General features: G+C 35.1%; 2 protein-coding genes and 1 pseudogene across 2 annotated transcripts; 2 read left to right on the top strand and 1 right to left on the bottom strand.

The window, feature by feature from the left end:
* Nucleotides 1-23,586: 23,586 nt before the first annotated feature.
* LOC149569162 (plasma membrane-associated cation-binding protein 1-like) lies at nt 23,587-25,416 on the bottom strand. Its single transcript, XM_089821923.1, has 4 exons — nt 25,166-25,416; nt 24,935-25,024; nt 24,311-24,395; nt 23,587-24,221 (listed from the first exon to the last, which is right to left on the bottom strand). Exons 1-4 carry the CDS (start codon nt 25,268-25,270, stop codon nt 23,836-23,838), a joined length of 666 nt encoding a protein of 221 aa, XP_089678049.1. The 5' UTR covers nt 25,271-25,416; the 3' UTR covers nt 23,587-23,835.
* Nucleotides 25,417-37,024: 11,608 nt separating this feature from the next.
* LOC149569161 (DExH-box ATP-dependent RNA helicase DExH12 pseudogene) lies at nt 37,025-39,479 on the top strand (annotated as a pseudogene).
* A 371-nt stretch (nt 39,480-39,850) lies between these two features.
* On the top strand, nt 39,851-44,026 carry LOC149569160 (uncharacterized). Its single transcript, XM_089816839.1, is given in 4 exon segments — nt 39,851-39,869; nt 42,562-42,854; nt 43,434-43,668; nt 43,770-44,026. Coding segments are annotated over 4 exon segments (804 nt in total).
* Nucleotides 44,027-72,089: the final 28,063 nt, after the last annotated feature.

The following is a 72,089-nucleotide window of genomic DNA, read 5'->3' as shown; positions in this document are numbered from 1 at the left end:
AGAGAGAGAGAGAGAGAGAGAGAGAGAGTAGAGAGGAAGAAAGAGAACTTGAGAGAGATAGATAGTAGGCACTAGGAGAGGGAGTGGGAGAGGGAGAGGGAGAGGGAGAGAAATAGGGGGGATGGGAGTGTGTGTGACAGATGTAGAGAGTAGGGGATGGGAGATAAGAAGAAGAGTGGGGGGATAAGAGTGTGTGTATCTATGAAAGTGAGAGTAGGGTATGGGAGAGAGTGTGAAAGTGTGAAAGTAGGGGGTGGCATAGAGAGAGTACGATGATGGGGGAGAGAAAGTAGGCGATGGGAGAGGAAAAGAGAGAGGGGGGATGGGAGTGTGTGTGTGTAAGAGAGATAGAGTAGGGTATGGGAGAGAGTGTGAGAGTGTGAGAGTAGGGGGTGGATGAGAGAGATAGTACGACGATGGGGGAGAGAAAGTAGGCAGTGGGAAAGGGAAAGAGAGAGGGGGGATGGGGGTGTATGTGTAAGAGAGATAGAGTAGGGGATGGGAGAGAGTGAGAGTGTGAGAGAGTAGGGGATGGGAGAGAAGAGAGAGAGTAGGGGATGGGGGAGAGTGTGAGAGTGTGAGAGAGTAGGGGATGGGAGACGAGAGAGAGAGCAAGGGATGGGGGAGAGAAAATAGGCGGTGGGAGAGAGAGTGGGAGAGGTAGAGAGAGCTTGTACAAGATGGGAGAGAGAGAGAGAGTAGAGAGGGAGAGAGAGAACTTGAGAGAGAGAGATAGTAGGTAGTAGTAGTGTGAGTGAGAGAGAGAGTAGGGGGTGGTAGAGAGAGTACGATGATGGGGGAGAGAAAGTAGGTAGTGGGAGAGGGAGAGAGAGGGGGAATGGGAATGTGTGTAAGAGTGACAAATTATGGGATGGAAGAGAAGAGAGAGAGTAGGGGATGGGGGAGAGAAATTAGGTGGTAGGAGAGGGAGAGAGATAGGGGGGATAAGAGTGTGTGTGAGAGATCTAAAGAGCCAGGGATGGGAGAGGAGAGGGGGTGAGAGAGGTAGAGAGAGTAGGTGGTGGGAGAGGGAGAGTGAGAGAGAGTAAAGGATGGGAGAGAGTAGGAAGAGAGAGGGAGGGGATGGGAGAGAGAGTAGGGAGGATAGAGAGTAGGGAGGATGGGGAGTGATGTGTTTTGAGAAAGTAGGGGGTGGCAGAGAGAGAGTACGATGATGGGGGAGAGAAAGTAGGCAGTGGGAGAGGAAAAGAGAGAGGGGGGATGGGAGTGTGTGTATAAGAGAGACAGAGAAGGGGATGGGACAGAGTGTGAGAGTGTGAGAGTAGGGGGTGGCAGAGAGAGAGAGAGTACGATGATGGGGGAGAGAAAGTAGGCGATGGGAGAGGGAAAGAGAGAGGGGGGGATGGGGGTGTATGTGTAAGAGAGATAGAGTAGGGGATGGGAGAGAGTGAGAGTGTGAGAGAGTAGGGGATGGGAGAGAAGAGAGAGAGTAGGGGATGAGGGAGAGTGTGAGAGTGTGAGAGAGTAGGGGATGGGAGACGAGAGAGAGAGAGCAGGGGATGGGGGAGAGAAAGTAGGCGATGGGAGAGAGAGTGGGAGAGGCAAAGAGAGCTTGTACAAGATTGGGGAGAGAGAGTAGAGAGGGAGAGAGAGAACTTGAAAGAGAGAGATAGTAGGTAGTAGTAGTGTGAGGGTGAGAGAGAGTAGGGGGTGGTAGAGAGAGTACGATGATGGGGGAGAGAAAGTAGGCAGCGGGAGAGGGAGAGAGAGGGGGAATGGGAACGTGTGTAAGAGAGACAAAGTAGGGGATGGGAGAGAAGAGAGAGAGTAGGGGATGGGGGAGAGAAATTAGGTGGTAGGAGAGGGAGAGGGAGAGAGATAGGGGGAGATAAGAGTGTGTGTGAGAGATCTAAAGAGTCAGGGATAGGAGAGGAGAGGGGGTGAGAGAGGTAGAGAGAGTAGGTGGTGGGAGAGGGAGGGTAAGAGAGAGTAAAGGATGGGAGAGAGTAGGAAGAGAGAGAGGGCGAGGATGGGAGAGAGAGTAGGGAGGATAGAGAGTAGGGAGGATGGGGAGTGATGTGTTTTGAGATAGTGCGTACGCACTATCTCAAATCACCAAAAAATGGTCAAAAACCAACCTTGGGGCCCATTTCATCCATTTAAAACTTTTGGTCTGTTATGCTCTCTATTATTCTGACAGAAAACACAGGTTTCAACATCTAGCAAACACTACTTTTGGAAGCTAGCAAACACCAAATTCAATCATTGGATACATGATTTGAAGAATTTTTGAATATTCTTTTAATAGAAAAGGTTAGTGCAATCCATTTTAAATATTGTTTGTCGATATATAGATACAAATTTGATTATAATTTGATATGTTATGTAATATATAGTGAATTCATTAAAAATTGTATATTTCGATGAAATGTTATTTCAAAATGGTTAGAAATTTGACAAGTCGTTTGATATATATTGTGTATTCATTCAAATAATTATAATTTTTATATGTAATTGAATAATTTGTAATTTACACATTTTAAGTAATTCGAATGTTTGAATAATTTGGCATGTAGAAATCATCATCATGCCAAGGAAGAAACCAAAGATTCAAACAAATGCAAATAGGGAGAGAGATTTGACAATTAAAAGAGATAAAATGAAATTACTACGTGAACAAAGAAAATTGCAAAGCAATGATGAAGAATTAACTTTCGAAGAGGATCAAGAACCACCAGTACAAAGAAATAAGGAGGAAGAATTAGAAAGAAAAAGAGAATGAATGAGATTGTTACGCTCAAGAAGACAATTGAATTGTGAAGCTACACCATCCTCCAATGTTGGAGTCATATCATCCACTACACCATCTTCGAATGTTGGATTCATTTCATCCACTGCACCATCTTCCAATGTTGAAGTCATATCATCCTCTCATGTTGAAGAGACACTAATTTATAGATCCGACGATATACACACTCCATCATGTCATGTTGAAAGCACAACATCAACACATCAAGTAGGTGATATTCCATCTTTTACATCTTATTGCCAAGGCACATCATCTTCAGTTCAAGGTACGCAATACACTCAACCTTATATTGAATTTCAAAATGTTGAGAGAATTGAAGAAATTAGAAAACCTTCTAGAATTCATTTTAGAAAATCAAAATATTTGATTGATATTGATACTAACATTTTGAAATCAATGCCTGACAAGATTAGCAAGCGTACTTGTCAAAGAAAGTTAATCATATGTGGAAATTATTTTTTGAAGAATTAAATATTACAGGTGAATGCCAATTATTTGTTGAAATGATGAGGAATTTGAAATTTAGGCCTATCATGAAGATTCTTGGGCTAAGAACAATGGATGATTCAAATGAAAGAAATATTATAAAGAATCTAATGAGTGCTTATGACAAAGTGGGTTCTAAATCACGCACCAAAGATAGTAATATCACAAGATGAGTACTCACATTGACAATAGTAAGTAGCCAAATGAAGAAAGCTTGACTCATGAGAAGGACAAGAAAAACATTAAAAATTGGTAGAGGTACCTTAAGGAGAGCCATGCTAAGGTGTGAGAGATTAGAAGATCCAAAAAAAAATGAGTTATGGACATTTAGCATAAGATTGCCGCGAAAGGATAAAGAAATTAGTGAAGCCTTGAAATCATTGATCGAAGATTTTTGGAAAAATAACACACGTGTTTCTCCTAATGAAAGAGATGTTGTAAGAAGGAGGATTGGTAGCCAAAATCACGAGCCACATGCGAAACATTTTTTGGACTCAACTCAGACACAATTTTTTACAAAATTTATTGGTATGTATCCTCAAATTTGAATAAGTCAAAGAGTTTTTGAGATGGGTAAACCTTTTTATGTGAAAATAAATCACACACGCACAACTTGTTGTTGTAGGATAAATATTGAATTTTCTAACCATTTTGATGTTTTTAGGCACATATGCATAGTTTTGCATTCTCAGTTTGTTTTGCAGGATTGTGACATAAAAGAGCCACCAAGATCTTCAAGAGAATTCATATCCAACATTTTATGTGAAATAGGGGATGGCCAACAATTTTACAAGACATCATGCTTGGATGGTACGTGCTTATTTTGTGGTTCTTTGCAACTTTTATCAACTTGTCAACATATGGATAGTACACATGCAATTGGAAATGAAATAGTAGATTACGGAAAATTCAAGACAGTGACATATGCTCTAAAAGATGGGAAACATGGTAAAAGATGTGATCTAGTTATTGAAAAGATTCCAGTGTATGAGTTCATGAAGATTTTTCGTGAAAAGATTATGTACGAGTATGCAAGGCATACCCATAGAGCTCGATGGTTGGATTTGCAATTCAAGTTGTGCAAGGATATGTTTCCATTGGATACCATTGTTTCGGTTGTAGATTTTGCAGAGAACTACACACTACAACCACAAAATGAGGTGCAAGCAAAATAATATACATCTCAACAGGTTTCTATATTTGTTTACATAACATTCATGCATTCACCTAAAAGTATAGAGGATGATAGGAAGATTTTGAGGGAGTACCATTTTTACATCAGCGATGATCGATCACATTCTACAGAGTTTGTACATGGTTGTTTTCAACTATTTTATGGAGATTTGGCTAACAGGGGCATATCATATCGTCAACACATTATTTGGTTAGACAATTGTGCATCTCAATTCAAGAATGCACAGATTTTCTATTGGTTGAGCAGGATGCACAAGTTGTGTAGAATTCAATATATGTGGAATTTCACAAAGTCTGGTCATGGTAAGGGAGAGCACGATGGTGCAGGCGCATGCATTAAAAGAGCCTTGGGTCATGAAGAACTAAAGTACAAAGATGGAGCAATATTGATAGATGCAAAATCCATCGTCCAATGGTGTAACGCTACAATGGGTCCAGGTAAGGAAGGTGAGTCTATAGTTTGTAGATTTTTTTGGTTGATAGATAATACTAACATTGCACCATATCAAGATTGTTGCACACTAACAGGATCTAGTGAGTTACACTCTTTTAGAAGCTCTGATGCAGGTTCATGGAGTATCCACACATGAAAAATGGCATGCTATTGTCCATCATGTGCAGAGGAAAATTGGGATGACTGTGAGTCAACTGAATGGGTGGACAAATGGGATATACGGGTTTTGGACCCAATTGACACCTATCGTCCCCCACAAGCACTGGAAATGGTAGAGATGGATTCATCTATTGACTTTGACCACTTGTCAAATTTAGTGCAACTTGGTAATATATATATATATATTTATATATTTTTTTAATTTCAATATTTAACTTTATAACTTTTACCCAAGTATTTTCTGAATTAATGACCGCATTTTGTACATTTGTCACTGCAGGCCATGTTTTTGCTATTATTGCACCTGAAGACAATGAAGAAGGGATAGATTATTATTTGTGTCGTTGTGTTGAAGCCAAACAAAAATTGGATCACTCGGTTATAGATGGTGAAGGTTTAGAGTACCATGTTGGTGCGGTGGTTGTAACAGGCACATGGCTTAGATGATATCCTATGAAGAATCCTAACTTGTGGTTATTTAAGGATTGGCAAATAGAGAGGAAGATTCTTCATTATTCAAACCTTGTTGTCGCATCAAATGTCCACTTGATAAAATATGGTGAAAAACCACATAATAAGATTCTTTGGAAAGTTCACGAGTCAGACCATGAGGCAATACTTGAGACATTAAAATGTCGATCAGATCCAGTTGGCTCATTAGATTGAATTGGGAGAGAGAGAAAAAGTGATCAATTGGATCCAAATACAACGTTACAACCTCTTCCCCAAGACTATCACATGACTAAGGTGGACTGTATTGTTATGATGTATAAGTGATGAGATTTAGTTTTGATTTGTTTAGAATATAGATACATTATTTGAATTTATATTATATTCTTTAATAGGACCCATTTTTTTAATCTTATCTTAGATTTTTTATTGTGCTAATTCTTCATTTGTAGGTCACCAAAGAAGAGGGCTAATAAAGTTGACGCACAAGTGATAAAGGGTGAGATGCCAAAATCATCTGCAAAATGGTATTATCAATTCACATCCTCAATATTTATTAGTGTTCTTTGTTCAAGTACCATTGTATGATAATCATCTTATGCCTGTAATTGCAAAGGTTAAATTATGTCAATACTAAGGTTTGTAGCATCAATACTAAGGTTTTTAGCATCAATTGGTCATGCTAAGTATAGTAGTTGTATCATGAATCCTTCTGAACCAATATGACTAAGATTCTCGGAAGAAGACTAAACCATATCATCTGTCTACTACATCTTTATATAAGAGTTTGTCAAACAATGAGAATGAAACATTGATTATTACTCCCCCCTCAATGTAAAATTCTCATTAATTGCATTTTGTAAAGTTTTAAGTCACTATCAACCTCTATATCATTGTATTCTTCTTATCATCAAATTACACAACAATGAGAATATGAACGATGACTTCTTCACATGAACCTGACAATTATAAATGCTACACCTTAATAAATGTTTGGGCTTGGCCTTTACCATTCGAGCTTATAATACAATACATTGGCTTCATTTTTATTTGGAAGTATTTATTATGTTTGTTCCAAAAGTCATTCTTCATTTGCCAATATGAAAATGCGACTATCATGAAACGCATAGTCTTATAATTTGTAATTTGTATAATGGTATAAAAGCTTGGTTGTGGGTTTGAATCCATTGCCCCCATGACCCTCCTTCTCATGCATTTATTCTATTTATTCTTTTACCTCCTCCTCCTCTTGGCCATTTTGCAACACCATCTGGATGGAACTCTAGCCTTCCTCAAAACGATTATACATGACCTCTCCTTCTTCAAGATATTCTATAAAAAGTTCCTCAACCCTTGAACCTTTCAAAACCCCAATCTCAATGGAAGACTTCTAGACCAAAGGAACTAGTAGATCCAGTTCTTTAAGAGAAAGAGACAACAAATCCAATTTTCTAGTGACTAGATGGAAAATTGGGGAAATCATTTCAATTAGTTGTAAATTGAAAGGAATTATAAGTAAACTATATCAATATAAGAAGTAACTTAGTAATTATATCAATATAATTTAATTACTAAGGAAATGAATTTATTACTCTAACATATAGTACATTATTTTGCAGACAAAGGTGTTGAATTTGATGCTTAACAGATTTACATACATGTGTAATAAATAATAAGTGTTGTAGCTTTGGGATCAACACTATAAAATGAAGGATGTCATACTACATTCATAGAGGTACCAAAATATTTTATTTGATATGGAGACAAAAGAAAATGTGTATTCTTCATAACTGCATTTGAGTCTCATGTATTATCATTTTCAGCTATTGACATCAGAGATACCTTTACAACTTCATCATTGTATTGATCAACGAGTCCTTATTGCACTCACTAGTTCTAAGCCAATGAGTAAGGTATGAAAGAGTTTACATTAAAATTTCATTAGTACTAAAATTCAATATAAAATTCATAGGCACAATCGAGTGGTAACTTTGATAGTTTTTGTAGGGTCTTATTATTCCTGACCATCAGTGTATCCCTGAGGTGTATATACAGAGGAATGATTAGCTAGCTACAAGAAAATATTAAGTTTTATGTGTAAATATATTTTATTTTTTTATATAAAATAGTTATTTATTCATATATAATTTTTATTGTAACATGTCGAGTTACAAAAGATTCTAGACTAATGGACTAGTGAGCATGTTAGGAAGACCTCGTTATATACACTGGTCATCTCCCACTCGTTGGCAATTAAAGACAATTAGGGATTTATTTTGTTCCCCTAGTTGGAAAGAGTATATATCTAATGATGTACATTTTACACCTATATGGCATTATTGGGATATGTTTTGTATAATTTTTTTTGTGTATGTCATTTTTTACATATATTTCATGTATGACATTATTAGACATATGCTTATGATGTTTCAAATTATTGATAAATGAATTATATGATATTGTTAGACCTTATGGAATCAACTTTGATTTTTTGTTATCACATTGGTTTGATGCTTGTATCCAATCAATCAACATATTTTCCTTTTAATTCTTCCACATTTGGCATATCCATCTAACAATGAACTTATGATACTACCATCAAGAAGTGCATGATTGCATGGTTTTATGGTGGATGTCCCTCTCTTTTTTAAATTCCAATTTTATTCATCTACATGAGTAAGGGAGATCAATTCAATTTATTTCAATTGTATTTAAAGGTCATTAAAGTTTTTTCAAACAATGTGATTAAATAAATATTATTCAGCATTTACCTCTATCATCAAGGTTGATTCATTCCTCCTCTTATTTTACTAAATAATTCGGATGAATCACCCATGGCTCCTTACATTTCTTGAAGAAAATTTTCAAAGACTTTGCAACATGTCTTCTCTTCTTCCATATAGTTCATGTTCATTGAAGACATTTGGTCAAACAATATATATGCTTTGTATATTCTCACAACACCAATAGTCATGGTACAATGCTTACAAGATCCATAGTTGAAGAGAAGCTATGTGAAGCTTCTAAAACCATGGACCTATAATTAATTTAGTATTATTGAATCCATGTTACTTATGAAAGTGGAATTTTCACATAGATAAGTAGGGAAACCAAAATTGAAAGCCAAACTTAACATAGAAAAGTAAAGCAAGCCTCAACTATATTCTCATTAAACATTGTGAATTCAAATATCTTTGGCAGAGCATATCTTGGAGCTCGTGCAATATATGGATGAGGTTCTAGTTCCTATAGGATCATGTTGTAGAGACCTACAATAACCTCTCTCACTTTTCGGAGATCACATTCTGTTTTCATTCTACAACGCCATCTCGGGTGATGTTGAAACTTGCAGTGTTGGCCAGTACAAAGTTGCCAATTGCCAAATCTCTCTCATCTTTCATCGTGGGATCAAACTATCTGCTCCATTAGCTCCGGGTGGCTGGGTAAACCCTATCCCCAACCTCATCTTGTCCCCTTTAGTGCTTGAACATTCTCAGGCACGCTGAACCGGAATGTCCCTAAGGGTCACTAAATGCCACAGGGCTGCAATCTTTGATGGGGTATATCTCGGAGCTCGTGCAAGATATGGATGAGATTCTAGTTCCTACAAGACCATGTTATAGAGACCTACAATAACCTCTCTCACTTTTTGGAGATCACATTCCATTTTCATTCTACAACGCCATCTCGAGTGATGCTGAAACTTGCAGTGTTGGCCAGTACAAAGTTGCCAACTGCCAAATCTCTCTCATCTTTCATCGTGGGATCAAACTGTCTACTCCATTAGCTCTAGTTGGCCGGGTAAACCCTATCCCCAACCTTGTCTTGTCCCCTTTAATGCTCGAACGTTCTCAGGCACGCTGAACCGAAATGTCCCTAAGGGTCACTAAATGCCACAGGGCTGCAATCTTTGACGAGGCATATCTCAGAGCTCGTGCAAGATATGGATGAGATTCTAGTTCCTACAGGACCATGTTACAGAGACCTACAATAACCTCTCTCACTTTTTGGAGACCACATTCTATTTTCATTCTACAACGCCATCTCAGCTGATGCTGAAACTTGCAGTGTTAGCCAGTATAAAGTTGCCAACTGCCAAATCTCTCTCATCTTTCGTCATGGGATCAAACTGTCTACTCCATTAGCTCCAGGTGGTCGGTTAATCCCTATCCCCAACCTTGTCTTGTCCCTTTCAGTGCTCAAACATTCTCAAGCATGCTGAACCGAAATGTCCCTAAGGGTCACTAAATGCCACAAGGCTGCAATCTTTGATAGGGCATATCTCGGAGCTCGTGTGAGATATGGATGAGATTCTAGTTCCTACAAGACCATGTTACAGAGACCTACAATAACCTCTCTCGCTTTTTGGAGATCACATTTTTTTTTCATTCTACAATGCCATCTCGGGTGATGCTGAAACTTGCAGTGTTGGCAAGTACAAAGTTGCCAACTGCCAAATCTCTCTCATCTTTCGTCGTGGGATCAAACTGTCTAGTCCATTAGCTCCGGGTGGCTAGGTAAACCCTATCCCAACCTCATCTTGTCCCCTTCAGTGCTCAAAAGTTCTCAGGCACGCTGAACCGGAATGTCCCTAAGGGTCACTAAATCCCATAGGGCTGCAATCTTTGACAGGGCATATCTTGGAGCTCGTGCAAGATATGGATGAGATTCTAGTTCCTACAGGACCATGTTGTAGAAACCTACAATAACCTCTCTCACTTTTTGGAGATCGCATTCTGTTTTCATTCTACAACGCCATCTCGGGTGATGTTAAAACTTGCAGTGTTGGCCAGTACAAAGTTGCCAACTGCCAAATCTCTCTCATCTTTTGTCATGGGATCAAACTGTCTACTCCATTAGCTCCAAGTGACCAGGTAAACCCTCTCCCCAACCTCATCTTTTCCCCTTCAGTGCTCGAACGTTCTCAAGCACACTAAACCGGAATGTCCCTAAGGGTCACTAAATCCCACAGGGCTGCAATCTTTGACGAGGCATATCTCGGAGCTCGTGCAAGATATGGATGAGATTCTAGTTCCTACAGGACCATGTTACAGAGACCTATAATAAACTCTCTCTCTTTTTGGAGATCGCATTCCATTTTCATTCTACAACGCTGTCTCGGGTGATGTTGAAACTTGCAGTGGCCAGTACAAAGTTGCCAACTGCCAAATCTCTCTCATCTTTCATCGTGGGATCAAACTGTCTACTCCATTAGCTCTGGATGGCCGGGTAAACCCTATCCCCAACCTCGTCTTATCCCCTTCAGTGCTCAAACGTTCTCAGGGTCACTAAATGCCACAGGGCTGCAATCTTTGACAGGGCATATCTCGGAGCTCGTGCGAGATATGGATGAGATTCCAATTCCTACAGGACCATGTTGTAGAGACCTACAATAACCTCTCTCACTTTTTGAAGATCACATTCCATTTTCATTCTACAATGCCATCTCAGGTGATGTTGAAACTTGCAGTATTGGCTAGTACAAAGGTGCCAACTACCAAATCTCTCTCATCTTTCGTCATGGGATCAAACTGTCTACTCCATTAGCTCCAGGTGGCTGGGTAAACCCTATCCCCAACCTTGTCTTGTCCCCTTCAGTGCTCGAACGTTCTCAGGCACACTGAATCAGAATGTCCCTAAGGGTCACTAAATCCCACAGGGCTGCAATCTTTGACGGGGCATATCTTGGAGCTCGTGCGAGATATGGATGAGATTCTAGTTCCTACAAGACCGTGTTGCAAAGACCTACAATAATCTCTCTCACTTTTTGAAGATCACATTCTATTTTCATTCTACAACGCCATCTCGGGTGATGCTGAAACTTGCAGTGTTGGCCAGTACAAAGTTGCCAACTACCGAATCTCTCATCTTTCATCGTGGGATCAAACTGTCTACTCCATTAGCTCTGGGTGGCCGGGTAAACCCTATCCCCAACCTCGTCTTGTCCCCTTTAGTGCTCAAATGCTCTCAGGCACGCTCAACCAGAATGTCCCTAAGGGTCACTAAATGCCACAAGGCTGCAATCTTTGATGGGGCATATCTCGGAGCTTGTGCGAGATATGGATGAGATTCCAGTTCCTACAGGACCGTGTTGCAGAGACTAGAGATCAGCCAAGGATAAGGATAGCATAGTAAGAAAATGATTATTTATCTAGTGGATATAAGTCTTTTATATAACAAACCATTTATATGCATAGTAAAAGAACTGAATATAGATTTGAGACATATTGATCACTTGCAGTCTGATCATCTTCACAAGTATGCAACTTTTGTTTCACTATTTCATGCGGGTTTATTGAACTTTCTTTATGAGGTCATTTATAGATGGGATGTTCAAAGGTTGAGTTCCTATGAGCCGTCAATACTTTGGCTATACTTTAAGTCAACGATTATCAATATGGGAAAAAATGGAACTCGTTGTATTTTGAAGTACTAAGAAGATGGCCTTGCCCTTCCCTAGGAGTTTCAGAAATGGGAGACATTAGGTAAGAGAGTGAAAATTTTACTATTGCTTCAATGCACATGACACAATTGGAAATGCAAATTTTGATGGTAATCATTTTGTGATAAGGGAGAGACTAGGGATGATCGTTGTTACTATCTCTTTAGTAGTGGATTTTTGTTTTCTCTTGAATTTGGTGGTGGGGGATCAATGGTAATTCTCCTTGGATATTCCTTCTTATGATGTTAGTGACAAGTGTTGCTCTTTGAAAACACTTGTACAATCTTTTTTAAATTATTAGATAAAAACAAAGAATTGTAAGTATTAAACATGATTAGCCTTTAGTTCCTAGAAGATCTTTATTTCCCCATCAATGCATTTAGAAAGTTAAGTTTTAAGAAGATCATAAATAGAAAAAATTAGAGAAGCGATTTAAACATTTATATTGATTGGAAACATGTGAGTCTTGAGTTTCCTCTGCCTTTTAAAGAACATTCCTTAGCTAGCATACCTAATTCCACATTCCATAAGAGTGTCATTGCGCTAAAGATTTAGGAAACCAGTTGCTCTAAGATAAAGCTTCCCGGTCAATAATAATCTAGCCTATTGAGGTACATAATACTTCTCAATTAAACTTTTGTTAATTTAGTATTAATTTTGTAATTAACTACAATTTCAGTATCTGTGTACAGGGGGTGACTGAGAAAACTATTTGAGGTCCAATTTGAAAATATATTTGTAAGGATCTCGACCAAGGTTCACAACTTCGATGATTAATACATTCATTCAGGCTAGAACCTCACTACAAAAAAAAAATATATAAAAAAGGTAGTGAATAACGTCATATCTAGACCCAAATCAACCAATGAAAGTCAAATCAACATAATGTGGAACAACAATATATGCATTGAGTGGGTTGTCATAGAAAAGCTTCAGAATAAAATTCATGTCTAGAATTAAAAGACCTTAAAGAAAATTTATGCTTGTAACACAAATGGCCATTCAAAATTGAATATGATTACAATATGTGAAATAGCATTACGAGAACTTGTAATGCTCTTGTGAACATCATGTTAATTCTTGTAAGAATCCCTAAGATACTTGTTATACTCAAAATTTTGTTGAAATTGAATTAATTTTTATCCTGTTAGTTAATTGGCTTAGGGTGATATATGCTTCTTGAATGGAATAATGAGTTCGTGATTAACTCTGTATTAAGATTCATAGCATCTTCTAGTTATTTGCAAAGGAAATTTATAAATTAAGCTAATGTCATATGGCTTGCTTGAGAAAGATGTCCATGTTCTTATTGATGGGTACTAATGACTATCCACATTTAGTTCTTCAATATCCTATTTGACAAGCTTTCCATAGACATTTCTTTGCCATACTAAGTATTTTTGAAAACATATTCGAGTAGAAGCACTATAGTAGATACTACATGATGTTTTAACAAATAAAGTAATGGGTTAAAGACTATTATTTCCAAGGTATTATGTCATAGTATTTTAACTGTAATGATCTTAGACTAATAATATTCTTGAAGGTAACTTTGACATGCAGCAAGAAAGATAACCTATAGCCAAGGCTATATTGTGCCTACAACCAAAGCCATAAATGCTCACAGCCAAAGCCACTAGTGCACATAGCCAAAGCCATGGATGCTTATAGCCAAAGCTACAAGTGTTCACAGCCAAAGCCATGAGTACATGAAGTCGATGATCACAATTGTTTACAACTATTCACTAGAAACAACTTCTTTGTAGTTTTTTAGAAATACTAATAAAGCAAAAAATAACATCTACTAGTTCGTAGACATAATGGCAACTCTCTAGCAATTGAATTTAATTTCATACATGCACATATCTAATTTAATGTCATACACGAACATATCTAATTTAACGTCATACACGAACAAACATATAATATAAAATGATAACCAATAATGTAATATACATTAACAAACACATAATATATTATGATAGCCAATAATGTCATATATGAACAAACATATCATATATTAACCAATAATGTCATACATCAAATAAATGTCATACGTCAAATATAGAATGTCATATGTACATCAAATGTATGTCAAATATGTCTCTCTGATGCCTATATATATACATGGGGAAGGAAACAAGTCTATATATATATATATATGTATCGAATATCTCAACTACATCTTTTCCTTCCCACGAGGGGAAGGAAACAAGTCTCTCGACATCCTCTTTCGTCGTGTGGAGGGAGACAGTGGAGATGACGAGGCCCTCCTGACACGCTCACTTGACCTCTTGTTGAGGCTCTTCTCTAGGTCCAACTGATACAAAGAAAGTAGATATGAATCAATATTTATTATATGTTGAAATCAAATATATGTACACACAAAATCAATTATTTTCTTACCGCCAAAAAATAATCACTCTGTAAGTCCACCTCAAATGCTCGTGGATGATCAGGCATGACAAGACCCTACAACAATTCAATAAATATAATCACTTATAAATAACATTAGAAATTTTGAGATTAACTATTATAAACAACAACCAAAATGAAGAAAATTCTTTCATACCTCCGTTAGTGGCTATGAGCTAGCCACAGCTGCGGCCACTCCACTATCAACAGACTGTCGCAGATGAGGAGGTGTGTCTGACATCATGAGCTGCATGTCATAAAATACATGTTATATCTAACATGAAACATGGAATAAATATAATCAAATGAATTAAATTAACATAAAACAACTGTACCTGTGTGAAGCTTGTATGATGTCTCTACTCTGTGTCTGTGGTAAAGGTTGAGGGTCCTGTGGAGAACTGGTGCACATGCATAATTTTTTTTGTCAATCCTTAATATGATTACGTAATAAATATATGTATTAATTAAAATGATTAAATTTATACATACCTCAGGACTTGTCGAAGGGACAAAAAATGGGCCTGGAGGATCACTACTAGGCCCAGCAACACTTTGACCCTAAATTTTGAACAATGTCAATAAATGCTAATTAATTAATCATTCACTATACATATGAAATGTGATCAAATTAGTAATTTACCTGTGTGTTAATGCCAAATTTCTCGTTCAGGAACTCATCGATGACAAGCCCATCATCCGCAGCATCTCTGGCATGAGTGCCAAATGTGCATAAGGATCTGCATGAAGTGCACATGTGACCACGACACATAGAAGGCTCCCCATCAACTAATGGGCTCATGGAATGGATGAGAGTCTGCGTCAAAGCATTAATGGTCCCTAGAGTGCTGGCCTCTACATGTTCCTTCACAATTGAAGGAATAATCACATGCTCATGCTGTGGATGGACCACAGGTGCCCTAACTACATTAGGGTCACGACGTGCTCCTGGCCTCTCAAATGATGACCCCCCACCTCTACCCTGGGAGTCTAACATATCAAAATAATTAGGGATCTCCCCAAGGACAAACTCACAATATAATTTCTTCAAAAAATACATGGGGACCTCGTGATTGTTGCAAGGAGGGGCATCAAAAACCATCCACCATCTATCCCAAAAATTATTTCTAATAGCATCATGTATACACCAATGGATGGGGAACTATTTAGTACCCTCTCTAACAGTATTTGGCTCACCGAGTTTTCTAAATAATGCACATATACTACCTTTTGATATTTCTTTTTTTTAACATCTTTATATGACAATTTATTTGCATAAAATCTTTTTTGTTCATCCCTCTTAGCCCGCCAAATATCTAACTGACCACTAACTGAGGCTATTTGAGTGTTAATGGATTCGAGGGATGATGCCAATTGAGCCCTCATTGGATTGGTTTCTCTAGATTCTTTCAACCGAGCAATGAGTCTTTCTAATTCAGTTTTGCCTCTCTATATTTCATTTCTTATATTTTCTTGTGTGCCTAGTGGAGGTCTTGCAATTGGTTCGGGTTGTGGAATTTTTTGTTCTTCTTGAGGAGGGTTTTGATTTTGAGGTTCTTGAGGGTTTTGTGGATTTTCTGGTTGATTATGGACATTTCCTGATAAAAAATCAATTGAAATCCAACTAAATAAACAAATCTAAATGAAATTTGTAAAAACCCTAAAAAAGAATATCAAAAACCAATAAAACAATATGGAAAACATATTAAACAATGCAAAGTTAAGTTTATATCACTTACCTCATCGTCGTTGGTGTGCTCGTTGTCTTGGATTTCGTCGGTGAGGAGGCATTTTGGCAAATAGTGATGAATTTTTGCTATCAAACCCGCGTACACATTTTTGGAGAGCCAAAAAGAAAAATGAAAATGATGGGTCGCGGGTCTGCAGCCCATCATATAACTTTTTTGATATCAGAATAGTGCATATGTGCTATAGCGCGTATGCGCTATTGAAAATTAGGAGAAAAAAAAACCTTGTCATCTTTTTGGCACCACAACTCGGTGCATATGCCCATGATTAGTATACAAAATAAACTCCTTAAGACGAATATAATGTCTCCACTTCTTCAATGCTTGAACTATAGCATAAAATTCTTGATCATAAACAAAATATTTTCTTTTTGCATCATTGAACTTCTCACCAAAATAAGTAATAGGTCTACCTTCTTGGCTCATAAAAACTACTATTGTAGTACCACTAGCATCATAGTCTACTTGAAACACCTTGTTAAAATCAGGAAGTGCTAAAATAGGCTACTTAGTAACTTTCTGTTTCTATAGATTAAAAGTCTTATCTACTCCTATAGTCCAATTAAATTATTTCCTATCTCCTCTCATTTTTTTAGTCAAAGGTCCAAAAATACTACTAAAACCTCTTATGAACTTTCTGTAAAAACTAGCTAGTCCATGAAAAGATCTTACCTTTGTCGCACTCCTTGGGGTAGGCCATTCAAGGATAGCCTTCACTTTCTCTAGATCCATTTTTAGACCTTCTACTAAGACTACAAATCCTAGGTACACCAACTCCTTCTTTACAAAACTACACTTCTTCAGGTGTATCAGCAACTTTTCTTCCCTCAACTTATCAAACACCTTGCGAATATGGATCAAATTCTCCTCCAATGTCTTACTAAAAATCAAGATATCATCTAGGTAAACAATGACAAATCTACCTAGAAACTCCTTTAGTACCTCATTCATGAGCCTCATGAAAGTGCTCGGTGCATTGATTAGCCCAGAAGACATGACTAACCACTTGTATAGTCCTTCTTTTTCCTTGAAAGTAGTCTTCCATTCATCTCCTTCTCTAATATGAATCTGATGGTATCCACTCGTTAGATCTGTCTTTCTGAAATAGTCAACTCCACTCAAACAATCCATAATACAATCCATCCTTGAAAATCTAAATTTTGTATTTGATTGTGATCTTGTTAATAGCATGAGAATCTGTGCACATCCTCCATTCTCCATTCTTCTTTCATGTTAATACAACTGGTACAACACATGGACTTAAACTCTCTCAAATCAATCCCCTTTTGCAACAACTCATGAACTTGCCTGTTCAACTCTTCACTTTCTATTGGTGTCATTCTGTGTGCTACCTTGTTTAGAAAATTGGCTCCTAGAACCAAATCCATCCAGTGATTGATCTTCCTCATTGGGGGCAATCCATTAGGTACATTATCTAATACAATATCAGAAAACTCTCCCAACATATCTACAACTTTTGCAGGTACCTCCTCTACTTATTCTTTACTATCTTTAGGAATTATAGAGAAACACATATGCTCATGTTTCATACCTTTGAGAAACTCTTTTCCATCAAAAAAACATATTCTGGAAGCACTACATACCTTTTCTTCTTTCTCCTTCAACGACTTCAACTTATGTTTCACTCCATCCTTGGTTAGAGTGTAGGTATTTGCTTGCCCATCATGCACAACATGCCTTTCAAACTGCCATGGCCTACCTAGAAACATATGACATATGTCCATAGGTACGATATCACATAGTATCTCATCTTGGTAGCTTCCAATCTTGAACTTTACTGAGCACTGCTCATTGACCATGACCTTGTGGCAATCTTGCACCCAAGCAATACGATATGGATGCGGGTGTTTCTACCACTTCAACTTCAACTTCAACTTGGTGACCATCGTTTATGACACTGGATTGTTAGTACTTCCACCATCAATGATCACATCACAACACTTATCTTTACATTTGCACCTTGCATGAAACAAGCTCCTTTGATTAGTAGGACTCTCCTATTAACTCAAACCTCTCCTCTTTTAGCATCTTCAGAATGTGATGATCTGGCATCTTCATCAGTATGTGCAACTCTAGCCTAGCCTACTAATCTTTGATCCATCCTTCCTTGGTGCTGGGTATATATTCAAATGCTCCATGTCCTTCTTCTCTATAGTGAAAACATTTCCCATAGAAGCCTCCTCTTCTAGATCCTTGTCCTCTACCTCTTCCTCTCTAATCTTTATTGTTATGATCATGGAACCGATTGGAATTGTTTCCCCTTTGGTTCTGATTGCTACTTCTAGCCTCATCCTTGTTCTTCTGATCATCATTATGACCACCATAAGATCATCCACCAAATCTTCCACTGCGACCTCTTCCACTATTCTTTTTTTTGAACTTCTTGTTTAATTTCTCGTCAACTCTTAGTGAAAACTAGTATGCCTCCTCAATACTATTCATTCGAGCCAAAATCATCTAATCCTGAATACTTGGACTTAACCCATTAAGATAACATGCTACTTTATCCTTATTAGCTTTTGCATGGCCAGTTCTAATGAGAATTCTGTAGAACTCTTCGGTATACTCTTGAATAGATTTTCCTACTTGCTTCAACCCTTGCATCTTCTTCAATAGATCAAGCTCCTAATCCATGGGAATGAATTTTCGCTTCATCTTAGCTATCATCTAATCACATCTGGTGATTTTATCCTTTCCCTTTCTATTTTGCTCCAACTAAACCTCCTACCACTAGATCATTACATGTCCCTTTAGTTTCACCTTCACAAACTTGACCCTATTAGGATCATCAATATCTTCATACTCAAAGTACTCCTCTAGCTCACTAATCCAATCGATTAGCTCCTTTGGGTTAAGATTTCCTAAAAATGTGAGAACCTCAAAATTAGGTCTTTTTCCAATCTTTGAGATGGCCCTAAAAGGCCTATCTTCCTCTGGGTTTAGAACTACCTCTGCTTCGACATCTTCTTCTACTTCATTCTCATCCTCGCTTTCATCTCTTACAGGAAGAGTTATTCCCCTACACATTTTTTCTTCCAATGCTTGCATTTGTTTTTGGAGGGCTCTAAAATCCTCAGGTGTAACACCTATAGCTCTTCCACTATGCTCTCTTCATGGGGGCATTTTTTCTCTTTCACTAAAACCCTAGTGCAAACAACCTCGTAATTGGTGATCCGTCTATACACTCAACCCAAACCATGGTCTTGCTGCAAGCTGCCTCACAGTCGATGATTTGTCCACACACTCAAGAACTCTAGCTATGATACCACTTGATGAAGGATGCTCCCCTTAATACCATAAACCATAACAAAAAAAAACAACAAATGCGAGAATAAAATATGGACTTTATTTACACCGCAAATACGAAACTACAAAATTCACAAGTACAACATGCTAACCCACATGGGTTCCTTCATTACAATAATCTACAAGACAAGCTACTAACTATCACTTAGAGCTGTTCTAGACAATGTTCAGCCCTTCCTTAAATAGGCAATTTTATGCCATGCGGGAAGGTTCTAAATAATGAAACTTAATACCTAGGGCTGACAGACTCTAACAATACATATAAAGTTGGCCAAATACATCTTTGACAATTATTCTAGATATTTCAGGTAGCTCAACTTTGGAAGGCCATAGCACTCGAACCATTGCTCTGATTGGCTATTACAACCATTTTTTGAAAATGTTAGCTCATGATCTACAAGCTCAAAATTGTGCAAGTTCCTTTTTGTCGAGTTTTTAGACCTCATCCGAGCACTCTAAGGCTTCCAACAGTGAGCCTGAAGATTTTTCTGTAAAAATTTCCACTGAAAATACACAATAACTTCTTTGAAACTTATGTTGGAGCAATGTGATTTTTATGGTAGGCTTATAACTCTAAAATGAACCTTTATGTAGAAAATGAGAACATTTTGAGCTCGTATGAAAAATTTACTAAAAATAGCAAGATCCCATAAATAGCAACCACCCTATCTACTGGTCCTTATTAAAATAGAAAAGATTGAAAATAAGATATTTTTGGATGATGCAATATTTCTCTTACACCTAGGATGCTCCTGCATCATGGCAACATAGAATCCATGGTAAAATGTTTTGAGGTGAATTCAAAGAGGATTGAACGAGAGGTTTCTAGAAAAGGATTAAATGAAATAAGGGGTAGATTCATTTAATCCTACCTAATCTGTCCTAACCTTAAATTGGATGATGGAGAATGAATGAAAAAATATCTTAATTCTCTATTTATAGGGATGGCTGGTCAGAAGCAAAGGTCATCATGTATGAGAACCTAAGGAAGAAAAAGAGTCTAGGGTATTGCTTCATTCAGTGACCTAAGTGAAGAGTCTACATTGACATGTTAAGCAAGAAGGTTTAAGGGTATGGATGCTTGAAGGTTGAACAAGCTATCAGAGCTGAAGTGTGTGAAAGCCAAGCATAATGGAGGACTAAAACAAAGATCTGTAATCTACAAATGGAGTTGTAATTTGTTATCAAATCAAGTCTTACTATTACTCTCTAATAATTGTAATTAGTCTAGGATAAATCCTTTGGATTAAGGTTGACCTAATAGTCATTTGCAAATCCTTTAACCAGGTGACATTCCAAGTGAATGGTCTAAAGTCCTCTAACAAGCCTCACTCCTAATAGGGTGATTGAAATCCTTTAACCAGGTCACATTTAATAGTGTGCATTGTAACTTTTAACAGGGTTAGCCTTTCATAAGGCATCACTTTAGAAGAGTGAAAAAGAGTAGCATGATATTGGTGGTTTTTCCCAAATTGGGTTTCTACATAAATCATTGTATCAAATGTGTTGATTGAATCTGTTATGTTTCATGTTTACAATTCTATAAATTGATTTGAGACTAACCTACAAGTTTTAAGTCATTGTATAATCTTATGGATGCATGCATGATGATAAATGTTTTATGGGTTCACTAAGCTATGAAAAGTTTTAATTGTACATCTGGACCTTGGATACCTAATTCAACCCACCCCCCCCCCCCCCCCCCCCCTTCTTAGTTATTCTAAAGAATTCCAACATGCTATACTGATTTTGATTAGGTTGGTTGTTCCATAAATTGTAAGAGTACCACCAGATGTTGTGTCAGTCTAGGATCAACAATGATATCATGGTTCAATAGAAAATAACCTATAATTTCTTTGAGTTCTATTGAAGTAAAATATATATCAACCTCCATGAGAGCACATGAAGTGGTTTGGTTAAGGAGGCTATTATTTGGATTATTTGGAAAGAAGTTGGATTTCATTGTAATCTATTGTGACAATCAGAGCTGCATCAAACTTTCTACAAATCTAGTATTCCATAATTTGTCAAAGAACATTGAGACTCCTTACCACTATATTAGAGACATGGTTGACAATGATGTGATCAAGCTAATCTATGTTAACACAAATATTGATCAAAATGCTGATATTTTCACTAAACCTCTTGCAAGAGTAAAAATAGAGTATTTTAGAACTAAACTTGGCATGACAATTTTGTAATTACATTTTTGTAAAATTATTCATGAATATTATATTAAATTATATGGTTTGCAAACTTGTTAAATGAAAGGTGACAATCTTTCATATATGTTTTAAAGGTATCTATTGTGAGGTGATGATCTTATCAATAGATGACCAACCTTCTAATACCAAAAGTATTGAAGGTTATTGGTGTCATTGTTATTAGGTTAGATTCTACCATACACATTGATATCCATCATGATTATTAGACCAAATCTTGTCAGACATCATGAGAATTAATGGTGTCATTATTATTAGACCAGATTTTGCTAGACACATTGATATCCATCATGGTTATTAGGCTAGATCTTGCTGGACACCGTGAAAATGATTGGTGTCATTGTTATTAGGTTGGATTTTTTCGGACACATTGATATCCATCAAGGTTATTGGGCCACATGTTATCAGATACCATGAAAATCAATTGTTACATTAGTTTGGACTTAAATTCATACTTAAGTTTCAATCCCTCATTGCTAAAGAGGGAGTGTTAAGAAAGTTAGCAATTATGTATTGAAACATATGCATCAGTGTTTTCCACTTTAATATGTTACCGTTATAACCTTAGACATTCAGATATGATACATCAAATTTTCTTTGACATATAACATTCAAAATGTTCGACATATGTTTCACTACCAATGAGCATAGTCTTATGGTAACAACAAGCTCTAATCTAAAGCCTTTAGAAACCTTGTTGATCACTAATTCATCGACAATCATAACAGGTGTCATCCCATAAATTGCATTAAGTTTAATATTGTTATCGGGTCTAATTTATACCCATAACATTTATTGAAGTTGTTATAGTTTGTTTATATTGTGAATCATTGTATGTAAATATTGAGGCATGACCACGTAGGGTCATGCCCGTACTTGGTTGTGCTTCAATATGTACATATATTGATTCCAATCTATTCTGCAAATCATATCAATAAAATGCCATAAAGATCTCAAACCAAAATTGGACTCTTCTACAATAAGAATAGATATATATAAACAAAAGGATTTATAGGATATATCAGAAAGACACCAGTCTGCAATATCATATAGATAAGATTGCAAATTGATTAATAAGTCTCCACCAACTAAGATCTATTAAAACTTTACAACAATCACACAAATCATCTCATTGTCTTATTGAATAGATAACTTGAAGACCATTTCCTACATTCACATCATCACCTCAACTGATACTATTGGAACGAGTCCAATTACAATTGCACTACAAATCCTCACCTCAACTGATACTGTTGGAATGAGTTCAATTACAATTGTACTACATGAGAAATATTAAGTTCTTGTTTCTGAATCTTTGACCAAGCCATCAAAAATAACAAAATTAATTGAATTCTTCTTTTTATTATTATATTGTAAATAAGCTTTTATTATTATATTGTAAATAGGCTTTGAGTGTTTTATGGTCTCATCATTGCATCAAATAGCAAAAGAATAAGCAAATTGACATTTTTGTCACATCATCTTTGTTTCTTATTGAATAGACAATTTAGACAATATTTTCCACATCCACACCCTCATCTCAACTAGTACTATTAAAATGAATTCAATTACAATTGTACTACATGACAAATCTTGGGTACTTCTTTAAATCTTTGAATACTCAATTAAAAAACTAACAAAAGAAATTGAATATTTCTTCTTATTATTAAAATATAAATAAACTCTGTCCCATCTTTGGATTGGCTAGCAAAAGAACAAGCAAATTCACATTTTGGTTTTTATTAATTTGATGATTTTTTTATTATAAAAACCAAAAATCATGTTTCTCGTCGCATTCCAAGCCCCTTATTATATATGCACAATCCAAAAGAAATAACCAGTCACTTGTAGAATCCAAATGAAACAAAACTTGCCCAAAGAGATCCAACTCAACACAATTGTAAATTGGTGTTCAAGTCTACACAATTTGATATTTTAAATTAAAAGAATTTGTTTCCCTTGATAATCAAGCTTGATAAAAATACAATACAAAGATGCGTATCGTACAAGTAATTACCTGTAACTTATCCAAATCAATTCACTGGAAATCATATTACACAAGAAACCCTATATGCCTAGGTTTACACACAATTTTTTTTTCATACATACAAATCCCTTCAACAATTATAAACAATATTACGACAGATGGATGTTTGACACCAACTCCTCTAGTCTTTGGCGGGTTCTGGCTGGGGAACCGTCACAGTTTCCGTCTCTTTAACGGCCACCGCTGTTTTCCCGTCATCTGTCTTTGTCTCTTCTACTGTCTCGACCACCTCCACAATGCCTTCCTCGGTTTTTGTTTCTTCCACTTTCTCTATCTTTTCGACAACTCCTTCCTCAGTCTTTGTTTCTTCGACCTCAGTTGTGACACTAGTTTCTGTTTCTGTTTTGGCGTCAGTTGACGGAGCTTCTTCTGCAGGTGGAGCAGCTTCTTCCACGTCCTCTGTAATGAACGTGTACGTTTTCTCTAGTACGTATGTCACAGGGCCCAGCACCAACACTGGGCCATACTTGCCAGCTGCCTCACTGGCCAGTGACGCTCCAGGGAATTCTGTCAATGTTTTCGGGAACTTTTCTGTTAGATTCCAACCAGTCTTTGTATTCAGGAAACATGTGGATGTTTTTGAGTTCTGAATTTACCTATTTTGGCAAGTTCTTCCAGGAGCTTTTTCACAGGCTGCGCTTGCTTTTTTATTGCATCCTCCGTCGGGCTCTTCACGATCGTCTGAACAAAGGATGAAGATTTTTGCACAGATGTGATATTTGATTAAATATTTTATCGTATTGGAAGATATGAGTAAAATTGAAGCAAGGTTTCAGATAACAATTCAGAAATCGTCGATCAAAATTCCTCTAAGGAATTGCCAGAATTCGATCTACCAAATACGAAAAGTTCTGCTAGTAGGCGATTCGGTAAAATATATGAGAAAAGAGAGAAGCTTCAACAAACTTTATTCGAAAACGAGGTGCAGTTGATGAAGAAGTTACATCAGTGAAGTGAAATATAGAATCCGTCAAAATTTATTCGATACAGGCGGATTTCAGCAAACAAATTGTAAAAGGAAACAGAACTTGTCAAAATGTACACGTAAAGATAATAAACTGTCAAAATATAGTCGAAAGAGGAAACAGAATCTCAATTACGAGGCAGCGTCACCAAAAGCATCAAAGTCTACCTTAAAAATTAAGAATCAGAACAAATTATTTCCATAAAGTGACAAATTTTCATAATTTATTCCTCAAACGAGACATAATTTGACTGACCTTGATCTCTGCATCAAGCGGCTTGTAAACTTCTACAACTTTAGGCTGAAGCTCCTCTTTCTTCTCTTCAAGCTCTTTCTCTATGGAGATCTGCCACAAATTACAGAGCAACTGTTGATCAAGATCTAAAGGCGCTTTCGCAAATTGATCAGGGTTCCCGATCTAAACCTGAAACATAAAAGACGAAGCTTTACTACTCACGAATCATAAAATTGATCAGACATAACAAACCTTGGAGGCTTCGAAGGATTTACATGCTTCTGCGGCCGCCGCTTTCTTCTTGCCGGGCAACAACTTCTTGATTCTAGGCAAAACTTTGCTTTTCCAGTAACTCATCTTCTCAAGATTCGAAAACTTGACCTATCGAATTCCTTCCTTACAATCCCAACCACAGCTTCCCCGAATCTGGGTCTCTTGATTGAAAGCAGTCGCAATTCCTCTTTGATGACAGATAAAAACTAGTACAAGATTCGATCTAGTCTGAGTCTGAAATGATGCGGAGGGTTGTATAAATAAATAAAAAAGAAGAGGGAGGAATGAAAAATGCGTTGTCTTGCTGGGATGACAAGTAAAAGCAACGGCGCAGGGACCCACACTCTTCGCTGGCTTCGTCTATAACCAGTTCACGTAGCCGGGATTTTACAGCTGTCATCCCACAAACTTACGTTAATACCTATTTTTCTTTTTCTCTCAATAAGATTCCTTCATATCTTAACAAACACAAACCATTTATTATTAATAATAATAACAATATTTAAAATTAAAAAAAGCCGTGCATTTCTCGTATTCTTTTATGAATACAAAGGCTTTTTCCCAAATTGCAAAATGACGAATATTGGATAGAGATATCAATTAATCTAAGTTAAAAATATTAGAAGTGTTTTCTCTACTAACTATTAATAGGCGGGTTTTTTAAATTTTTTATTTTAGTGTGATTCGATACATGTATTGAATATTATGTTTGATAATTTGTTTAAATTGCTTTCTAATAAAGTGAGCATTGTATATGCATATTTCTGGTTTACAAATACAATAAAAAAATTATAAGTATAAATGTATGCATGATTGTGGAAATCTTCACAATTTAAAGCAAGTATTGTTTTTGAAATAAAAAGCGACAAAAAACAAGGGGGTCGACCCTTACAACCAAAATGTTGGCAACCAACAAATTACTAGCAGAGACTCACAGAGAACATTACTAGAGTAAAAACATACAAAAGTTTCACACAACCAACAAAAAACTATGCATGTAACATAACCAACATACTGCTATGAACCAAACTAACTAAACTATAGTAGAAGTCTATTAAGTTTGCTATACTAGTAAAGTTCATCATAAAAAAACTGTTGGCACAACTAGGCCAACTTGAGTCTGAGCAACAACTGGATACCAACAAAACCAGTAATAACAAATTAACATTAAAAAATTGGATTCGAGGATCCCTTAAAACTAAGAAACATTATTCTCAGTTTTTTCCTTTCCCTTTGTAGCTAGTAGAACCCAAGCCCAATCATCTGCAAGGAGTTTAAAGAGGAGCTTATGATCCTCCATATCCATTCCAACTTCTTTCTCTTGTGCTAGCAGTTGGAGGGTAGTGGCAACAATGTGGGTGACCTTTAGGGCAAATTTAGAGAAGGTGAAGAACCCTTCTCCTAAAGTTTTAACCCTCTTATCCAATTTGGCATACACCTCCAATTGCTCCTCGGTCTCCTCCTTATTTTGTGTTCCCATCTTTTTGGCTCCCCCTTTAGCTTTTTCAACCTAGTTATCATCCTATAAAACCCTTAAGTTAGTAAAAACCTTAGAATTATCCTTGACTGGGCATGAAATAGTAATTGGGGGAGGTGTCCACTTTGCTACTGTCTTCACAGAAGGTAATGGGTTGTAGGGTGAAGTTGGCGGAAACATGGGTAGTCTCCTTGGTAGTAGCATTACCAGCCAAAACCTGGGTATTATCAATAGACACCTGGGCATTGTCAACAGAATTGTTGCCCGAGTTAATACTTTTTTCAACCTCCTCCTTCCCTTTTTCTCTCTTGGAATCAGAGTTATCCTCCTCCTCCCTCTCCTCTTCATTATTATCTGAGCTCTCCTCTTCCACTTCCTCCACCCTAACTCTGTTAGATTTTTGCTTGGGATTGGGCAATTCTTCTAGATCTTCTCCTAGCCTTTTCCCTTGCTTCCTCCTCCGAGTCCTTCTCTTCCACCTCCACAAGTTTTTCCTTTTTAATCTTTTTACTATTCTTATGTTTTGTAACTATATCAGGTTTCTTCTTTTTCTTGTTTTCAAGGCTAGGGGAAGGTCGAGGGGTATGAATTCTGGTACCAATATTGGTACTTAGGGGAGAATTCTATCGATGGTGTTGGTCATCAATCACCACCACCCTAGGGGGGCATAGGGAAAGGGGAAATTGATACAGGAAAAAGATTAAGCCTTGGTGGATGATGGTGAAATTATGCCCTCTATTCCTCTTCTCCCTAACATCACTGACCATATCCTCTAGAGAATGTAGCAGAAAAAATAGAATAGAAATAAAATCCCTATTTCTAAAATGATTCAATAAGGGAAAATGGTAGTAGTAGCAAACACCGAACCTTCCCTCCAACGTAAGATATTTCATGAGTACCAGGAAAACATCGTCCCATGGAGCTAGCAGCTTATCCCTCTTAAATCCTCCTCTATAGTGCACTGGTTCCTCATTCTCTGTGAAAAAATGCTCAAACTGGGCTCGTCAGCAGTTTTGGAAAGTGAGTATTGTTTATTTAGTAGTATAATAAAACTTTTTGTTGATTTGTTATTAATAAATTATTTGAAAAATATAAGTTTAAAAATAAAGAAAACAATAGTTGGAGATAATAGATTTTTGAAGTCATGTGGATAGTAGTAAAATAATAATAAATATTTTTTTGGGGGTGTTCACATTAAAAGTATTTGTTGCATGATAGATAAATCATGACAACAAACTAATAGTAGGCTAGATAGTTTTTGTTGAAACTATTACATTATTAAAGACGTTGGCTAATCTCCAAACAAACTGCACTAAAGTTTAAAAAAAAAGTCAAACATATATCTTTTTTCAGATTCACAAAAACACAGTGATTTTTTCTCAAAATTTTTGTTGTTTTCAATCACAAAATATGCAAATCAAATATTGAAAATTTCAAAAAAATTCACTGTGTTTTCAATTTTTTTAATTTGGCCAACAATGCATTTTGTAGGGAGGATAGCCACATCCATTCCTAAATGGGGTAGTCCTAACAAAAAATTAAGCTTGAAAATGCATGCACATAAAGGGTGGTTCACCCTTAATTATCAATGTGTGCATAAAAAGGACATCTATGAAATGGAGGATCACATATAATCTAACCCAATTTAGTCACTTCTAGACTCATTCACCAATTGTTGCATCTCTCGTACTTATAGAGGCAAATAAATTGGTTGATCTACTAGCCAATATAGCTTGTGAAAACACTAATCTAAACACATCAATATCCATTATTAATTTTGATAACTATCCTCTTTTTTATTGCAACTTGTGGATATGGAAAAGGTTGAGGTGGCTAACAACTCTAATGAGTATATATACATGTAATTATAGGTTAGCACAAAGGCACATGATTAAGGATAAAATAAATGTGGCAAGGAATCATGATAAATTTTATGTATTATGGTTATATGTGATATTTCTTATGTGATCATTGTTTCTCATACTTCTGGGAATTGAGATATAATTATTTGTTATGACCATATAGTACTCTTGCTACTAGATCTTATGTGGGAATGAGATTATATTTTTAATATTGAGGCATGATTTGTCTATGGAAAATTGGTAAAGCTAGGTGTTCAAGTAATGAATATATTTAATCATGAAATGTTACTTGAGGGGTTATTACAAATTTTAAGTGAAGAGAAAACATGCTTGAATTAAACCATTGCTACCTAGACCTTGCGTATGAAAATTACTTACATATTTTTCTATAAAATTAGGGGTGACAATTAACTATTCTTTCAATTTTTCTTTCTATAGTAGCTCTATGTGTCATCAAGTACTTCTCCTCATGTTCAAGAAATTAATTGTTAGATAAAGAGGTTTGGTTGGTACTTGGATGTACTATTTATGTGTTGTATTGATGATAGGTATTGTCATTGATGATAACTATTGTTTATGTGATCATGACAAATATAGATTTTGTATATCATAGGGTAATTGTTGGCATCTAGTGAAGTTGGCACGTAACATGTTAAGTTATGCAAGCTTATATTTGTGTAGAAGGATGAGTATAGATACCATATCTATGTTCGTTCGATCTTATATTGAGTTTTGGATAAGTTACAATATGTTTGGTAAAGATTGACTAGTAGAAGACCAATGTACAAGAAATAATGTCAGAATAGTTGGTAACATATTTTTTATATCTTATTTGTGAGGTGGAATTAACATCACAAGCTTAGATCATAGTAGAAGAATTGTTTGTAACTATGATAGTGATAGAAAGGTGTAAAGATTATTCTAGAATGGTCATTGTTGTGAAACATGTGATATGCTTTACTAACAAATGACTATGTTGAGGAAATGTGTTGTATATCATTATACAATATAATAATTGCATTGTAATATGATGCTTATGAAGGCATGTATTCTTATACTATTAATTTTACATTGAGGAAGCTTCAACATGCAAACCTAATTAATTATTTTAGAGGGTATAAAGGAAAGTTATTTTCCTTAGTTGGGTATCATCATGTATGTAATGTATATGGTTGGAAGATGCAAGCTTGAATATTGGATGATCATAGAAGAGAAGAGATGGAATTGGTTAATTATGTTGATCTCCAAAGGAAAATTTTGACAAGCAAGTTGTAGAATAGTTAGTTCAACTTTTTGGATATGTTTGTAATCACCAAAAATGGTCTAGTAAATTATAAGCCCCCTTTTCCACATTTTAATATCTATAGTAGATTATATCTTATGCTTGACCAATTTTCCTTAATTTATCAATCACTTATTCTTGATCAAATCATCATTTAATTATTTATTTGATTTTATCATATGGTTTGAACACCTTATCCCAATTCTTTATTTAATTAGAAGAACACACTCCATTTTAATTAAACATAATCTGCTTTATCTTATGTGTGCACATAATTTTTTTTCCCTATTTTAAAAATAAAAGAAAAAGGTTTTTTTGTATACACATTGAATGCACACTTTATTAGGTAAGTTGAATCTCTTTTTCCTCTTAATCTCCTTTACTCATAATTTTTTGTCTTAAATGTAATCATTGATTTTGGCTCTTGAGAATCTTGAGCTCAAAGTCAAAATGAGAATATTTCTCCACCCATGATTTTGGGTCTTAATCTCTAACCATCCATTTCTCTTTAAAGAAAGGCTCTCTCCTAACTCCCTTATATCTTAGAATTTAATACTATTGCTATTCTATTGCATTTTTATTTGAGCTCTTGAGCACCCACCTTGCACTCTTTCATTCTTGCATACTAGTTTAACATTTCCTTTATTGCTTTTAGCTTAAATTACATAGTCTAACTAGGGGATAATAATCTTGTATTTTTAGAATATCTTTTAGTTTTATTGTACTTAGAATAGCTTTACTTTCCTTATACTTACATTCCATCATAGATTTTCTCTTGCATTGTCATCTTAGTTTTCTCTCATTTGCACTTGCATTCTCACTTGGAAATCCTTGGATATTAGCATATCATTTCTCTTACTCCATTGAATCTTCCATCTTGTAGTGTAACTTGCAAGGGTCACTTGTCTTGGTTCATTTGAGATCCACAAGCATAATATCTTGTTCATTTCCCTTGCAAGTTACAAGTAGGAAGCTATGATCCGCTTCTTGAGACTCTCTATTTCATGGGTTCTCTTAAGTGTAATGGTTTATAGAAGTGTTCCCAAATTTTTATATACATTTTTGGTGCCCACCTTGGGACAAGAACCAATTTTAAAGCCCCACTTTTAGCTCAATTTTGGATTTTCAAGTTGTAGATATATCATTTTTTTTTTCCAACGGGGAATATCATATGACACTTTATAGGTCTATTGTGTGACACTTATCTATGTTATAGGTGATACTTTTTGTTGGAAATACTAAGACATGCTAAGTTACTAAGAGGGGAGGGGTGAATCAATAACTTATAAAACTTTTATCCCAATTAGAAATTAATCCTTAATGAAGTATTTACAAATATACAATGAAGTATGCACTTGGTAAAGAGATTTAAACAAGACTGTTAGGTCTATGTTGTTAATGGATTTGATTGATCCACCTATTATGATGAAGTAGTGGTTGATCTTTGATCTACAACTTGGTTTGCTAAATGAAATTCCTCTAAGTGTACAAATCACCTTACTGTGATAGATGAATCTTTGCTACTCCTTATACTGCTATAGCCTTTGTAATTCACTCTTTTTTCTCTGATTTGATGATTACGTTACTTCTCCATGATGATTTGGATGTAATACAATACATTACATATATATCAATCCAATTACATAATTACAGAGTCAGCCACAATACAAGCTTACACAAATATTACAAAGTTGGCCAAAGTGTAGAAAATCAGGCTCTGAAGACTAACTCGGTGAGGTTTTGATACTTGGCATCCACTATCAATGCTTGGGATCATCATGCACTTGGTAGATGTAGAAGCTTAGTTCATATTGATCACTTCCAAGTAGTCTTGAACTCGGTCTACATTGACCTGGCTTGACTAATACTATGAAACTTGACATATAAACTGAATCACTTGATTCACACTGTATAGCTCGGTCAATATTATCACCTCGAGCTCAGTATAAACTGAGTCTCTTGGTTAACACTAAGTGGCTTAGTTAATGCTAGACTCTCATCAAATCAATAGTGAACTTAGTAAGCACTGCACAACTTAGTTTGTACTAGTAAACTTGGCATACATTAAGATGCTTGGTTTACATTGCTGATCATCACCTTTATAGTAATTGTTTGGTGCAAACTGAAATATGTCCAAATGACATAGTAACAACTATAGAACTCAGTAACAATTGAAATGCTTTGTTAACTATACAATGTGCTTAGTATAAGATTACAATCTAAATAAGTGCATGTCACTAATAACAAACATGACTAGAATGTTAACAATCTCCCCCTTTGGCATTAGTGAGAAAAACACTTATTAGTCAAAACTGGATTATCCATCACCTTATGTCTCCAACTTGGTAGAGGATATTGCTTTTCATATTTTTCAAAATTGGTTTTGTAAAGGATACATTTTTGCACACGGTAATGCTCCCCCATACATAATATACAGTATACTATACATATTATACATTTCTTCTACAATTTGAAATTTTCTTTCAATTATCTCTCTTTTTACATCTTATCCAATCCTCTCATATCTTCTTCCTTATGTCTCCTTATAACTTCTCCCCCTTTATATCATCTTATATCCTCTCCCCCTTTTTGACATTAATGCCAAAAATTTGCGCTTATATTTACATAGTAATGCCAAAATGAGACAAGTTTGAATGTACCTTTAGTATGAGTGCCAAAGTCTTGTCCCAATTCTCTTGCAAGACCCTGAAAGCAACTTGCACTTCTGCTAACAATTCAATCATGTGGTCTATAATAGATAAATTATTGTCATAGATGAGGGTTTTTAAATGTACAATATGCTTCTATAGTGCATCCATGTTAGGGAGAATCATATTCTGGATATCTATCAAAGTTGATCTAATTTTGGCCTCTTCTCTAAGTAGTTCTACCTACATATTTGTCATAAATATGATTCTATTGAAGTGAGTAGAGCTAGAACTCAGGTCAAGTTGCAATTGTTGTGCAATTTCCTTTAGATCTTCATTAATTTTAGATAATTTGTCTCTTATTTCTTTTGTAAAAATTTATGTATCACACAACTTACCAAAAAGTAATGATACATTTGTGCAAGAGGTTTCTAGAGAGCCCAAAATAGTAGATAACTCTACTTGGTGAATGACAATATGTTAAGAAATAAGTTCTAAAACTTTATTCTCAAACTTTATCTCAGCTCTTTGCAATAATTTATCCTGTCCATTCAAATCTTCATTGTATTTCTGGACTACCTCTACCAACTAATACAAAATTGGTTGAGAAGTATCAACCTCTATACCTATAGCCTCTGCTAGAATGTTCTTTGCATCCTCAATGATCTTGAACTCTTTGCTCCTTTCTTCTCTTAGCCTTTGCTACTTAGCTTTCTTTTGAAGGAGTTCACCAAATTGTTGCATTTGATCTAGAGTAAGATTGGAGATGTCCCATTTGGGAATGACAATCTCCTTATCAAGATTTATTTCCTCTTCCTTTTCTTTACCTTTGCCCAAAAATTTTGTGCCTAGTTGAGGCTCGCTCTCAACTATCCTTGCACTTATTACTTGTATAGTTGGAATAGAAACAATAGTTGAAATAGTAGGACTCACTGCAAAAATGGATACTACACTCATTGAAATGTTGGTGGTAGGAATACCTATTGTAGCCAAAATTGATGTAGAGGGTAGAACTTGTAGCTTGGTAGATGAAGTACTTGGTACTTCAGTCAATGATATGTTGAGTTGGATTGGTGCAATGATTGATTGGATGCTTGTGCTTGTAGTGCTAGTCATAATCAATCCTGCTGAGGCTATCTCCGTGCTTGATGTTATCAATGTTTTGTTTGGAGAGTGAGGAAGTGAAGTTATAAACATTGTAGTAATCTTAATTTGGTCAATTTTCTCAAGATCTTGTGTACCTTCCTCATCAGCCTTTTGCTCTTGTTCCTCTTCATCATCAACATTATCAAAATGAGTTACTTCATCATCTTTCTCTTCATATTTTTCTTGATCATCATCATCATCCTTGCCACTTATACCACTAGTACATTTGACCTCATTTTTCGACCAAATTTCTTTACCATCTATTAAAATGTTTTAGATTGGTCAAAATATGGAAGGAAAAATATCTTTTTTTAAAACCCATTCTTATGTTGGCCAAAATTTTGACCAACATGAGCTTAACATGTTCAAATGAAAAAGGGTTTCCTATTTCATTGTTATGTTTCACGAAGCACGTGCGGGAGCTGCACAAGCACTCACTTTAGTTTTCATAGAGTGCGGGAGCTAAAAGAGTAAAGGAGTGAAGGAGCAAGGTTTCCAATGGCTGATGAGATTGTACTTAATAAGGTAGGGTCTCATTTCTTATTGTTGGATTGTAGGAACTTGGCATTGGAAGATGGCTGCATAAATGAATATGTGAAAACATCCATTGTTTCAAATGTTTCTGCATGCATGGAACTAGGTTTTCCTCTCAGTGGCATGGGATGTGGATAGGAAGGAGCATATGTGCAAGATGGATTTTCAGTTGGAGATCAAATTGGTCGAACTATGGCCTAGATGTCATGTCAGGTGTTTATATTTGGAGAAGGGTAAGACCGAAACCTTATGTATTATATGTTTTATTTGTGAGTTGAAGTAAGTTTACAATTTTTAAAAAAATGATAATAGATTTGGTAAGAAATGTCCCTATATAATTGCAAAATGGATTACTCAAGTCTAACTTCTAGATGCACAATATTTTAACTACCCACTATTAATTTAACCATGAGTAGGAGTACAAACAAATAACAACATACCATTAAGATATCTGCAATACACTTAAATGTTGAATACTTTCTTTCAAACAAAATTTCAAATTATTCAAAGGGTAGTGTGTATTAAAACTGTGTTTCTTGCACTAGTGAAAACATTCCATTTTGAATTATATTGTGTTGTTTTTATATATGTGTATAATGATTGTGTGTGTTTTATGTAAATTTGATGAATACCTATTTTCTTGTTGAAGTGCCACTTCTTAAGAGAAATATTTTTCTTAGGAGTTACAAAATTTTATATTCAAATGATTAATGCATGTAAGCAATATAGGCTTTAGTACCTCATCTATAAAAGTAAACATCATTACTATGTTTAAAACTTTAATGTCATTTGATGGTTAGTTTTATGAAAAATCCTCTCATGCAACCAAGATTTAATTGATGTAGATTTTGATGGTTCTTAAGGTTTTTGGACTTATTGAACAATTGGTTTATTATATTAATTTTTCCTCAAGGTGAGTTTTGGCAGAGATGGCAAGTTTTGGGGCAAGTTCTTTACATCCTGCTATTGGATGCTAAGATGATACAACTCTAGTTTCAATAAAAATAAAAATAAGCATGCTCACATTCTTATGTGTAATTTTTTGCATCTCCTAAAATTGTAGGTAAAGAACATGAAGTCATTTAATGATGCAATTTTACAATATAGGGTAAGTTGGTCAAGTTGTATGCCAAATGTTTAATGACCTAATTTTATAATGCTGGTATGACAAGTTGGTGAAGTTGCAATTTTTGTTTATGTGGTTTTATTGTGCATATGTGAATTGAATTGCACATGTGAATTGAATTTTTTTCCTAGGGATAGATATTTAGTGACCCAATAGTTAATCTATAATAATGGGAGTTTTGCTAGGTGACCTTTCTAGCTTAATGTCTATGAGAGCAATGTATGAGCAGAGTCAAAAATGCTCATATTTATGATGATACATCTTGATTAAACAATTATAATTATTTGAAAAGTTGGAACTGAGGACTAAAAATGTATCTTTACACATCTTGATGTATTCTCAATATATAAGTTTTTTGATACATTATGGTTCAAGGCATATTTTTTCTGAACTGGCCATGAGATGTGGCTACTTTATGTATATAATACCAAACTACCTATTTTTACATTGCTTGTGACTTTCATTCATATTTTAGCTGTAGGATTCTTTCTCCTAGAATAGCTATATCATGTGCTAAAGCTCATGGTTATTTGAGTTGTACTATTGTAAACATGATTGCTAACTATTTTAGAGTCTTTTAAAAGTTTTTCCCCTAGCATAATGTTTATGGAAATTAAAAGGTGGACACATTTTTCTTGTAGCATAGTTGGAAGTGTGGCTTTTACTGAATGACATCAGTGGATCTTTGGAGATAAGAACTATTTAAGTGAGTTGAATTCTGTTGGTTCGGTTTATGGATGTATCTTGTTTGAGGTGAGTTTTTGGAGTATAAAAAATTATAGTGACTATTGTGTGATTTATTTCAAAAATCCTTCCTTCAACTGGTTAACATGTATCATACCTTTCTACTTTGCACAAATTACATGTTAATAGTGTAACTTTAGGGACCTGATTCTCTAATATCTAGTAAAGTTGCTGCTTTTTTTGTGACAAAGGTCTTAGACATGTGTGAGCAAACATATCTAATTTGTGCCAGTGGATGCTGAGAAGACTGTCCAGCATACCCAAGATTGAAATATTGGTTCTAGTGTTTACTTAAGGTGTTCTAAAATTCTTTGTATTTTGTTTTCTTCATCAACTTAGTCAATTCCTTCTGCTTGTTTCTAAACTATTAAAAAGTAAAAACATAATAGAAAAGGCTTAGGTAGTGAAAAATTAGAATGCCTATAATGGTCTCCTTTGATTTTGTGTGTAATTACAACATGTGGTTATTAATTTGTTTCATAAGCTGAAGGAAAATGCAGAGATTTTCCTTTCCCCAATAACTCTAAGTGGAATGGATACCATTCCCGCCTGGACTACAAAGGAGAAACTTGCTCTTGCAATAGTGGAGTAGGGATTGGTCTGTATGATTCCTTTTCTTTTTGGGCATTGGTGTTGTCCCGATGCAAGTGGTGGTTCATGAGTTGATTGGTTTGTGCATCTTGTGTAATAATTTGTACCTCATCCAATAGGGCTTGTATAGAAAACAAACTTCATTAGACTACTACTTTTTCTTGTAAATGAAACCTTCTATAGAATCTTATCCTAGGAAACTTCCTTTGGTAGAGGCTTTGATCAATTTTGTTGGTACTGCTACTTACTATTATATTTAATACCACTATTGTTAAGAATAGTTTTTGTCCTATCATTTTAGCTACTTTTTTATCTTGACTGTATAGTGGTAGGTTTCTCCAATTCTTGATGTCCACAAACTCTCCATCTTTTTTGAAATAAATTTCTAATTAGTGTAATATTGGAAACCAAAATTGTTGCTTAGTGTCATGTACAGTGTATTTTGTGACAAGGTATGATACAACTTGCTATTACTTAATGCATTTTGAATGGGGTTGTATCAAACAATGTTTCAAAGCTATGCTTCCTGTAGGCTACTTCACTTATATTTTGGTATCTGTCAAAGATAGCCCCAAAACTGCCAACTAGATAATAGACTTGTATTTCATATGCTTTCCAAGAAATCCAATTTTTAAAATATTTTCATCCATTATCTTGTATTTTTGTTTTAATAGATCTCTATTTCATGTATTGAGGTCATATTCTTAGTATGCACTTGCATAATCCTCAAATTTAGCTATATAAGGAGAAATGTTCATATTCTCAATATGTGCTTGCATAAACCTCATTTTATGAACATTCTAAAATCTATTTAAATTTCTTCTTTTTGCTTTATTTTATCAATGCAAGATTAGAACAATGAAATATTTGGTGAATACACAATCAAATTCTCATTTAGTGGAGGTGGATATTAACATTTTTGATCTATTAGTTTAGTATAGGCTAATGTTGTATTTTTTTAAATTACAGTATCCTATTGAATGGTAGGATCAATTTGCTTTTGGAATCAAGGTTAGTGCAAGATTTTCTATAATTAGCCATTAGGGTTACAATTTTCTATAGTGTAATATCCTTGGTGTCTGTCATGTACCATTAGAGATTCATATCTAGGGCATTGATATAGCCAACTTTGAAGCTCGAATGTAGGGAATGACCAAGCCAACTTACACATCAATAATTTAGCATGAAAAAGGAGGCAAACTAGCTCTAGTGTTCATGCCAACAAGAAAGCATGCTCATCTTACTACCATTGATTTATTAACTTATTCAAATGCAGATGATGGGGAAAGATCCCAATTTCTTCAATTTACTAAAGAAGATTTGAAACCTTTCATTGCCAAAGTGAAAGAACCTACATTGAGCCATGCATTATCTAATGGAATTGGGTATTTACATGAAGGTCTCACTTTGGTAGAACAAGAACTTATAGCCCAATTTTTTAGTGCAGGGACAATTTAGGTGTGTGTTGCAAGTAGTTCAATGAGTTGGGGATTGTCTTTGTTACTCATTTGGTTGTTGTCATGGATACATAGTATTATGATGGATGGGAAAATGCTCATACAGACTATCCCATAATTGATCTTCTCCAAATGATCGGGTGTGCTAGTAGACCTTTGCTTGATAATGCTGGAAAGTGTGTAATTTTATGCCATGCACCTTGTAAAGAATATTATAAAAAATTCTTATATGAGCCATTTCCTATGGAGAGTCATCTAGATCACTTTCTCCATGATCATATCAATGTTGAGGTTGTCATGGGTACTATTGAAAGTAAGTACGATGCTGTAGACTATCTTACTTGGACATTCTTCTACCAAAGACTCACACAAAATCCAAATTACTATAATCTTCAAGGTGTCAACCACAAGCATTTGTTAGACCACCTTTCTGAGCTTATAGAGAGTACGTTGAGTGATTTGGAATCAAGAAAATTTGTTGCCATAGAAGATGATATGTATCTTTCTCATTTAAACTTGAGGATGATAGCATCTTACTACTATATCAGCTATACCACCATTGAACTCTTCAACTCATCCTTGTTTGCAAAGACAAAGCTAAAAGGACTTCTTGAAATTCTTGCTTTTGCCTCAAAGTATTCATAGCTTCCCATATGGCTAAGACAATGCATTATTGCAAGCTCACTTTTCAAGGCATGTCATAGCTGGTAACCTAGCACTAGATCAGCAAGAAGTGCTTCTTTCTACTAACTAGCTTCTTCAAGCTATGGTGGATGTTATTTCTAGTAATGGTTGGTTGAATTCAACTCTTGCAGCAATGGAATTGAGCCAAATGGTTACACAAGGTCTTTGGGACTGTGATTCTATCATGTTACAGCTTCCACATTTCACCAAGGAACTTGCTAAGAAGTGCCATGAAAATCCAAGGAAAAACATTGAAACTATTTTTGATTTAGTTGAGATGGAGGATGATGAAAGGCATGAATTGTTACAGATGATAGATTCACAACTATTAGACATTTCTCATTTTTGTAGTCACTTCCCAAACATTGATCTAACATATGACATAATTGATAGTGATGATGTGAGGGTTGGAGAGAATGTAATAGTGTAGGTTACTCTAGAATGAGATTTTGAAGGTAGATAGGAGTTGGGTCTAGTTGATGCACCAAGGTATCCCAAAGCAAAGGAAGAAGGATGGTGGATCATAATTGGGGATTTAAAAAGTAATCAACTACTAGCCATTAAGAGAGTATTGCTCCAAAGAAAGACTAAAGCCAAGCTTGAGTTTACTAAACCTTTAGAGCTTGGAGAGAAGACATGTACACTGTATTTCATGTGTGATTCATACCTTGGGTGTGATTAAGAGTACACTTTCATAGTCAATGTGAATGAAGCAAAAGATGAAGAAAATACAAAGGAATGAATTTTATTTACTAAGTACTATAGCTGTACAAATTTTGCATGAAGTTGACTCTCAATATATGCAAGATTGTGAGTTTGTACTTGTATTTAAGATTTAAAATTTTGGATACTAGCATATATTTGGATTAGCTATTTGAAATTCACTTAATAACTTGTAAACAACATAGGGCTAATGCAAATTAACACCTGCTACAAATATAAATTCTAGTACACAGTGAACTAAAATATGAATTTATGGTTGATTCAAGAATTCTATTTACCTATTTTTTAGTATTTTCTTTTTGAGGAGTTTATACCATTTCTAAAATACAACTATTTTAGGTTGGCTAACTTATTATATGCTATCTATTGAGAGCTTACATCTCAAGAATTATGCTATTTGTTTGTCAAGGTATATATCTCTTTGCTTTTATATTTTAGATTCTTTTTTAAATTACCATTATCTTTCCTTTGTAAGTTACTTCCATTCTTGAGTATCTTGAAATTACATTTATTATTTTGGGGATTCATGTGGTATTTTCCTAAAAATGGAAGCCACCTAAAATGCATTTATTATCTGAAATCTATCAAAATCTAGACATTTGTATTAGTTTGATGGTTTACGGAATCTAACCCTTCTAACAATTGGTTCATGATTCATCCCATGTTTCTTTTCCTTTGTCGGTAGTGAGTTTGAGTTTTATGGAGGGAGGATGATCCTATTCATTTGATTTCATTTCAAGACCTATTTTTCTTTCTTTTTTTGAGATGTAAGTAGCATGCATTACTAAGAGCTTGAATGTTGGTGTGAAAAATATGATTTGGCAGTGAAAAATGAAAATTAGTACATATATTTATTTCTCATTTAGGAAGGGAAGTATTTTTTCACTTGAAAACCTTTTCAGTACTCAGTTTTCTTTGATAAACATTGAAATTGGGTAGACATTTACCTATAATAGCCACCTCCACCAGGCAACTTCAAGGTATTTCCTCCGATGCCCATTCTCATTTAGATTGATGCTTCCTCTAGCCAAAATTTATTAAGTGAATAAATGAAAAATTGGTTGCCATTAGTTATAGAACTTAAAAATATTACTCTATAATTTATTCAATTTGTTAACTAAAAGGAACTGGTATGTTATCAAAAAAAACCACCCTCAAACCATTTATCAATTATACAAATGATGAAAAACAACATTGGGGCAAGGTTGATTTCTATCTGAGGAGTACGGGAAGCAGTTTAATTGGAGCCCTTATTGTTTCTTTAGGTATCTTGTGTCCATTCATCAGAGATCCTATTCTAGGATTTTAAAAGGCCACACACAACTTAAAAAGAAGTCTACAAAATGACTACAATCCTTTGAAAAAAGAGCATCAAGATAGAACATAATTTATAGGTAAGGACAACACAAATTGTCATCTATAATTCATTGTTTGCAATGCATTTACTTTTTAAAATCTATTTTCCATGTTTATTTTTTTAGTTTTTGGGAGCCTATTCCTAATGTTTAGGATCTTCCAAAGGCATAGCAACCTACTTGACCCTAACATTGACCATCCTTTCTCCTATCTCTAGCTGTACACTAGTGTAAGTGCCTTTCATCTGTAGACATTTACATTGACTATTGGGGTGTGATTCTATTCTACCTATCATTTATGTGAGCTAGTGCCTTATATTTTGTATTATATACTTTAATATGTGCAATATTTATCACAAAAAAACAAATAAAGAAAAAACATAATTATGCCCTTCAAACTAGGTGTTTTACTATCTAGACATTTGAAGGAAATGTTTCTTCTGATAACCTTGATTAAGTTGACAACTAAATATTATAGTGCAAGTAAGAAATGTCTTCTTCATGTTGTTTTGAAGTAGGACCTTGAAGAGCATGATCCAAATCATTTTAGTTATTAGTCCCCGTGTTATGCAAGGTAGGGTACTAATGTTTTCATTGGGTTCATAAGAGGGACTCTAGGTTTGATGTTCTTGAGATTAATGACAACACACAAGATTTTAATTTATATTTATACAACTCAGTTGAATAATTGCTATGTACTAGGATTTATATCTTTCATGTTTATTGAAGATAGATTCAGGTTAAATTCTAACTTCACATGATGACACCAAAGCCAATTTAAAATCATATGAAGGAATTTGTAGATATTTTATCTAAGGTATCTAAACTAAGTAAATTATTTTCAACTTTCATGTTGCAAAGACACCTTTAAAATTTACTAAGGCATTTGAAATGTATTGTTTTAGACAAATAGTTGCATTGTGTTTTGTGTATCCAACCCTGAAGTTAATTTCATGGTGTAGAAACACTTTTTGTGTTCTCTAAGGCTTCTCAGTAGTATCATTCTAAGAGAGCCACATTATATTTACTATTATTTGAAATTTCAGCTTAGTTTAAATGGAAGATGGATTTTTGGATTATCGAAACACATTGAGATAAGATCTATAAAGCAGGCAATAATGTATGTCAAGTTTCAACAACTAAAAGGAGTTGTTAAACTTGTCACCAATTATTCTCGATACAAGTTGGTGTTGAGTTTCCTTTTTATTATTTTGTAGATCTATTGCTATTTGTTTAATGTGCAATTGTGGAGAAATTTTTAGATTATCGACTTTTGTGTTTCTAAGGTTTTCTTACAAGTAAGAAACATTACTTGATTAAAAAATTCACAATGTCTTTTAGACTCCTGTGGTTCTTGATATGAACATTCTATCTAGCCTAACTTTTCTTTTAGCAAGTTGTGATAAGGTGGAAAAGATCTTTGAATTATATTAACTTGAATAATTTGGTTATTCAAGTCAAAATATCCAGATCAAGACCCCATCATTCCACACATGAACTTCTTGGAGGGTGTTAGACTGGTGACATATAGTGCTAACCAGAAAAAGCAATTTGTATAGCAGCAAGCATTCACTTTGAGTGTAATTATTCTAAATTCTCTTGTAGGATCACAATGTTCTATTTTTATAACATTTTGATCTATTAAAACAAGTTAAACTAAGTTGTTTTACATATAATTATGGTCATATAAATCATTCTCATTAACCTTTCCTTTTGTGATCTATGTGTATAGATACATGTAACTAGATTGGCCTACTCATAATAAAGACAAGAACAAGAAGTTGTCCATTACTTTCATTGAATCAATGAGGGAAGTCATTCAGAATGTTAGGCAGGTGACATGTCAGGAAAAAACTGATTATGTTAGATTAGGTTTTTTAGATGAAATAGAGCCCCAAGAATTTGGGAGGTTGCAAGTTCTAAAAAAAGTAGACAAGTATTGCCTATGCTGGTGGATTAAGGTGGTTTTATTATGCTTTTCTCTATTAGCACTTGTAGTTGCTTTCATCATCTCGGGAATGCCAATTCGAATTGACCAAGTTTTGAAATTTTTTAACTCCTTGTGCTTTTCTTTGGAGATCTATAAAATTAACTTTTATTTTTCTTTTCATCATTGATAATTTTGGTATACCATCCAGCTTAATTGAGATAGCATTATTTTTCGAGTTCGTGTTATGATAGTTTTTTGACTTATCCGCTGCAATTGATGATTTTTCTTGACATAATTTAGTTTTATATGGAAAATAATATGAGAATAAGCTAGGGTCAGGGAAGAATTGACATTTCTCTATGTGTGTTAATGTAAATGCACATTCATGTATGCTTGTAGTTGTTTCTACCTATTTGGCTGAAAATGATTGTGAGTCACTATCATTTTCCAGGTGGTCTATATATATTTGAAAGTGTTGGAGAAGTAGATGGAGAAGCAAGATATCTGTAGTTTAGAATGCTCCACATCTTTTGCTAGAGTTTATGATCATTTGTTTACGACTAGCCAAACTAGAATTAATTTTGTTCTTGCATTAGTGTTGGAAGACAAATTACATGGATGTTGCCTTTATTTTCTCTAAAAAAGAAAATTTCTTCTCATAAAAGTCTTATGTTATTCCTTGTGGTAGGTGATTATACCAATCTTGGATCGGCAAGCAACAACTTTTAGTGTGAAAGCACTTGTATTTGTGCTTATTGGGTCAATGGGTTTGTTTCCTATTTTTTTGCTACCTTCTATACTTTCAATGTGGCTAGCTAGAATAACATTTGGATACAATATTAGATTCTTGATAACAATGGAAGGAACAAATATTGGCATGTCCTTGCCTTACTTCATTGGGTCTGCCTTTCATATCCAAATACATGTAAATTTCTGCCCATCATCTTGTGGTTCCATGTTGATAAAATTTAGCTGATTGAATTTGTAAGATATTTTATAATGGTCAATATCTCTTTTCTAACACATAAATGGCTTGAAAGGTGGCCTAAAAAATCTGCACTCATTAGGCTAGTAGGAGAAGGAAATTGGTTCCATTAGTTCTAAGCTATTTCTCTTTTGAGAATCTCACCATTTCCTTACATTATTTTAAACTATTCTAGTGTTGCTAAAAATGTCAAGTATAGCCCATACATAATTGGCTCATTTGTTGGAACTATTCTTGAAGTGTTTGTTACAATCTACTGGAGGTCTTCATCATATGACATTAAATTTGACATTTAAGCATACCTTTCTTGATCATTAGACTCATTCATGTAAAATATTGCCTTAAGGTTTTGTTAAATAATGGTACTGTATTGTTATTAATAAGAATTAATAGTTTCCAATGAGTGGTGTTTTCAGTGTATCAAATTATGTGGTGATTTAAAAGGAGTCAATTGTCTAGTTTGAGTCAAATCTTCATTGATTCACATTTCATGAGTAATCTAGAAGAACCCATCTCTCATGAGTCATGACCATGAATAAGTATATTACAATAAAATTGATAGCTCTTCTATATAAGTAGAAAAACATACTATAAGGTTTAAGAACATACTATTGGATAGAATTGTTCAATTGTGTGTTGTCTTTGATGTTACACAAATGTCATATCAGTCAGTAGATAGAGTCTACTGAGCATTTCTGAAAAATACTCTATGGAAACAATTTTTTTCGAGCTCACTCAGGCATCAAAGGATTCTGTGGTAGAAGTTAGTGTTAATTGAGCTCACATGTTTAACAAGGAAAGTTAGTTTCTATCGAGTTCACTCAATCTCCAAAGGATTTTGTAGAGTTTGTAGTATTCATCGAGCTTCAGTTGGTAAACACTGGAAATCAATTCTAGAATAGTGTCTACCGAACAAGGTTGGGCAATGAAGGATTTCATTGTTTTGAGAAATAAAGTTTAATTATTTCATGTAATGATTGTAGTCGACTAGGGTAATGATTATTGATACATGTAACTTGTAAATGAGCTGACTTGAAAATTTGTAAGGTATAAATAAAAGGTCAAGTTGTGACTTCTAAAGTGTAAGGAGAGAGCATGCAAGTGTGTTGATTGTGTGAAGAGGAAAGTGTGAGTAAATTTTGAAGAAGGATCATATATCCTCTAAGAGAAAAAAAGTTGTATTTGATTAGAAGAGGATCTAGTAAAGTAGAACTGAGATCTGTATCAAAAATTTAGTTGCATCTCATTCAGGTCATTTCATTATTACTTTCTCACCATTGTAGTAGTGATTTCAAAATCTCTTAATAGAGTTAGTTTAACATCCATTTTGTAAATCCTCTAACAAGGTGACAGTTCTATTGAATTATTCTAAAGTCCTCTAGCAAGGCCACTCCTAATAGGGTGATTAAATCCTCTAACAAGGTCACACCTAATAGTGTGTTTTGTAACCTTTAATAGGGTTGGCTCCTAACAAGGCTCACTTCAGAAGAGTGAAAATCAGTAGCTAGTTACTTGGTGGTTTTCCCTATATTGGGTTTCCATGTTAAATCTGGTGTCTTTTGTATTTATGTTATTTCTTTTATGCATGCATATTAAATCTTTGTGAATCCTTAAAGATCAGTAATAAGTTAACATATAGTACATCTACCAAGTTAATTTTTTTTTTGTATAGCTACCTAGTGACAACCTGTAACTAGTTTATAAGACATCTAAGGGATTTGTGGATTTGCTTTTGTGGTAACTGATTCACCCCCCCTCTTAGTTACTCCATCTATATTTCCAACAATTGGTATCATAGCTTTTGGTTCTTGTAGGAAGGATTTTAAGGATCTAAGCTAAAGATCAAGATGTCTTACAAGAGGAAAATTCCAAGGCTTAATAGGGACAACTTTTTAGCATGGCAAGGTCTCATGAGACTCTATCAGCTTCCATTGGAGGTATAGAATTGAAATATCTTGATGAAGAATATGTAACTCTTGCTGGTACATTATCTGTTAATGACATTGTTGAGAAGAAGAATCATAACACCATGATGATAGACATTGCATCAGCTCTAAGCTATGAAGAATTTGATGATATCAAGGACTACAAAACTACCTTTGAAATGTGGAACAAGCTAAAGGATATCTATGGAGGTGACGACAATGTGAGAAGAGCCAAAGTAGAATGTCTAAGAGGACAATTTGATTAGATGAGGATGAGAGAGGATGAAAACATTGCCAAATATGTTGAAAGAGTCAAAGTAAGCATTAGTACAATCAAGGCTTTTGGATGAGACATTAAGGAGGGAACATTTGTAAGTAAAGTTATTAGAACATTGCTTCCCATTCATGCAATTAGAGTTTCTGCAATTCAAGAAAGAAGATGTGAAGTAAATCATAAGATAAATTTAGAGGCCATAGTAGGAAGATTGACTACATTTGAGCTAGATAACTATGAAAACTATGTTCCAGCTTCCAAGAACATTGATTCAACATTTGAAGCCAAGATTTCACTCAAAGAAAAGGGCAAAAAGATAAAGGATTCTCAATCAAAAAGTGAAAAAGAATCAGAACAGAGTTCTAACAGTGATCTTGAGGTGGTTGAAGCTCTACTTGTAAAGAAATATTCTAGAGGAAAAGGAAAATACAAAGATAAGGTTTCTCTAATCTATTTTTCATGTGAAGAAATTGGTCATATTACTGCTAAGTGCCCAAACAATAAAAATAAGGATGAAAAGAAGGGTCATAAGTGCAATGGCAAGAAAGATTTCAAATCATTCAAGGACAAAGATAAGAAAACATGTTTCATGGCTAAAGATTCTAAGGATTCTAATAATAGTGAAGATGAAATTGTTTACATTACCATGAAAGATGAATTTGATAATGATGAGGAAGATAAGATGGCACTTATATCTCATGTAAGAAAAAATGATACATGGATCATAGATAGTGGTTGTTCTCATCATATGACTAGTGACAAAACAAAGTTTGAATATTTTCAAGATTATGATGGTGGTAATGTGAGGTTTGGTAATAATGAACCTTATCGCATAAAAGGAAGATGAGGAATCTCACTAACCAAAGAGCTTGTATGTGATAATGCCTATTGGGTTGAAGGACTAAAACACAATCTGTTGAGTGTGACATAGCTAATTAATATTGGATTTAAGGTGGAATTCATGCATGAAAAAGCAAGATTGCTGGATGAAAAAGGAAAGCTGATTGGATCAGGCATACAAACAAAAGGTAACTTGTTCTATCTTGAACTTGGTGAATGTTCATGTTTTATTGCTCAAGTTGAAGAAAGTTGGCTATGGCATAGAAGGCTATGTCATGTGAATTTTGATAACCTGGTGAAAATAAACAAATTCAAGAAAGTAAGAGGCATTCCTAGTATAAAGAAACCCGATGTTGCTCTATGCAAGAATTGTTAGATTGGTAAGATGAGAAAGACTAGCTTTAAAAGTAAAAACTATAAGTCTAAATAAATATTGGAAATTGTGAATACTAATTTGTTTGGACCTATTGGAATTGAGAGCTATATTGGAGAAAAGTTTATTCTTTTTGTTAATGACTACTTTAGAATGATAACTATCATGTATTTAAGAGAGAAGTTAGAAGCATTTGAGAAGTTTAAATGGTATTTGGCTAGAGTAGAAAAGGAAATAGGGAAAAGAATGAAATGCTTGAGGTTAGAAAGGTGGTGAATTCATCTCCCATGAATTCAATAACTTCTATATTGAAAGAGGAATCAAATAACAAGTATCATCTCTTGGAACTCTCAAGAAGAATGGAATGGCTAAAAGGAGGAATAGATCTATCATGGATTGTGTAAGGACTTTAATGATTGAAAAGAATATTGCTATCAAATACTAGAAGGAAGCTATAAGCACTACAGTTCATACCTTGAACTGAGTATAGTTGAAGGACTCATTGAAAACCCCCTATGAGTTATGGTATGGCTATAAACCTAATGTAAGTTACCTAAAAATATTTGGAAGCAAATGTTATATTTTGAAAGAATCTAGAAAAGGAAAATTTGATGTGAAGGGTGATGAAGGCATATTTTTGTGATATTCTTGCAAGAGTAAGGCATATAGATGTTTAAATTTGTCTACTCACAATGTCATAGAAAGTGCACATGTGAAAGTTGATGAGTTTGCAGAAAGGATTGAAGAAGAAAGAAAAAAGGAACTAGATGATTATAGTAGATTTGTTTTCATTGAACTTGATATAGTGCCAGATACATCTATCAATCAGGAAACTTCTACTCCTGAGTCTTCAGTCACCAAGTTACAAGAAGTTCAAACTGAGTTGCAGGAACTTGACTCACATTCAGATGCTACGGAGCTAATGCCTACCGAGTTAGAGCAAACCAAAACCTAAAGTTGATGTTCAAAAGGATGACAATAAAATTCATTCAAAAGGCAAGGAACCTATATTGGCCAAGTATGTCAGAAGACATCATGCACCAGATCAGATTATTGGAGACAAATCTAAAGGTACTATGACAAGAAGTAAGTTAAAAGGTACTTGTTTACTTGCTGATTTTGAACCTAAAAATGTCAAAGATGCATTGGAAAATGAAAGTTGGATTGAGGCTATGAATGAAGAGATAGAACAAATAGAGAAGAACAAAACATGGACTCTTGTACCTAGGCCTAAAGATAAAAATGTGATTGGAACTAAGTGGGTATTCAGAAATAAGTTGAATGAAGATGGTAAGGTATCAAGAAACAAAGCTAGATTGGTATGTAAAGGCTACTTTCAAGAAGAAAGAATTGATTATGGAGAGACCTTTGCTCTTGTTGCAAGACTGGAAGGTGTTAGGACCTTACTTGCATATGCTATATACAAAGGATTTAAGGTATATCAAATGGATGTCAAATCTGCATTTCTCAATGGTATTTTGGATGAAGAAGTCTACATTGAGCAACCTGAAGGCTTTGTTGATCTAGACAAGAAGGACATGGTCTACAAATTACACAGAGCATTGTACGGTTTGAAACAAGCCCCTAGAGTATGGTATGAAAGATTGCATAACTATCTTATTTAGATTGATTTTTAGAGAACTAATGATAACAATAGCTTGTACATCAAGGAAGGACTAGATAGCAAGATTGTTTTGGCAGAAATATTTGTGGATGATACTTTTTTTATAAGGAATGATGATCTATGCAAATAATTTTTAGAGAAAATGAATAAGGAATTTGAAATGTCTATGTTTGGTGAGATCAAATTCTTTGTTGGTCTTCATATTCAGCAGAGCAAGAATGGTATCTACATCACTTAGTCTAAGTACATCAAGGAGATACTCAAGAAGTTTGGTATGGAAGATTCAAAATTAGTTGGAACTCCCATGTGTACTAGATTAAAGCTTACCAAGGATGATGAATCAAAAGAGGTAGATCAAACCTTATATAGATCAATGATTGGAAAGTCATAGTATATAGTTCATACAAGGCTTGATATTGCTCTTGCAGTTGGTATAGTGGCAAGATTTTTAGCAAAACCAAGAGAAAATCACATGATGGAAATCAAAAGGATCTTGAGATACTTGAAAGGCACCGAAGATTATGGATTGTGGTACAAATTTGGAGGTAATCTAGACTTGAAAGTGTTTATTGATGTTGATTGGGTAGGAAACATTGATGACAGAAAGAGTACAAGTGGTGGAGCATTCTTTCTTGGAAAGAGGTTGGTTTCTTGGACTAGTAAAAAGCAAAATTGTACATCCCAATCTACACTAGAAGTAGAGTATGTTGCAGTAGTAGTAAACTATTCTAATATTGTTTGGTTCAAACAGTTGTTAGAAGGCATGAAAGTTGAAATCAAAGAACCAGTTGTTATGTTTTGTGACAATACAAGTGCAATTAACATATCAAAGAATCTAGTAATGCATTCAAAAATCAAGCACATTGCAATAAAGTATCACTTTATCAAAGAATTGGTGCAGGATAAAGAGAGTAGATTAGAATATATCCATACAAAAGAGCAAATTGCTGACATATTCACCAAGCCATTACCTAAGGATGCATTCTTGTATTTAAGAGGTAAGTTAGGAGTCATTACCCTATCTGAAGCTCACTAAAATAAAGTTTTGGTGATGCATCAACATGAACCAAGCTGAAGATCTATTAGTTGATGCAACATAGCTATGGAAACATTGCATATGAATCAGTACTTAAGGTACATTGCTACTCATTTGGTATGTGTTGTTAAAGAGGTAGAGTTTACTGTCATATCTTTCTGAAATTTGAATTTGTTTAAGGAAGAGTTTGCTATTTGAAAAGAAGCTATGTAATTCCTTCACAGAGGGAGAATACTACATTAGAGAAGTTTGTGGCATAAAATCTAAGAGGGAGAAATGTTCTATCAAAAAAATACTTATTCTCAAATTTCATTGTGCTATGACATGTTGTGTTGCCATCAATGCCAAAGAGGGAGATTGTTGGATACAATTGTTCAATTGTGCAAATGTCATATCAGTCAGCAGATAGAGTCTATTGAGTTCAGATGGTTAGCAAAGAAAATTCTAGAGCTTACTGAGCATTCCTAAAAAATACTCTTTGGAAATAGTTTCTACCAAGCTCACCTTGGCATCGAAGGATTCTATTGTAGAAGTCAGTGTTAACCGAGCTCACATGGTTAACAAAGGAAAGTTAGTGTCTACCAAGTTCACTTAGTCTCCAAAGGATTTTGAAGAGTTTATAGTGTTCACCGACCTTTAGTTGGTTAACACTGGAAATTAGTTCTAGAAAAGTGTCTATAGAGTAGGGTCGGCCAATGAAGGATTTCATTGTTTTGAGAAATAAAATTTAATTATTTCATGTAATGATTGTAGTTGACTGAGGTAATGATTATTGATAAATGTAACTTTTAAATGAGCTGACCTAACAATTTGTAAGGTATAAATAAAAGGTCAAGTTGTGAATTCTAAAGTGTAAGGAGTGAGCATGCAAGTTTGTTGATTGTGTGAAGAGGAAAGTGTGAGCGAATTTTGAAGAAGGATCAGGTATCCTTGAGGAGTAGAAAAGTCGTATTCGATCAAAAAAGGATCTAGTAAAGCAAAAATGAGATCTATATGAGAAATTTAGTTACATCTCATTCAGGTCAATTCATTATTACTTTCTCACCATTGTAGCAATGATTTCAAAATATCTTAACAGATTTGGTTTAACAACCATTTTGTAAATCCTCTAACAACCATTGAATTGTTCTAAAGTCCTCTAGCAAGGTCACTCCTAATAGGGTGATTAAATCATTTAACAAGGTCAAACCTAATAGTGTATTTTGTAACCTTTAATAGGGCTGGCTCCTAAAATGGCTCACTTCAGAAGAGTGAAAATCAGTAGCTAGTTACTTGGTTGTTTTTTCCATATTGGGTTTCCATATTAAATCAGGTGTCTCTTGTGTTTATGTTATTTCTTTTATGCATGCATGTTAAATCTTTGTGAATTCTTAAAGATCAATAATAAGTTAACATACCGTACATCTACCAAGTTACAACATTTTTTTTGTATAGCTATCGAGTGACAGCAATAACTAGTTTTATTAGACATCTAAGGGATCTATGGATTTTTTTTTGTGGTAACTAATTCACCCCCCCTCTTAGTTACTCCACCTATATTTCCAACACATACCTATCTAGAGTTGATTTACTACAATTGGCTTCATCCCCTTTTTAAAATTATTGTACATATTTTTTTGTAATTTCTTGTTTAAGTAAAACCCTAGTGGCTTCTTTGACATTCTACAAAACTAAACTGTAGTCTTGTTGAATTAAATGGAAGTTTTATTTTATTTTCATTACCTTCCAGTATTGGAGGATTTTGTTGACTCTTTCATCTTAGACAATCATAAATCTCTCACTCTCATTCAATTTACTTTAAGTGTCTTAATATACCCATTAATGAGGTATTCAAATGTTGAATTAAATGATTAGGGACATCCTAGAGGCTATCTTTAGAGAGTTACTGAAGTTGAATTTTGATGCAGCAAAACCTTTGTTTGTTTGGATGGAGCTTTTGTTTTATTGTGCTAAATGCAATATGCCAAAGGTAGTTCTTTCTTTCTTGAGACTAGGTCGAACAATGAAGGGGAGCTATAGGTGGTGTTAGAGGTTCTTAAGATGGAAACATAGTTAAGCTATAAGATTGGAAGTTACATGGTTTAAGAAAAACTTGCAAAGAAGAAAGTGCAAGGCCATAAGAAGAAGCCAACAACCTATTTCCTCCTAGGGCTGTACATGTAACAGTTAAAGAGGATGCAATGCTACCCCTAATTGAAAAATGAAGAATTGTCTAGTCCATAGCCCTTAAATAAACAATGTTGACCAAGTTAAGATTAGAAACCCTATTCAACACGATTTCACTTATTTTTTCTGCTTCAACTTCTACATCAACACTCACATAGGGGATAGGAACCCACAAAAAAGATGAAGATTGTCAGTCTATGGTGCAAGTTAAAGAGACCATATTTCTTTAAGGCATTCTATAAAATAGTTCACATGCTTTACCTATGATTTGACATTTTGCATGCATCTTACACTCTCTCATCCGGTTGATGATGGATTACAAAGAATGATCTAAAATGATGATGCTAAAAAAACATACAATCAAATTTTGACCAATATTTATCAAAAAGTGAGGTCAAATGTACTAGTGGGGACATTACAATTTGTAGGAATTGTCCATAGGGTTGTAGTCCAGATAGCCAAACCAAACTAGGTAGAGGTCCTTTGAGAAAATCAAGAACTATGTTTACTGTGTTAACCACTTTGAAAATAACATAAAAACTTCTTGATATGTGTCCCTCTAGATACTCCAACTCAGCCTCAACCAAATCCATGCTAGATGAGGGACACCAATGAACTGGTTTTTGGTCCATTTGTTCCATGCTATATTAGGCAATTGTTTCTTATCCAAGCCATTTAATTTGCAACCTTTTAAATCTCTGCAAAGGTAAAGTTCAAGTAGGATAATTTTTCTTCTCAAAGGTGTCCTTTGATTATAAAGTGTCCATTCCATTATCTGTTGAGCTATATATGTCTTATTTGTTGAACAGATAATGGAATGGATGCTTTACAATTAGAGGACACCTTTGAAAAGAATTTTTTTTCTACTCCAACTTTATCTTTGTAGAGATTTAAAAGGTTGCAAATTAAATGACTTGGATAAGAAGAAATTTATTGATACAATATAAAAAAAATTGACCAAACATTGGTAGAAATATTGACCAATGCTTGTTAGTTTTCTACCAAGCATTGGTCAAAATTTCCACCAAGTAAAAAAATTTTGACCAACCATTTGTGGAAATTTTCACCAATGCTAAATTTTTTTGACCAAACATTGGTGGAAATTTTGACCAATGCCTATTAGTTTTCTACCAAGCATTGGTCAAAATTTCCACCAATCAAAAAAAATTTGACAAATGGATTGGTCAAAATTTTGACCAATCAAATTTTTTTGATGAATGGATTGGTCAAAATTTCTACCAACATTGACATATCAAGAGCACCAAAAATTAATTTTTTTTGACAAATGGTTTGGTCAAATTTTTGACCAACCTATAGGTTGGTCAAAATTGTTAGAAATGCTTTAGAATAACTGAGAGGGGGGGTGAATCAGTTATTCAAGGTCCAAATGTCCTATTCAAACTTTTGCTAAGTATGGTGAGCCCATTCAATCATTCATTCATCCAAGCTTTAAATTTTCTAATCAGAAAGTTATTGTAAATCAACATGCAAGCATAACACATAAGAAATCAATGCATGACATAGTAATTTACGTGTAAACCCAATAATGGGGAAAACCACCAATAAAATGCTACTCAATTCTCACTCTTCTGAGGTGATGTCCTATGAAAGACCTGCCCTATTAATGGCTTACAACACACTATTAAGTGTGACCTTGTTAGAGGATTTAACCACCTTGTTAGAAGTGAGCTTGGTTAAAGGACTTTTGAATATTCACTTGGAATGCCACCTTATTAAAGGATTTAAAAATGATTGTTAGGCCAACCTAAGTCCATAGGATTTTCATATCTAATACAATTGCTAGAAAGTATTAGAAAAACCTTTGACCTGACTACAACATACAACTTATCTTGTAGATCTTAGATCACTTCTCAACTCATACCCTTGCCTAGCCTTCAATCACTGCAACTCTAATAGCTTTCCCTCCTTTCAAGCTTAGTCTTCTTGAGTCTTCATGCTCAATGTACTAGTGAAATCATCTTTTATTGACCACTTGTAGAAGCAAAGCCTCTATGCTCTACCTTCTCCTAGATGTCACTTCCTTGACACCCTTCTAACCACTTCGTAGTTTAGGCACTTTAGCAGCAACAATATCAACAACTCTTTGCTTCTTGGTCTATAACTCCTTAAATAGAAGTCTTGGAGTTCTTTTCTTGCTTGATTCTTCCATTCAATTCAAATGGATTAGGTAGGATTCATTGCATCTAATCCATATTTTGTTTCCTCTAGAAACTTCTTGAATAATCCTCTTGAATTCACCTAAAAATAGTTTACATAGAATTCTATGCCACTAGCTCATCATCCTTATCTTCCAACTTGTTCACAAAATTCAAGGTAACCACTTTGTCAACTCAGATTTGGCGAATCTTCATCATTTGAAATAATGTAGTAGCTCACACTACTAAATTACTGGTGCTCAACACATACTGTTTTACTTGGCATCAACTATGTTTTTCCTGATGCTCGACACCTGAAGATCACTCAGCACCAACTAAAGTTTTTTGATGCTTGGCACCTGATCTTCACTCAGCACCTAAAGATCACTCAGCACACACTAGAATTACTGTTACTTGGCTCCAAATGAGAATTTTCTTGGCTTCAACTAACTTTCTTGACACCCACTAATGATCTTAGTTTAAGCTTTACATTCCACCTTGTTACAACTTCTTCCTCCAATATTTTTAAGTGTGACCAATCTCTATATCTTTGAGTATGTTATCAATACATTATTTAACCATTTTCTTCACTGATCCTTACACTTCATTACAACATCATAACTCAACCTTTCCCTTAGGTACTGTTGTTACATCTTGTTGATCAAATCCTCTTCATCAATCAACTAAGCGATAGTACTTGGATCTTATAAGCAAATGTCATTCCTACAAATAGTAGGTTTGCCATCAATGACAAAACAATAATTAAAAACAACAATCTTCTTACTTTGCAACAATCTCCCTCTTTGATCTTCAACTATAAACTTTTCAAGTAGATTTCCAAGAAAAATTTTGACGAGAAAAACTTTGGCAAATATCTTGGTCAAAATTCTGACCAACCTGGGTGGAAATTTTGACCAAAATTGGTCAAAATTTGAGTTCCAATTTAGTAGTGTACTAATTGGAAGATAGATGTTCTTCCATGTATTTGTTGCATTCTTCACAACATGCTCTATTTCATTCAATAAAATAAGACAAGTATTGAATCTTAAAGTTAATTTTTCTTCATTTTTCTTTGAAGATTCTTTCACTTCCTTGTCAGTCAAATTTGGCATAAGTTTCCTCAGGGTTTGCTCATGTATATCCTTTGTAGTTTGTATTGCATTTTCCCATCTTGGCTTGATCTTATCCATTAAAGCATTGGGAATTCACTAAGTGAGCTAGTTAGGTGAGTATTTCTATTTACCCATCTTAGTTATCAATATGTCTTCAATCTGCTTCTACTCATTAGCTATTCTAGTCTCATATTTTAATGCAATGAAGTTTTTAATGCCTAAACCTGATTCTAATTCCTTCATTCTCTCCTCAAATGTGGGTGGAGACCTCTTAAAAATTATGTCTCCCCCTTCTTTGTCTACATTCTTCCTAGAGGATTGTTGCATACAATTGTTTAATTGTGTGTTGTCTTTGATGTTACACAAATGTCATAATAGTTGTTAGTTAGTATCTACCAAGTTTAGTTGGTTAACAGAGAAACTTTCAGAGTCTACCAAGCATTCTTAGAAATTACTCTATGTAGGCAGTGTCTACCAAGCTCACTCAGGCATCGAAGGAAATATGGTAGAAGTCAGTATTAATAAAGCTTGCACGGTTAATAAAGGAAAGTTAGTGTTTACTGAGTTTACTTAGTCTCCAAAGGATTTTGCAAGATTGCTATGTTAACCAAGCTTCTATTGGTTAACACAAAAAATCTTTTCAGGATCAGTGTTTACCAAGCAAGGTCAGACAATGAAGGATTTTATTACTTTGAGAAATAAAGTTTAATTATTTCAAGTAATGATTATAGCTGACTAAGGTAATGATTATTGGTAAATGTAATTTGTAAATGAGCTAACTTGACAATTTGTAAGGTATAAATGAAAGGTCAAGTTGAGATTCTATTGTGTAATGAGCGAGCATGCAAGTGTATTGATTATTTGAAGAGGAAAGTGTGAGCAAATTTGAAGGATGATTAGATATCCTTGAGAAGTAGTAAAGTTCTATTTGATCAAGGAGGATCTTGTGTGAAGCAAAATAGAGATCTATATCAACAATTGAATTGCATCTTATTCAAGTCATTTCATTATTACTTTCTCACCATTGTAGTAGTGATTCCTAAATCTCTTAACAAAGTTGGTCTAATAGCATTTGTAAATCCTCTAACAAGGCGACAATTCTATTGAATTGTTCTAAAGACCTCTTGCAAGGCCACTCCTAATAGGGTGATTAAGTCCTCTAACAAGTTCATGCCTAATAGTGTGTTTTATAATCTTTAACCAGGTTGGCTCCTAACAAGGCTCACTTCAAAAGAGTAAAAATCAGTAGCTAGTTACTTGGTGGTTTTTCCCATATTGGGTTTCCACATTAAATCTGGTGTCTTATGTGTTCATGTTGTTTCTTTTATATTTGCATCTTAATCACTGTGAATTTTTAGGATCTATTAAAGATAACATACACTATATTTACCGAGTTACAACATCTTCTATATGTTTATCGAGTGACAACAATAACTAGTTTTATTAGACATTTAAGGGATCTGTGGATTTGTTTTTGTGGTAACTAATTCACCCCCCCTCTTAGTTACTCCATCTATATTTCTAATAATTGGTATTAGAGCTTTTGGTACTTGCAAAAAGGATTTCAAGGACCTAAGCTAAAGATCAGGATGTCTTACAAGAGAGAAATTCCAAGGCTTGATAGAGATAACTTTTTAGCATGGCAGGGTCTCATGAGATTTCATGTAGCTTCCATTGGAGATATAGGATTGAAATATCTTGATGAAGAATATACAATTCCTTCTAGTACATTATCTGTTAATGAAATTGATGAGAAGACTCATAACACCATGATGATAGACATTGTATTTTCTTTAAGCTATGAAGAATTTGATGATATCAAGGAGTGCAAAACTCCCTTTGCTATGTGGAACAAGCTGAAGGATATCTATGGACATGATGAAAATATGAGGAGAGCCAAAGAAGAAATTCTAAGACGACAATTTGATTAGATGACAATGAGAGAGGATGAAAACATTGCCAAATATGTTGAAAGGATCAAAGCAAGTGTTCATGCAATCAAAGCTTTTGGAGGAGATATCAAGGAGGAAATAGTGGTAAGTAAAGTTCTTAGAACATTGCTTCCCATTTATGCAATTAGAGTATCTACAATTCAAGAAATAAGATGTGAAGCAAATCATAAGATAAATTTGGATGCCATAGTAGGAAGATTGACAGCCTTTGAGCTAGATAACTATGACAATTATGTTCTAGCTTCTAAGAACATTGAATCAACATTTGAAGCCAAGCTTTCACTCAAAGAAAAAGGAAAGAAAATGTTAGAATTCTTTAGAATAATTGAGAGGGGGGGTGAATCAGTTATCCAAGGTCTTATGATTTCCAATACAACTTTTTCTATTTCTACAAATCCTTAATTGCACATAATTGAAATTATCATGAATGCAATTGAACATTAAACAATCATGAAAAGTAAACATGCATCACACCATAACACTAAGGATTTGATAACCCAAAAACCCTCCAAGAATAAGAAGGTAAAACTGGAGTGGGAATGATACCCACAAAATAACTGTGCAATTGATTTCAACCACTTCTGATGGTCTTCCCTGTTAAAGGCCTACCCTGTTAAAGGCTACAACACGTTGCTAAATGTGACCTTGTTAAAGGATTTAAGAACATTCAACTTGGAATGTCACCCTATTAAAGGATTTACATAGAGCTGTTAGGCTCACCCAAATCCATGGGATTTTTAGTCACCTTCTCAAAAGAATCTTTCATCCCTCTCTAAGGATCTCCTATCCTCCTCATAAGGGTCTCTTTATCCTTCTCTTAAGGATCTCTTTATCCTTCTCTTGAGTATCTCTTTGTCCTTCTCCTAGGGATCTCTTTATCATTTTCTTAAGGCTTATCCGCCTAGCTATTAAGCTAACCTAGCAATGTAGGGTTTCAATATCTAATACAATGGTAAGAAAGTATTAGAAGGGATTTGACCTGATATAGATTGCAACTTCAACCTTGCAAATTTCAGATCACTCTTCAGTCCTTTTCTTTTCTTGGCTTTCCTCCCTTGCAGTGCTGACATCTTGTTCACCCTTCAAGATCTATCTCCTTGAGTTCTTCCACTTGTTATGCCAATGCTCTCTCTAGTCACTTGATCAATTTAGAGTCTTGATGCTTTGTTCTTACTCCTCTTGGTTTTTTTGCATGACTACACTTATGACCAAATCCTTCTCATGCATGCACACTTGATCTCTAACCTATAACTCCTTATAAAGAAGTTCTATTCTTGATTTCCCGCTCAAATCTCCCTCTCCAACTTTAGGGTTTCAATGGATTAGGTAGGATACAATGTATCTGTCTCATATCTTGTTTCTATCTAAAACTTCATGATAAATCCATTAGCATTCACCAAAAAATATTTTACATAGTGTTCTGTGCCACCAGCTCATCATTCTTATCTTCTATCTGGTTCACAAAATTCTAGATAACTACCATGTCAGCTCAGATCTGGGAAATCTTTGACTTTTCAAAATAATGCAGCAACTCAACATCATTGGTTTATTGATGCTCGACACCTTCTATGATACTCAACTTCTTAATGTTATTTACTGGTGCTCGAGACCTGAAGCATTTTGGCTTAGCACCTGTCTCTTGCTTGGCACCTGTATCTTCACTCGGCACCTATATCTTGCTCAACACTTGATCTTCATTCGGCACCTGAAGGCTGATCGACACCTGAAGATCACTCAGCACACACTAAAGTTGAACTTGCTTGGCTTCAACTGAGAATCTGTTTGGCACTAACTAGAACTTAGTTAATCCTTACATCATGTGTCTCAGAGTATGTCATCAATGCATTATTTCATCAATGGCTTAGCTGATCCTTATACTTCATTACAACATCATAACTTCAACCTTTCTCTAGGTACTCCAATTACATCTTATTGATTGCCACCTCCTTGTCAATCAACCAATTGATAGTATTTGGATCACTTAAGAAATTGTCATTCCTGCAAGTAGCAAGTTTGACATCAATGACAAAAAAATGATTGAAATGTTCTTTACCAATTCCATTTCTCTTCATTCATGATCTTTTCAATTATTTCCAACAATCTCCCTCTTTGGCATTGATGGCAAACCAAACTAATCAAATGATTAAGTTGACCAACTTAGTTACCACCAAAATCTGAATCCTTTGTTTTGCTTCTCCCTCTGGACTACTGCATCCTTACTCTGTATTCCTGATCCTTCTTATATATCTCCATATATATCTCCCTCTTACTTTTTATCAATCAGTTTCTCTTATATCTCCCTCTTTGACATAAATTTCAAAGATGTAGCATCTTTAACATGCTAAATAGAGGCTTTGCATCTTCATATTTTTCTCCCTCTCTCACTATGCTTGTGACTGATCTAGAGTTTCTTCTCCTGTTGTCATCCTCTACATCATTCTTCTGATATTTCAATGATCTACTCCTGTTGATGCAGGACAACTTCTATGTTGCTTTAGATTGCTTGAGTTAGGGGTATTACCTCCAACTTGCCTCTAAGATATTCATAAGCATCCTTGGGCAATGGTTTGGTGATGATATCTACAATTTTTTCCTTTGTGTGAATGTACTCCATCTTCACTTGTTTGTCTTTATCCCACCAATTCTCTAACATAGTGATATTTGATTGCAATATGCTTGGTTTTTCCATGCATCACTAGATTCTTGGATATGTTTATAGCACTTGTATTATCACAATACAGTATCATAGGTTTGGTTACCTCTTCTTTCATTCCTTTCAATAGATGTTTAAGCCACACAATGTTTGTGCAATTGACTGCTGCTACCACATATTCTACTTCTGCATTGGACTAAGATGTGCATGTTTGTTTCTTGCTAGTCCAAGTTGTAGACACCTAAATTTGATTACACCGCTTTGGTAATCCTATTTAGCTATCTCTAAAGGAATCATTAATTAAATTCCTATTTATTTAATCCTTTGCCATCCCCTAGCTGATTAATTTAATTAATCATCTATAGTCCTAATTGATAAATCAAATAACCCATTATTTATCAATTAATCCTATTCTCCTATCTAATTCCAAATCCCAAATTTATTAAAATCACTTTAATAAATAAAACCCTCAAATCTAATAGCCCTTAAACTATCCTAAATCCTCCATTTAGCCTAATCCACCCCATCCACCCATACTAACCTAGCTTAGCCACTAACTCACCCACCCTCATGAATGCCATCCACTTGCACATCTCTAACATCCTTAATCTAATCCTAACCCAAGCCTAATCCTACCCCCCCCCCCCCCCCCAAACTTTGTCACATTACCTAAGTGAGCTTAAGACTTTCCTAAGCCAAACCAAAGTCTCCTCCTTCAAAATATCCCAACCATAAAACTTTATCCCAACCACAAAGCCTTCAATTCTCTTACATGCCCTTAAAAGCTCTTACAAGCCATTATGAGGGCCATTTAAGGCCTTGAGCCTCTTTTGTTGACTCATCCTTGCCCTTTCCTCCACCCAATGACCTTGTGATATGTGTCACTCCTTGATTGGTGCTAAACAAGCACAATCCATGTGCTCCCCTTTGAATACATCCTAGCCCTCCCTAAAGCTTTCATCTCTCCTTGCATCTTAACCCTCCATCCCTCAAACCCTTGGCCTATAAATTAGATCCCCTCCCAAGCCATTTTAACACAACCTCTTTTAGTAAAGTTATCATGCTAGTTTGAGAAACAAAGCCATCAATCATACCCTCATAATGCCAAATTGAGAGCTCACAAGGCTACCAATTTGCTATTATCTATCTCCACCATTGAAGTAACTTTGAAGCTTGAGCATACATCCCACATCCACATAATAGAAATATCTCCAAATCAAGTGATCATCCTCATTGAGAGAGCCCATCCATGGCTCATATTCTCATTTGAGGACGTCACTTTGTCTATCTTAAAGTTTATACTAGTTTTTATTAGTTTATGCTTTGATCCCTAAATAGATTAGTGTTTCTTGCTAACATATTAGTGTACACATTTTGGCACGCCCGGTGGGACTCCACATTTGGGTCTATCTAATCATGTTTTTGGGTTTTTTGTATTAACTAACCAAATTAACCTTATTTTCTTGTGTGTTTACTAATCTTATTGCAAGTACGTACATCATCCTTTGGAAATTTTGCTCCTAGCCACCTAAACATTTTTCATTTTTAAGCACCTAAAAATCAACTTATTTTGCGATCCTGCAACCCCAGCAACGCGATCTCGCGATCGTGGGAATGTGGCCATTTGTCGACTAGAACGCAAACCCGCGATTGCGAGTTCACATTTCATCACCAAATAGCTTCTGCCATGTATCTTAAATTTGTCCTACATCCCCGTCGAACCTTTTTTTGTGGGAACGCTACCTAAACTTGCAAAATCACATATATTTTCCTATGGGAATGCTACCTTCAATCGATCAAATTTTTTATCTCATTTCTATCGTTGACCTCTCAAACCATAGCAGAATTCCCCTATGGGAACGCTAATAAATCCTCCTACGGGATCGCTTTCTTGAGAGATCGCTCTGTATTTTTTTTATCACTCGGCTTATCTTTTTGTAACTTTTTCACTAGTTTTCTGTACTCACAGGACCGCTACCTAAACCCATGGGATCACTGTCTAAACCCGCAAAAACTCTGTTCTACCTGTGGGAATGCTATCTAAACTTGCGAGAACGCTATCTCACTGCTTATCCCTACATTCTTGCACGCAAGATCATAAATCTACAGGATCGCTATCCTAACTCATGGGATCGCCAAAAAATAAAAAAAATAAAAAAATTAGAAAAGTAAAAAATTTGACTTTTAGTGGTTCCGTAGGATATGGACTATTCTAAGCATTTTTACGCATATCAAAAATTAAAAAAAAAGTTAAATTTTTTTTTTCCATAGTTAAGCTTTCATTTTGAAAGATTTTGGGTGACTAATGAAATTGCTTTTTTGTAGCATTGCAGGTTGGAGCGTCTTACTAACCTAATCATATTTTTTGCAGGTTTTTCTTAGAATGAACTTACATGTTTAAACACATCTTTCATTGAATGAATCTCGCTCAAATCACTCTCGAATGCCATGGATTAAAATCAAATTTTGATTGGAATGCATGCTTAAAACAACAAAACACAATCTTGAATGCAAAGGATCAATTAATCATTGCTATACCTCACACTTCGACTTTGGGTTTTAAAAAGAATTCACTCAATCTTGAATGCTTAAAAATCAATGAACATTACCTGATTCAAATGACACTTGAATTTACTAATGTTGACGATCTCTCAATTTCCATTATGTTGACGATGCTGTCAAGTTGGAATTGAACATCTATATCTTAATCACTTGTGTTTTCAATAGATTAGATAATCTAAGAATCAGTTGGTGAAAGAACTCTACTTTTTAGCCCAAGGTCATCTGAATGTTCTCTCCCCTTGTCACCTTTGTGGGCCATCTTGGGTGCATAAGACTAGGATCCAAAACCTTTTTTTTAGTTTTAGGAGGCTTGCTTGGAGATTTCATCACCCCTTGGGATGACCTCAACTCCAGCATTCTGGCGGAGTATAAAGATCGAGAGGTGAATCCAAAGACACCTCTCTTGGGATCAAGATTTTGTCACTCGGGCTAAGCCTTAAGAAACTTTATACCCTTGAGAAGTGGGTTACTGCTACTCTCAGTTGTGTGACTTTTTTTTGGTTTTTTCTATGAATTTGGGCCTCACGTACTTTGCATATATCAAAGACTCCCTAGCTAAACCAAATTTCATCCTTGTAGAAAGCTTCTTAGGATGTTGGTGTGTTTGATGTGCTTGCTCCAAAACTTTTGTCTACTTGTTTGTTCATAGCTTTTGAATGAATTTTTTCCAACTTTGGTTAAAATCCCATAAAAGAAGAAATATCCTAGCTCAAGGCATACTTAGCATAGTCACTGCCTCATCAGAAAATTATCTAAGCTCCCTCACCACAACCGAATCTATCTAGTTCTTTGCTTTAGAACAATCTCCAAATCTAACGTCAATCATCCCCCTAGCTAGCTAGCAACCTAATCCAAAATCACCCAAGCCTTTAAGGAATTGTTGTTACTCTGCCAGAGTTTGCTATCCAATCAATCTATCCAAATCCCTCAATCTCCCCAAGGTTATCCCTTTGACAGAGCTTTGTCTAGGGTAATCTAGCCTTTTCACTTGTCATCCCTCATCACCTTAAGCTAAAGGTTGGGATCCACAAGTGGTCAATCTCATGTCATGCCCATAGGATCAATTGTCTATCATCAAGTTGACACCAAAAGCCACCAATCCTGCACATAGCAAAACAAAACTCTCACTTTTTGACAGCATACCCTTGAAGTCTTCCATCCACAGGAAATCCAAAAATCTCCAGCCAATCCTCCTTAGTTTTGTCATGCAGCTTTGACTCTCCCTAGAAAATCTTTCATTAGCCAATCCAAAATTTGCACTTAATCCAAACCCAACCATGAGCTTTTGTGTTCATCCATATGCAAGACCCCATTCCCATCCAACTCATCATCCAAACATGAAATCCCAACCCTATCATGATGAGTTTGGTTGCATTGTCCTTTCTCCCACTCCATCCTATTCCAATGATGATGATGATCTTGTCGACTATGACAAATATATTGAAAGCCTTAGAGATATTCCTCCAAACATCTCCCAAAATCCAAACATTCCTCCAAACTCCTCCATCCTTCCTCCAAACATATCCACTAGTACTCCCTACCCTACCTTTGACAAGGGAAATCCATTACTATCCTCATCCTTACCTCCTCCTTATATTGTGCCCACATATTCCTCATATAAATTAGCCATATCTCCATCTTCCTCTACCTTCATCTCCCAGCCTCCACTATTCCAGAACAATTCTAGTAGCTACATCCCTAGTCCAAATCCACCATCCCACTATCCTTCAAACCCCTTTTTAAATCCTCCAACCAATCCTAGTCATACAACACGTCACCTCAATCCCCTTACTCCTCCTAATCCAACACACTTGTCTCCAAGGAATTTTACAAGGAAGCCCAAAACAACTCCATCTCCCACACCCATCACTCCTCTTACATCATCCTATCGCTACCATCCCTATCACATCCACCTCACTTATCAAACCCCTTCCATCCCCTGCCTCCCATCCATTGAATCCCTCCAAATCCCATCCACATCTCCTCCTCTTTGCATTACCCAAATCCCATATAATGAACCTCATGAGCCCATCCCCCATCAATCCATCCCCATTGCAGAACCTCCTACCCATCCATCTACCTCACTTAAAAAGACCATCCATACTTCTCCTATCATAACATCCCCTCCCACCCATTCCTATCAAGATCTTGTCCAAAAGCATGTTGAAATATCCCCTAACACAAAAGAAGATCCCGCCATCCCACTTATTCACCTACATGATCCACTTTTACCATCCCCTCTATATTTGAATCCTACCATCTTACCTACTCCATCTCAAGATCCCTTTCCCTCAACCCATCCCTATCAAGATCCTCTCCTTCCATCCTCTTTGCTCCATGATCATACATATCCCATAATCCATGATGAAAGATCCATCAAAGAAGAACTAACTATCATATATGAAGCTTCAACTCCTTTAGCTAATAATGGACTCACATCTTGTGTTCCAAATAATGAACATCATACTAAAGAAAGAAATAAAAATGTATCTCTAGATGTTGGTATCCTCTCTATCCCTGCATGGTCCCAAGTCCTCCCATCTCCAACCCAAAGTTCCCATCCATCTTATTCCCCATCTATTTTGGGTCCTTATCCTACTCCTTATCTCCAACCCTCCATTTTGGGTCCCTATATACCTAATATGAATCCTTTATCTTCTCTGTCTATTTTTGGACCTCCACCTTCCCCATTTCCATCTATTTTAGGCCCATATCCTTCATTCCCTCCATCCATTTTGGGCAGTTATATCCATCCATATCCTATTTTCCAATCTATCATTCCATCCCCTCATATCCATAAGCTAGATCATCAAAAGCACTCACCCTTGAATCCCTTCCAACCTTTAAACCCTATCACTCCATCCATTATCCCTCCATCTCATCCATGCTAGTTTTTGTTAGTTAATGCTTTGATTCCTAAATAGATTAGTGTTTCCTACTAACATATTAGTGTACACACAAGTAACTAGCCTTTTACCTAAGAATAATGCTCCTCCACTTGTGCTTTTCCTGTCATCAATGTTTCCTCCCAAATTTGCATCTGTGTATGCATTGAGCTCAAACTTCTCATTCTTTTTGTAGTATAGGCCAAAATCATCAGTTCCATTGAGATACCTCATTATCCTTTTTATTGCCATGAGATGATTTTCTCTAGGATTGGCAAAGAATCTAGCCACTATTCCAATCGCTAGTTCTATGTCTAGTCTGCTATGTACAACATATTGTAGTTTTCCAATCATGGATATGTACATTGTTTGATTGACTTCAGCTGATTCATCATTTTTAGATAACTTATGTCTTATTGCCATTGGTGTGCTAACATGTTTGGAGTCTTCTAATCCAAACTTCTTGAGTATCTCCTTGATGTATTTTGATTGTGTCACAAATATACCATGTTTTAGTTGATGCACTTGCAATCCTACAAAGAACTTGATTTCTCCAAACATAGACATTTCAAACTTATGTTTCATTTTGTCAGAAAAAATTTTGCACAGTACTTCCATTCCTCCAAAAATTGTATCATCCACAAATATTTCAGATACAAGAATATCCTTACCTTCTTCTGATTTTATGTACATGTTGTTGTTATCATCAGTTCTTTCAAATCTTATTTGCACCAAATACTTATGAAGTCTCTCATACCAAGCTCTAGGGGCTTGCTTTAATCCATATAGAGCCTTATGTGGTTTACATACCTTATTTTTCTTCTTTTCATCAACAAATCCTTTTGGTTGCTCTATGTAGACTTCCTCTTCAAGTATACCATTCAGAAATGCGAACTTAACATCCATTTGATAGATTTTAAATCCTTTGAAGGCTGCATATGCCAGTAAGGTCCTTACTCCTTCCATTTTGGCAATTGGAGCAAAAGTTTCTCCATAATCTAGTCCTTCTTCTTGTGCATATCCTTTGTAGACTAATCTTTCCTTGTTTCTTGTGATTTCACCATTCTCATCTAACTTTTTTCTAAACACCCACTTGGTTCCAATCACATTATTATCAACTAGTCTTAAGACTAAGGTCCATGCCTTGTTCTTCTCAATTTGTTCTATTTCTTCTTTCATAGCATTATACTAGTCATCATCTGTTATGGCTTCACTTACTATTTTTGGTTCCATTTTGCTACGCAGACATGTTTCATTTTTGAGTCTATTCCTTGTCATTGGTCCTGCCTCTTTGTTTCCAATAATTTGATCTGCAGGATGATGTCTTTTCACATAATTTGTCAATACAAGTTCTTTCCTTGTTTGCATGTTATCTCTTATAGAATCTGTATCCTCATACATATTTTCATCAGGTATTTGTTCATTTTCTTCTTGTTGGCTATTCTCATAATCTGAATGAACATTTTCTGTATTCTGCAGCTCAGCTTCTAAATGTGTCTGTTGTTCGGCATTCACTATCTGTGACTCAACAGATACTGGATTCTATTGCTGATTGTCATTCTGAGTTGCAACTTCACCATTATTAGGTATACCTTCATAAAATTATACAAAGGTCTTGTATTCTTCTTTTTTCTTGGTGCTCTCAACACTTTGAACTTCTGCAAGCTATTCAAATTTCACATTTGTGCTTTCTATTACTTTGTTAGTGTTACCATTCAAGCACTTATAAGCTTTGCTTCTAGTAGAATAACCAAGAAATGTGCTTTCCTCACTCTTTAAATCAAACTTTCCATTCCTAGACTCTTTATATATATAACATTTGCATCCAAATATTTTGAAATGTTTTACATTAGGAGAATGCCCATACCATAATTCAAAAGGTGTTGCATTTGTACCTTTCTTGACTTGAACTTTGTTGAGTGTGTAGACTGCAGTACTTATAGCTTCTCTCTAGTACTTGAGTGCAACATTTTTCTCCATCATTAAGGTCCTGGCACAGTTAATAACTAATCTATTCCTTCTCTCTGCTATACCATTCTGAGGTGGAGTTCTGGGTGCTGATGTCTGCCTTTTAATTCCTCTTTCATTGCAGAACTCTTCAAATTCTCTTGATCTGAATTCACCTCCTCTATCAGATCTAAGAAATTTTAGGCTCTTTCCAGTTTCTTTCTCAACTCTAGCCAAATACCATTTGAACATTTGGAATGCATCTGATTTTTGTTTCAAGAACATGACTGTCATCATTCTTGAATAGTCATATACAAATAGCATTATGTATCTGTCACCTTTGTAGCTTTGTACTTCAATAGGACCACATAAGTCAGTATGAACTAGCTCTAATACTTTATTTGAAGTTTGAGTCTTGCTTTTGAAAGTTGACTTGGTCATCTTCCCTAGTTGGCATTGTTTACACATGGTGTTATTAGGCTTTTTCAACTTTGGTAGACCTATGACTTTCTTCATTTTGTTGATGCTTATCAGATTGTCAAAATTTACATGACATAGCCTGTTGTGCCATAACCATACATCATCAATTTGAACAATAACACAAGAAGCATCTTCCATGTCAAGGTGAAACAAATTACTCTTAGTCTGGTCACCTTTTCCTAATAGACATCCTTGAGAATCATAAATCTTAGCAACTCCTTTTTCAAATTCAACCTTACACCCTATGTTTCCTAACTATGAGACACTTGACAAGTTATAATTCAATCCTTCAATATGCATTATCACATGATATCTTTTCAGTAAGCTTGATACTACCTTTCCGTTTGATCTGACATGGTGCATTGTTACCAAATCTAACACTATTTCCTTCATATTGAATAAAGGTAATGAACTTACTTTTGTCTCCAGTCATGTGATGAGAGCATCCACTATCTATGATCCATCTATCATTCTTTTTCATGTAGGTTACCAGAGCAGTTGCTTTAGCTTCATCTGATTCATCTTTCATAGCCACATAGACTACATCATTATTCTTGTTAGAGTCTTCTTGAACAATTTAGCATCTTTTGCCTTTACCTTTGTAGTCCTTGTTTTCCTCTTTCTTGTTCTTGAAGTTGCCTCCATCCTTTTAATTTTTCTTTTGTGTGCATCTGGCTGCAATGTGACCAACTTCATTACAATTGAAACAAATGATTGGTAGCTTACCTTTGAATTTGCCTCTTCCTCTATGAAATCTTCTTGCTATAATGCCTCCAATTGGTCCACATCATCTTCATCAGTGCTACTATCACTGGATACATACTTTCCTTTTCCATTCTTTTTCTTTGTTTGAACCTCCTTGTTGTCTTTCATTGTCATCTTAGCTTTAAATGTGAATTCAAAATTTTTTGGCTTGTAGTTGTCAAATTTGGATAGCTCAAAGGTAGTGAGTCTTCCAATTATTCCTTCAAATGTCACTTTGTTGCCTAGTACACACCTTAGCTCTTGGATGGCTGATACTCTTATAGCATAGATGGGAAGCAAAGTTCTCAAGTATTTGCTACAAACTATTTCTTCTACTAACTATCCTCCTAGGCTTCTTATGGCACTGACTACTTCCTTCATTCTTACACCATATTGAGTAGCATTCTCTCCTTCTTCCATCTTCATGTCATCAAATTTTTTTCTTAGGATTTTTCTTTTAGCTCTCTTGACATTATCATCTCCTCCATAGATTCTTGACAATGTTTCCCACATATGATGTGAAGTATCACATCCTTTGATGTTATCATACTCGACATAGCTTAGTGCTGAAGCAATATGTAACATAGCTTGATTGTGCTCATTCTTCTTGCTAATGTCATCTGCAGTGAGGGGTCCTGCAGGGTCTACATGATCAACTGTGATTGAGGTCTGTGCATAGTCACCTATTGATCCAAGGTGTAGCTTCATCAGACTTTACCATGCAACAAAGTTGTCTTTGTTTAGCTTGGGAACTTCTCTCTTGGACATCTTGATCTTCTTGCTGCTAGTACCTTGAAACAAATTAGCAGTGAGCTCTGATACCAATTTTCTAGAATTCTTTAGAATAACTGAGAAGGGGGGTGAATTAGTTATCCAAGGTCTTATGATGTCCAATACAACTTTTTCTATTTCTACAAATCCTTAATTGCACATAATTGAAATTATCATGCATGCAATTGAACATTAAACAATCATGAAAAGTAAACATGCATCACACCATAACACTAAGGATTTGATAACCCAGAAACCCTCCAGGAATAAGAAGGTAAAACTGAAGTGGGAATGATACCCAAAAAATAACTATGCAATTGATTTCAACCACTTTTGATGGTCTGTGCTGTTAAAGGCTGCAGGACATTGTTAAATGTGACCTTCTTAAAGGATTTAAGAACATTCAACTTGGAATTTCACCCTATTAAAGGATTTATATAGAGCTATTAGGCTCACCCAAATCCATGGGAATTTTTAGTCACCTTCTCAAAAGAATCTTTCATCCCTCTCTAAGGATCTCCTATCCTCCTCCTAAGGATCTCTTTATCCTTCTCTTAAGGATCTCTTTATCCTTCTCCTAAGGATCTGTTTGTCCTTCTCCTAGGGATCTCTTTATCCTTTTCTTGAGGCTTATCCACCTAGCTGTTAAGCTAACCTAGCAATGTAGGGTTTCAATATCTAATAAGATGGTAAGAAAATATTAGAAGGGATTTGACTTGATATAGATTGCAACTTCAACCTTTCAGATTTTAGATTTCTCTTCAGTCCTTTTCTTTGCTTGGCTTTCCTCCCTTGTAGTGCTAACAGCTTGTTCACCCTTCAAGATCTGTCTCCTTGAGTTGTTTCACTCATTATGCCAATGCTCTCTTTGGTCACTCAATCAATTCAGAGTCTTGATGCTCTGTTCTTACTCCTCTTGGTTTTTTTGCATGATTACACTTATGACCAACTCCATCTCATGCATGCGCACTTGATCTCTAACTTGTAACTCCTTATAAAGAAGTTATGTTCTTTATTTCCTGCTCAAATCTGCCTCTCCAACTTTAGGGTTTCAATGGATTAGGTAGGATACAATGTATCTGTCCCATATCTTGTTTCTATCTAGAAAATTCATGATAAATCCATTAGCATTCACCAAAAAACATTTTACATAGTGTTCTATGCCACCATCTCATCATTCTTATCTTCTATTTGGTTCACAAAATTCTAGATAACTACCATGTCAGCTCAGATCTGGTGAATCTTCAAATTTTCAAAATAATGTAGCAACTTGGCATCATTGGTTTACTGATGCTTGGCACCTTTTGTGTTACTCAACTTCTTAATGTTATTTACTAGTGCTCGACACCTAAATCATTTTGGCTTGGCACCTGTCTCTTGCTCGACACCTATATCTTCATTTAGCACCTGTATCTTTCTCGGCACTTGATCTTCACTCAGCACCTGAAGGCTACTCAGCACTTGAAGATCACTCGGCACACACTAAAATTTAACTTGCTCGACCTCAATCAAAAATCTGTTTGGCACTAACTAGAACTTAGTTAATCCTTCTATCATGTGTCTCAAAGTATGTCATCAATGCACTATTTCATCAATGGCTTAGCTGATCCTTATACTTCATTACAACATTATAACTTCAACCTTTCTCTAGGTACTCTAGCTACATCTTATTGATTGTCACCTCCTTGCCAATTAATCAATTGATAATATCTGGATCACTTAAGCAATTGTCATTCCTACAAGTAGCAAGTTTGACATCAATGAAAAAATAATGATTGAAATGTTCTTTACCAATTCCATTTCTCTTCATTCATGATCTTTTCAATTATTTCCAACAAAAAATAAAGGATTCTCATTCAGAAAGTGAACAAGAATCAAAGGAAAGTTCTGATAGTGCTCTTGAAGTTTTTGAAGTTCTACTTGCAAGGAAATATTCTAAAGGAAAAGAAAAATACAAAGGCAAAGTTCCCTTAATCTATTTTTCATGTGAGGAAATTGGTCATATTGCTGCTAGGTGCGCAAACAAGCAAAGCAAGGATGAGAAGAAAGGTCATAAGTGCAATAACATGAAATACTTCAAATCATTCAAGGAAAAAGGTAAGGAAACACATTTTGTGGCTAAGGACTCTAAGGATTCTGATACTAGTGAAGACGAAATTGTTTACATTATTGTGAAAGATGATTTTGATAATGATGAAGAAGATAAGATGGCAATTATCTCTCATGTGAGAAAAAATGATACATGGATAATAGATAGTGGCTATTCACATCATATGACTGGTGACAAAACTAAGTTTGAACACTTTGAAGACTATGATGGTGGTAGTGTAAGGTTTGGTAATAACAATCCTTGTTGTATAAAAGGAAGAGGCTGAATCTCATTAACCAAAGAACTTGTATGTGATAATTCCCATTGGGTTGAAAGGCTAAAATATAATCTATTGAGTGTGGTACAACTAATCAATATTGAATTCAAGGTGAAATTCATGCATGGCAAGGCAAGACTACTAGATGACAAAGGAAAGTTGATTGGATCAGGCAAACGAACAAAAGGTAACTTGTTTTATCTTGATCTTGGTTAGTGCTCATGTTTTATTGCTCAAGTTGAAGAAAGTTGGTTATGGCATAGAAGGTTATGTCATGTGAATTTTGATAACATGGTAAAGATAAGAAAATTTAGGAAAGTAAGAGGCATTCATAGTTTGAAGAAACCCGATGTTGGTCTATGCAAGAATTGTCAGATTGGTAAGATGGGAAAGACTAGCTTCAAAAGTAAAAACTATCAGTCTAAAGATATTTTGGAAATTGTGCATATTGATTTGTGTGGATGTATTGGAATTGAGAGCTATGGTAGAGAAA

The sequence above is a fragment of the Cupressus sempervirens genome, chromosome 3, assembly GCF_028749045.1.
Source record: "Cupressus sempervirens isolate cs-2001-9-10 chromosome 3, ASM2874904v1, whole genome shotgun sequence".
Classification (NCBI taxonomy): domain Eukaryota; kingdom Viridiplantae; phylum Streptophyta; class Pinopsida; order Cupressales; family Cupressaceae; genus Cupressus; species Cupressus sempervirens.
Note: the sequence above shows the minus strand (reverse complement) of the source record. Positions and strands in the feature narration are given on the sequence as shown.

What these genes read in the sequence shown, in the direction of transcription:
- LOC149569162 (XM_089821923.1), bottom strand. Translation starts at nt 25,270, where the DNA reads ATGAGTTACTGGAAAAGCAAAGTTTTGCCTAGAATCAAGAAGTTGTTG. An exon ending in AATCCTTCGAAGCCTCCAAG is followed by an intron (nt 25,025 to 25,165) that starts GTTTGTTATGTC and finishes AATTTGTGGCAG; the next exon opens with ATCTCCATAGAGAAAGAGCT. An exon ending in CGCTTGATGCAGAGATCAAG is followed by an intron (nt 24,396 to 24,934) that starts GTCAGTCAAATT and finishes TCCTTTGTTCAG; the next exon opens with ACGATCGTGAAGAGCCCGAC.